The 71,427-nt window shown below is 32.2% G+C and overlaps 5 protein-coding genes and 1 non-coding gene across 17 annotated transcripts; 5 read left to right on the top strand and 1 right to left on the bottom strand.

Annotated features, from left to right (window-relative positions):
• Positions 1-5,757: 5,757 nt before the first annotated feature.
• On the top strand, positions 5,758-12,919 carry LOC115709758 (uncharacterized). The gene is made up of 5 exons (XM_030637970.2): positions 5,758-6,904; positions 7,569-7,713; positions 7,787-9,712; positions 10,208-10,660; positions 12,426-12,919. The coding sequence occupies exons 1-4, from the start codon at positions 5,832-5,834 to the stop codon at positions 10,559-10,561; spliced, it is 3,498 nt and encodes a 1,165-aa protein (XP_030493830.2). The 5' UTR covers positions 5,758-5,831; the 3' UTR covers positions 10,562-10,660; positions 12,426-12,919.
• Positions 12,920-15,482: 2,563 nt separating this feature from the next.
• On the top strand, positions 15,483-15,582 carry LOC115703424 (small nucleolar RNA snoR99). Its single transcript, XR_004009189.1, has one exon. It is a non-coding gene; the product is annotated as a small nucleolar RNA snoR99 (small nucleolar RNA).
• Positions 15,583-37,176: 21,594 nt separating this feature from the next.
• On the top strand, positions 37,177-39,403 carry LOC115705583 (5'-adenylylsulfate reductase-like 4). Of its 2 annotated transcripts, none has more exons than XM_030632958.2 (4): positions 37,177-37,660; positions 38,064-38,251; positions 38,369-38,502; positions 38,601-39,403. In XM_030632958.2, the coding sequence occupies exons 1-4, from the start codon at positions 37,478-37,480 to the stop codon at positions 39,056-39,058; spliced, it is 963 nt and encodes a 320-aa protein (XP_030488818.2). In that variant the 5' UTR covers positions 37,177-37,477; the 3' UTR covers positions 39,059-39,403. The 2 variants fall into 2 exon arrangements, with proteins under 2 accessions (XP_030488818.2, XP_030488826.2); XM_030632966.2 differs by having other exon boundaries at positions 37,244-37,660; positions 38,378-38,502.
• A 158-nt stretch (positions 39,404-39,561) lies between these two features.
• Positions 39,562-44,537, top strand: LOC115705575 (casein kinase 1-like protein 3). Of its 5 annotated transcripts, XR_009685376.1 has the most exons (18): positions 39,647-39,996; positions 40,114-40,154; positions 40,575-40,644; positions 40,771-40,919; positions 41,162-41,257; positions 41,404-41,474; positions 41,629-41,690; positions 41,783-41,846; positions 41,944-42,028; positions 42,138-42,264; positions 42,374-42,456; positions 42,608-42,662; positions 42,778-42,878; positions 43,199-43,351; positions 43,450-43,533; positions 43,772-43,881; positions 44,028-44,085; positions 44,221-44,537. XR_009685376.1 is itself a non-coding variant. In XM_061107205.1 (15 exons), exons 1-14 carry the CDS (start codon positions 39,921-39,923, stop codon positions 43,346-43,348), a joined length of 1,230 nt encoding a protein of 409 aa, XP_060963188.1. In that variant the 5' UTR covers positions 39,642-39,920; the 3' UTR covers positions 43,349-43,351; positions 43,450-44,203. The 5 variants fall into 5 exon arrangements, 2 of the variants coding, with proteins under 2 accessions (XP_060963188.1, XP_060963189.1); XR_009685375.1 differs by having other exon boundaries at positions 39,562-39,996; positions 44,028-44,450; XR_009685377.1 differs by having other exon boundaries at positions 43,433-43,533; positions 44,028-44,450.
• A 4,197-nt stretch (positions 44,538-48,734) lies between these two features.
• LOC115705533 (VAN3-binding protein) lies at positions 48,735-52,503 on the top strand. 7 transcript variants are annotated; one of them, XM_061107203.1, is made up of 9 exons: positions 48,741-49,349; positions 49,473-49,765; positions 50,111-50,176; positions 50,462-50,530; positions 50,612-50,984; positions 51,646-51,807; positions 51,882-51,931; positions 52,011-52,068; positions 52,141-52,503. In XM_061107203.1, exons 1-9 carry the CDS (start codon positions 49,343-49,345, stop codon positions 52,341-52,343), a joined length of 1,281 nt encoding a protein of 426 aa, XP_060963186.1. In that variant the 5' UTR covers positions 48,741-49,342; the 3' UTR covers positions 52,344-52,503. The 7 variants fall into 7 exon arrangements, with proteins under 7 accessions (XP_030488758.2, XP_030488750.2, XP_030488782.2 ...); XM_030632905.2 differs by having other exon boundaries at positions 49,470-49,765; XM_061107204.1 differs by having other exon boundaries at positions 48,744-49,363.
• On the bottom strand, positions 52,287-56,188 carry LOC115705564 (probable lactoylglutathione lyase, chloroplastic). The gene is made up of 9 exons (XM_030632934.2): positions 55,951-56,188; positions 55,116-55,311; positions 54,908-55,032; positions 54,727-54,791; positions 53,958-54,170; positions 53,824-53,871; positions 53,550-53,657; positions 53,318-53,458; positions 52,287-52,643 (listed from the first exon to the last, which is right to left on the bottom strand). Exons 1-9 carry the CDS (start codon positions 56,102-56,104, stop codon positions 52,602-52,604), a joined length of 1,092 nt encoding a protein of 363 aa, XP_030488794.2. The 5' UTR covers positions 56,105-56,188; the 3' UTR covers positions 52,287-52,601.
• Between the last annotated feature and the right edge of the window lie 15,239 nt (positions 56,189-71,427).

Genomic DNA, 71,427 nt, shown 5'->3' with positions numbered 1-71,427 from the left:
ACATAATAAAAAATACACAATGCCTAATAACTAAACTTTTACAAATTAACGATACTAAATTTAAAAACCAGTTTCGAACATATAAATTTTATATCAATACCTAATAATCAAACTTCTAACTTCATTCTTTATTTTGGCATTTAATTTTTTATTTGCTTGCTCAAAAATTAGAGTTAATTTAAACATACAATATGCAGCAAATATAACAAAGAGAATCATAAATTAAAATGAAAGAGAAAAAAAAAAGAAACAAAGAAAATTAAAGAGACAAAAGTGCAATAAAAACCATAAAAGAATAACAAAAAAAAAAAAACAGTGGAATGTGAGAAACCAGTTAGTAAAACAACCAAACTAAAAACAAACAAATAAAAACCAAGCTTTCTTGAAATAAATTAATAAAAAATTGAATAAAATTCAATTATGAACAACAATAAAAAAAAATTAGTTATAAAAACTAGTTACTTAAAAAAACCAGTTATGAAAATAATAAAATAATATGTGTGTCAGAAACTGATTAATTAAAATAAAATAAAAATTGTTGTTCAAATATCATACAATAAGAAAACTGGTTTTATACAAACTAAAAAATATATAATAATATCATAAAAATTGAGCAACCCTATTAAAGAACAGTTAAAATCTGTGAAACCAGTTTCGACATGTGAAACCAGTTTTGACGTTATAAAAAATCATAACAAAATACAAATATTAATAATAAAGTTAATTGAAACCAGTTTCATCAGACAATCAAATAAAACCATACACACACAAATATACAAAAAAAAAAAATACTAATTACAAATATAATCAAAACAACACATAATGCCTACCAATAATTTAATAACAAAATATAAATGTAAGTTTCCAACCTAGAAAAAAAATAATAAAAAAGTAACTTGAAAAAAATTCTAATAACATAATGAAACTATTTTTTTTATTCTTTCAATGAAATTAATAGTTTCTTTCAATGTTGATGAAACTGATTTTTAAAGTTTATATTATCTTTAGATTATAATTTTTTATATTGTTTTTTCTTCAGGATGATGTTGATGAAACTGGTTTTTTTTTTCTGCTTTTAATGAAATAATTAGTTTTTAACAAAAAAAAACAAAGAAAAAAAATAGTAGTTTAAATAAAAAAAAAAACAAGTTTAATTTCTGTAAAAAAAAATAATATCTATAGTTGAGATCATTTTTTATTTATTTTAGTATTTTATTTTTTAAAAAAAGAAATAATAAATAAAAAGAAACACAAATTTAAAGTTTTTTATGGCATTCCTCAAGACTTTTTCCCATATTTGTAAGTTTTTTTAAAAAATGTCATATTTAGTGTAATTAAGTTTTTATGCCATATATATCAAAACTTATCTTTATTTTCCCATATTTTTGTAAATAGCCCAAAAATAAAAGGGTCCAATTTTTGATATAAGTTGTATTATTAGACTCAATTAATGAAATTTCCCTTTTGAAATTACCACATTTTTTTTTTCTAAAGCTTAACTCACTAAAGTTTAGAGTTGGCCTTGTTGGTACTGCACATCTTTCTTGTGTAAGTCACAAATTTGAATACATTCTTTCCTAATATAAAAAAATGCAATTAAGACTTTTAGCCGTAGAGACATCTATATTTTTAGTATTTAAAAAAAAAATACAACTATAATATTATATTAGACATCCCATATTTTTTCAAAAAACTTAAAATAATTTATGTTACAAAAAACCAAGTTCAAACATTTGATTTTTTTTTTCTCAATACATTAAATTATTTTTAATATTTTAAAACAATTGAAATGTCTATTATATAACATACAAATACAATATACATACACAGTCATATAAGAAAAATTGAATAAATAAAAATTTCCAAAAAAAGTTCAATTATTTTATAAAAGGTATGCAATAAATCTTTGGTAAACAAACAAAAAGGTGTTAGTTAAATTGATCAATTGGGGTCTTGATGGTATTACATATATTCTCACAAAGAGTGAGACACAAGTTCCATTACTTTCTCTCCTAGTATCATAAATAAATAAATAAATAATAATAACAATACCAATTACAATTTAAAAAAACAAAGTTTAAAAACTGTAATTTGAAAAAAAAAAATTGTGCAATAAATTTGTTTGGTAATATAACAACACCTAAAAAAAAACATCAAATTATTGAAAATTTATCTAAAACTTAAAGCTAACACTATCATTTTGTTCTGTTGGATAAATATATATATATATATATATTTAAAAAAAAAACAGTTATATAAAACATCATCAAAATTAACTAAAATCATTATTTTGCAAGTGATTAAATATCCTTAAAATATTGAATAAGTACTTATTTGAGGATTTCAGTGGACTGATGTTAAATGGTACTTAATTAGTTGGTTTTGAGTCATGATTAACAAGTAGAGAATTAATTATTATTTTTTATTTATGGGATAAGATTTTTGTTTTAAATAATTAAAAATTTTGGATTGGACTCATTGCCCAAATTCATGCTGACACCCATCCAAAAGTTAGGTTAGAGATTGTGGAATGAATAATCAATCTGAAGTACAGCTAAATATCCTTTAAAAAAATACAGCTAACTGTATTATATATTTTATAATTGTTAAGGTAGATTTTGCTTAATAAATAATGAGTCATAATAAATTAAACTTAAATATATATAGGAAAATTAATAAATATAATAATTATAATAATAACACCAAGTATTTTACGTAGTACTCCACGAGTCTATCTTATTTAAGATATTTTTGAGTATTTGATACAATAATTGGTCATCTTTTTCTCTCAAAAATTCTCTATCATTTTTCCTGTAGAATTTGCTCCTATTTATATGAATATTGTTATATTATTTGATATAATATAATATAGATTAAAATATTTAAATGTGATAAATTATATATTAATAGGAGATTAATATATATTATGTGCTGGAGGTTATATTATATCATATATAGTATAATAATACACATAAAATTGTAACATATGATGAGTTACAAATCTGAAAATAGATTGTAACTTAAGGATCACAATTGATAAATATGTAATTATGTGACTTGTTACATATGAGAGTTATGAAATTAATGAGATAAGTTTCTAGCTGTTAGAAACTGTTACAATACTCAATTATATAATTTAAATGAGTATTGGGACGTTGGGAAAATAATTAACTCGGAGAGGAGTTACATTTTGAGTTCTCTAGAAACAGTTGTTTAATAGTTGTTTTTATGTTGTTTTATGGTTGTTTTCGAACATCTGGACCAGATTTTTGAAAACGTTCATAAACGTATATAAATTAATTGAGCTTGTTTCCAGCTCTCTTGTCCAACGTTTTTATCCCATTAAACACCAATTAAAGTGTTGGTAACAGCCATGTGATGAAATGATTTGATTTTCAAATGTGATCCTCAAAACACTATAAATAGAGGTCTTGGGTTCACCTTGGAAAAGAAGTTTCTATCAAGAGAGTACATTGTTAGAAACACTAAAGGCTTGATAAATCCAGAAAGCTATTTCCATTCTTTTCTTTTCCCTAAGTACTTGTGGTAGGGGGAATAAGCTTTTGGACAAAGGTGTAAGACCTTGTTCAAATTTTGTGATTCCCCTATTATACATTTGTGGTGTATGTGGTGTTGAGATTGCTCTCACATCTCTTTTATATATAGAATATACATATATTGTGATTCATGTGTAACATTATTTAATCTATATTTTTGTCCTGTGTATTATTTGTCATTGAATTGTAATTTTGTTAGTTTGATATTTCTATTGGAGCACAACAATTTTTCAACAAATATAGGTTGGTAGTTATTTACATTTAAATTTGAATTACATAACAATTTCATGAAACGTGGGCTTTGATCACGTTTTATTTAAACACGTGTAGATAACAATTGATAACCGCACAACCGCTTATCATTCTTATCTTCAAGGCGGTTCAAGTTGATGTGGGTAGAGGCATCTCGCTCTGCATATAGATGACCAATAATAGCTTGGTTTAATCATATGCCTTCTAGCAATGGCATGAGCTCTCGTAAACTGAGCAAACTTAAGAATTGCTCTTTGACTATAAGGCCTCGCAGACTGGACAATCATGTCCTACACGTTTCCAAGTTGTTACAGTTATTATAATGTGAAATATACGCTAAGTGTTTCAACAACTGATTCATCTCATCAATATTTCCTTATATGTAGCGAGGTGGATGTCTCGCTATACATTGCCCGTAGTTTCCTCGGGATTGTGCCTTCCGAAGTAAGATGGTCTCTCGTTAATACAAGAATTGTTAGTTTGTGTATCCTTGTCTCGCCTTAGACTATACAGTTAGCGAGTTATGAACTCTATTAATTCTATATTTAATGAGTTATTCTATTTTGCATTAAATGATATAATCGTTATTATATTTGGTGGTTCATATTCCACTTGATTGACACGTGTTACTCTCTGAAGTACAGCCGAATTTTGGGTATAACAATAATGTAAAAATGTACTAAATTAAGATTTTAGTTCACTTTGCCTAATCAAAACATAATTCACAATCTTTCAAAAAAAAAAAAAATCACAATATATATCTACTCAAGTTTTTTTATTTTAGTTTCTTAGCAATAAAAATATTTTTTTTTAGTCCATAAACTAATAAAGCACCAATAAATATGACATATGTTCTCTAAAAAAATTAGTCTTCCAAGTGTTCATAACAATTGAGAAATCTCATGAACTTGGCCTGTGCTTTAAAGCCCATTATACCAATATTTTGTAAGGCCCATTATACAAAATTAGTTATCTTTCAGAATATATAAATAAGATACCAAATAATTATAGTGTCAATACTATATATCTTACCGGAAACAGAAGATTCAATATTCCAGTCCCCATTCTCTCAATATTTTTTACAATTATTTTTATGAAAATTTACATAAAATATTATTTTTGATAATTTTTATACATTTTTATGTTTAAAGTTTTTTTTTGTTGTCCATAACAACAATAAAAAAATATAAGAAAACCACATAAAAATAATAGATAAATAACATAAAAAAATATACAAATAATAAAAAATCAACAATAAAATACAACATAAAAATACAGTTTTTTATATAAATAAAATTTTAAAAACCGTAAAAAATTTTAAAATTCCATACAGCTATGTTTTTGTAAAATTTTTTTGTTGTTTTTGTATTTTTTAAAATAATTCTTTTTTTATTATGATAATCACCTTTATTAGAAAAAAGAAAAGAAATCAACTACAAAATAGTAAGAATTCTCTTTTTCAAAATATAGAAAAAATAGGATAAGGTACTTAGTTACTCCTCGTTACTATGAGGGTACCTGGTTACCCTTAAATGATTTTTTCATATTTTTCAACTTTTTTCTCAATTTTCTCATAAAATAACTATTTTTTTTTTTTAAAAAAAAAGCTATATATTTTCACAAAAAATATAAAAACCTATAAAATTTGTAATTTTCTCTATAAAAAAAGTAGTAAATAAAAAGATCCCAAAATAATGTTAAAAAAATACCCTATTTAATTATATATAATAGTTGGTATTATTGTAAATGGGCTGGGCTTTAGCAAACTAGCAACAAACAGCCCAGAATCCTGCGTAAAGAGGGAAAAGTCCACACTCGGTTTTCAAAAACACGCTCTACACGTAACAAAAGCCAATTAAACATCGACACGTGTTACGATATTATGGGCGGTCTCAGTCATAGACCCGTAGACTTAGATTCATCTAATCACAATCCCATCAATTCATCTAAATCTTCTTTTGTCCTTTTTTTCGAAAAGTCAGTTATTAATAACTTTCTCTTTCTCTCTCTAAACCCCATGCGATGGCTTCCGGCACCGTCGCCGCCGACGACAACCGCCATCTCCGGCTAGACTCGCTACCACTCATCGACCTCCATCTTCTTTCTCAGTCCGAACTATATTCCTTATCTTTCACTTCCTCAACTTCTCACCCACTCCGTCGCTGCGACGACGACGTTTCGATCCCCAAGATTGACCGCTCCGTCTTCAACGAGTCCGCCGGAAGCCGTAAGCAGACATACTCACGCCTCCGTCTCGCTTCTCGTAAATCGAAATTGTCTTCTTCTTCTTCTTCTTCTGCCGTTGTTGTTGCCCCACCGCCTGCCGAACCCCTTGATCAGGAGAGGTTTCAGATAATCGGTCTTTTAAAGAAGTTGTTTACCGATGAATCTTCAGACGGACTTGTTTGTGCACCTGTTGATTATAATAATTCTTTTCCCGAGCCTTTGTGTGAGGTGATGCCGAACACGCCGATTGATGTTGTGGTCGATTCTGGTATTAAGAAACGGAAGCGAGGGCGTCCGCGTAAGGATCTGGTTCAGGAATTTGCATGTAATGTCGAGAGTGGTTCGCCCAATTCTTTATTGTGCAGTTCCGGTGGAGATATTGGTTCTGTTCCGGTACTGTCTAATGCAGAATTGAGTAGTGCTAAGCCTGGCAGTTTTTCTGTACCGGTTGATAGGGTCATGGAAGATTCTTCGGCGGCGAGTATTGTTGGTGGTCAGGTGAAGCGGAAGCGAGGGCGGCCTCGTAAGGGCGAAATTCGCTCTGTTGAGAATGCCAAGGGTAAGGATAGGGTGGTCGTATGTGCTGCGAAGGCATTAGGGAATGGAAATGGTACGGAATTCATTGCATTGGGGAATGTTGAGAACCCATTTGAAGAGGAGTTGATGAAAAGGACCCGAGGGTTGACGACTGAGGCGGAGTTATTAGGGTTTTTGGAGGGGTTTGAAGGGGATTGGAATAGTTGGAGGAGGAAGAAGAAGACTGTGAATGCCAGTGAATTGGGAAACGCTCTGCCCAATGGTTGGAGGATTATGATCTCTTTTAAGAGGAGAGAAGGCCGGTTCTCACTCTTTTGCAGGCGATTCGTTAGGTTTCTTCTTTCTCTAACAACTTTTTATTGCTTGTTTATAATGTGTTTGCTAAACTTTACAGAATGATTCTAACATGATGTAGTTAAATATTGCTCGATTTTAACTCGACTGTTCAGGCATGTGGTTTGCTCCTGCAAAGTCTGAGGTTTAAGTTTGGGCACGTACTTAGTAATTGCTGTGTTTTACTACTAGTCTCTTAATTTTAGTCTGAGGTTTGAGTCTGGGGAATTACATAGCAATTGCTAGAATTTACTAGTCTCCAATAAAGAATCAGGTGGATAATTTAGTTTAAAAGAAACGTGAAATACTGTTAAAACTGGTTAGTTAGCTCATGATTGCGGACGGGAAAAACTAGTTTGTTTGTGAGATAAAGGTTTGAAAATATGGTCAGTAGTCTTATTTATCCATGTATGTCTGTGCTAATCAGTATCACTGTTTGGCAGAACGAATGAGTTGTTAGACATTTTAGATTAGATCTATCAGTAATTTACAAAACTAGTTGCACACTTCAAGCTTTAATTTTGTAAGGCACCTGGCTGCGTCTTTCTGTCTGCCCTACCGGTTGTATTGTTTGATCTAAAGTTATGATAGTTTTTTTTTTGTTCTGATAGGTTCTTTGTTCTTGTAATTTGAACCTAATGCTAGTCATTTGGTATTATACAGCCCTAATGGGCAGCAGTTTGTCTCGTACAAGGAGGTCTCCTCCTACTTGCTATCCTCGTTTGGACTTCAGGATGCAAGCGATTTAAATCCCAGCCTTGCTGAATGTAAAATTCAGGAGGTTGCTTGTCAAGTGGGTTCTGGAGATGTAAGTCATTATACCTGATCTTTTTACGTTTATTCCATTTTATTCGTAATTTTTATTTCATAGTACGCTACAGGATGCAAATCTTTCGTTTGATGATGCTAAGACTGCAAATGAGCTCATAATCAGCTCAAGAGTGCCAAGTACCTCTACAAATGATGATTGGAAGCAGGGCATGCTCTTGGAAACAATAAATCTGGGGGATGTTCCAGTAGATAATGTCTTAATTAAATGCCAGCATCATGCAATGACTTTTGATGAGAAAAATGACCTAATCCATCACCTTTTCTCATCTCATAAGGACGCGAATGGGTGTAATTCTGTATTTTGTGAGGGTCTTATTTTTAACAATGGTAATTATGAATGCCAGTTCTGCCACAAAATATTGGATGAAAAGTTTTGTCACAATGATAATGTTGCAACCCGTGTTAAGGATGATGTGGAGAGCATTGAAGTCTCACAAGGAATGACAAGCACACTGAAGAAATCTAATCCTTCAGTAAGTGGTATTTCACCGACATCCTTGCATATGAAGGAACCAATTGGAATTGATAAAGAACAACCTTCTACCATGCCCGTTAAAGATGAGGTGGGTTCTGGAGAACTTAAAGAAGAAATTGTCACTAAAATTTGTCACTCTTTAAGAGGTCAGGATTCTTGCATTCAAACTACCGATAGAGGTGAAGTTGCTAACACTGTGAATTATAACAATGAGGACAAAGATATTTATGAACATTCTGATGGAATGAATCTTGTTGCTAAGTGTATTACTAATGGGTCTATGGAGGAGCCTAAATTAGATATGGATACTCAAGCTGGTATATTTTCCAGTGAGGAAACTATTTGTGGTATTGATGATTTTGAATGTCATCAATTTACTAGTGGAGTGGAAAATAGGAATGGCGAATCAATATCTGGTCATTGTGGGATTGGGAATGAGGAAGAATGTGCCACAGTAAAGGATGAAAATGAGTTTCTGGGCTCTAATTTGATGGACTCTGTGCATCAAAAACATGATGAACTTGGTTTTTGTGATTCATTAATTGATGAGAAAACACACTTGGTGTCTGGCACTTCCTATGAGTCTAGAAATATTGGCTCAAGCAGTGATTGTGTTGCATTAAACGCAGATGCTTTAACAATTGATGATAGAAATTCGGAAAGCTATTTTAATGTTCATGAGCAAGATTTTGGTTATGTTGTTAACACACAAAGCCCTAGTTTTAAAATCGAGGAACACTGGCCGCAAAGGAGTTTCCAAGGCGATGTATTTTCAGCATTTTCTGCTGAAAATAATGCTACTGAGTCTTCTGTTGGCGCTGTCAATGTGACAAATTGTAAGAGTAGTGAATTTAATGTTGTTTTTGATAACAAGGACCGGAGATTTCAAGGACAGACCATCTCTTGCATGGATCAAGATAGAAACTCTGGAAGAGATTCTCTACTTTTATCTTCATATGAAGATACATTTGCTTTAGAAGATAGTGCAGCCTGCATTGGAAAAATTGAGAAAGTTGACCTGAGAAGAGATTTTTTGCTTAACCCATTTAATTATGAACAATCCTATGATGGAGGAAGTATTGGGAAAAACATGCTTTCAAGATCAAGGGATGACTACAAAATCAAAGAAGTGAAGTGCTTATCAAATAATGAGGTTTCACATGATTTTGGCAGCAGTTATGGAGGAGTGGGTTCTAGTGCTGCTACAAGCACTGTGAAGGGAATGAGTTCTGAAGGCTATTCCTTTGATACTTCAGGAAGTAACCGAACATTTCCCATCCCAAATAGTGTGCATGATATTTGCAATGGAACTGTAAAGGAGCTTGAGCCAGAAAGAAATTCTGAAATTGGTTTAATTTATCCATCTAGTGACCAAATACATGCTGTTGGAGATAATCTGGACAGTGGCTCTACTGGCACACATTGGCAGCGGCCTGTTACTTCGTCTATTCCAATGCAAATGTCTGGCCATTATTTGAACTCCAGTGTAATTTCAGACGAGGTATGAAAATGGATTATTTTTTAGCATTCTGGTCAAATGAGTAAATTTTAAGTAATCTATAAGCAAGAAAGGGAAAGGAATTTTAATAGGACTATAGAATTATCTGGACTCAGTTGCTTTTATTACTTTTGGTTGTGGTGTGCGGGTTTTGATTACTGCTAATGTCTCATTAATTCCTATATTGGGTTTTCACATATCTAGAGATGTTTGTTTATTGATTCATTTTATAGTGGCAGATTTATAGTGTGGAATTGAATAGTCTGCCTGATGCAAAACAATTGTGTGCAAGAAAATATATAGCTGTAGATTTATGTTGTTCAACTGTTTTCTGAAATTTTAGATTGTTTAGTTGGATAGAGATTTTGTTGTTGATGATATTCCTCTTCTTTTCCCTTGCAATAATTTTGAATTCATACTAAAACTAGAAGCTTTTTAAATTCTGGCCTATTAATATGTCATGAGAACCAATTAAGAATTAAACTTTTTTTGGGGCAGGATGCCTATGGAAATTTGAGTGTTGATGAAAAGTTTGAGATGATAGATCTGGAAGGGCTAGGATCAGGCAATGCGGATCAGTTGCTGTACAATTTTTTGAGTCGGCAAGGAACCCCCAGTTCTAATGAATCAAAGGGTTTCACACATAAAGAGATGAATCAAGGGTTTGATTCTTCTTTGAGGCTTTCGGATGAAGCATCAACTTTTTTGCCGAAGACTTCTAGCAGGCATCAAAACATTACTATCTGTGTCTGGTGTGGGGAGGAGTGTTATTATGAAGGTGTTAGCTCTGGAACAGAATATGAGTCGATGGGAATTATGTGTACGACCTGCCAGGCTAAGTTCTCTAATTAACAGACTATGGCAGTTGTCTACTAGTGCTCTGACTTCACCGCTGATTCATTTTTTATACACCCAGCTTCTTTTCAAGGAGAACGTCATAGATGATACAAGGTAATCTCTCTACTCAATCAATCAAGCTTCTTTTGGTGTTTTGTGCATTAGAGAAAACAAGATTTATGACCGTTTAGACGAGTTTGATACTTCCTTATAGTTGGTTAGTGAAATCTACGGTCCAAAATTTATGTCTCGAATATGTCTCACCTCCCACATATCATGCAATGTCATATTTTTAGCCTTCATTGTTTTGCTAATTATTTATTCATGATACAAATGATGATACAAATAAGATGCCATGTAATGATAGGTGGGACATGTTAGAGTTATGAAATTCTGAAATAGGTGATATTTTCTTTTCTTAAAAAATAGAGAAAAAAAAAATAATGGACCTTTGGAAGAGCAATAGTAATAATGGCGATGATAATAATGATATTGATGATATTGATGATTTGTAATAAGATGTTGCTAGTGAAGTATTGCATTTTCTGTTACAATTGCAATTGCAGAAAGCATTTTCTTAATACGCATTAATATTGTAATGCTGAATGGTGTCATGCAATGACTCTGGTTAGAAATCAAACTGAGACCATCTCCAATGCAAGGTCCAAATATTGTGCTAAATTTAGCTCAAAAAACTAACAAGTGCAATATTTGCTATTGTGTATTGGAGCACAATAGGCATTTTATGATGCAAATTATGACAAAAAGTATAATATAATTAATGATAATCAATAGATTAAATATTTTTTTAAAAAATAACTAATGACAATATTGTAATTGAAAAATGTGTACGAAAACTTATCATTAGTCTGCAAAACAATAATTAAAAATGCTACATTTATTGTGTGCCAAATTTGGCACAATGCTATATCTTGTGCCAAATTTGGCACAATGTTATATCTTGTGCCTAATTTGACACAATGTTATATCTTGTTTAAATTTGGTACAAATTTTAGTATGGGTCAAATTTGGCACAAGATTTAGCACCCTATTGGAGAACTAATTTTATTAAAAATGCTAAAATATAACACTACACTATTTTAACACTCAATTGGAGATGCTCTGATGGGGCATTAATTTCTTAATTCTAAAAAGAGTGATATTAGAATTATGTGATCTTTGCATAGGTGAATGCTCCTCTAAGACTAGTACCTCTTTTTCCTTTAAAAAAAAATGGAATTTAACTGCACAGACTTATTTCATTTGTTAAACTCCACATTAATTAATTAATCCTCTTCTTGTTCCAACGTTTTTAAAGGTAGCTTCATAATGTGCTTCTCTTATTTCTTTTTGTGTAAAATTTTGCTTCTATTTCTAACTTCAAATTAATATTTCAAAGGATTGGTCTGAAGTTTTTAGAAATACTAGAACAAAACTTTTGGTTAACTATAATTAAATATATATGTGCTTCACTTAGTCTTTATGAGTAAATTTTTCAAACATGTTTAATCTTTATAGTTCTATGATAATTTATAGGTAGCCTTATTGGATTTTATTCTCTATAGTACTCCTATGTGCTTCTATTTTGGTGCCTTTGCCTTTTAAGGCTATTGTACTTTTGTGGTAATGTTGAAAATGTTCACAATAAGATTTAGGAAAATATTTAAGGGCAGCCCTATTATAGTGGGATCCACATTACAATTTAATGTTTGTGAAGCTTTGCCTGTTTTAGCATTGTATTATACTATTATTGCTAGTTTTAACCAAGACTCTTTTAGACTTTTGTTCAAAAAAAGCAAAAAAAAAAAAGAAGACCCTTTTAGACTACAGTGATGACAATGATTATGAGATATTTTTCTGATTAATTATTGTTTTACAGACGTAGGTGGAAGTTGTTTGGATGGGGGCCAAGATTTTGTTGATATAAATGGAACGAGGTCAGTCAAGTTGAATAACATAATGTTTTGCAGTCAAGAACTCTTAGAAATTGACTTACCACCCTACCTAATCTAAAGTCAATAATTTCATCACTGACAAGTGACAATTAATTGATTTAGGCATATATTTTTTGTTGTTTTAACTCATTATTTTTCCCCTCTTAGAACTAGAAAAATGACTGGCCTATTCTATACTGTACCATTTGATTTTAATAGAGAGAGAAAGAGAGAGAGAGAGAGAGAGAGAGAGAGAGAGAGAGAGAGTTTGCCTGTTAGATGTACATGTGGGAGCCTTGCTTTTTAATTGTAATATTGATTTTTCATTTGTGTTGTTTTTAAGTTGGAAAGTGTTTTGATTCCATCTCCAACCCAAAACTCTATAATATTTGTATGAAAATAGTATAAGTTGAATGTAGCAATTAAGGTCTCAATCTCACTAAACAACAACAATTAAGGATGTCATGAAGTTTTTATCCTTTTTTATTTATTTATTTTCAATTTCATTGTTTGTTTTTTTTTTTTGTATTGAGAGCAATAGAGAAGAGAATTAAATTAGATGTTAATTAATTGTTTTTCCCTTCCACATTAGTAATGTCATTCTAATACAATTTTTCAACAATTCTGAGGGCTGTCATGCCATTTATTAGTATCAATATATATATATAAAGGAAAGCACAAAGGAAGTTTAGGTGGCAATTTATTATTTTTTCTTCTTATTTTTTCAATTTTATCACACATTCTCTTATTTTATTTGAGAAATACACTATACATATAAACTAAAAGTCCCACATCATTTAAAAATCGTTTAGAAGTTATCCATGTAGGTTATAAGTAGTAGTTTTATCACTTTACTTTATTTTATCTAAAAAATATTATTTTTTTATGAGTAATTGAATAATTTCTTACTCAATATTTTTTTTTATATACATATTTATTTATATAAGTAATTATTTATTTTTTAATAATTAACTTTGTAGTAATAATTTTTAATTTTATATATATTTATGAAATAAATTTTAGTTTAAAAATTTTATTTTACTATTCTAAATTTTTATATGTTCGAGTTAAAAATAATTTTTTATAACTAAAATTAAGGGAAATTTGAATTTCCATACTTACAAAACCATATTATTTTTTCCCTAAACATATACTTAGTAAAATTGGTAATATATGACAATTTTACACCTTTTCCAAAACTAACCCTCCCATTTCAAATTCTAATCCCATCTCAGCCAACTCTCTCTCTCTCAACTCACAGTCGTACCCAAACGCCACCCACGAACCCAAACCCCATCAGACCCAAACGCCACCCACGAAACCTTCGGCCGACGGACCCCGACGAAAACCCCAACCCGAAGGACGGTCACCGGACAAATTCGAAATGGGCAAGGTGTGATTTTTTTGTTTTTTTTTTTGTAGAAAGTGTTTTAAGATTTATATTGTGTGTGACTTTGTTTGGAATTGTTAGTTGTTAGATTTAAGAAAGTTTTTGGGTCCGATTTTGTGGGTTTTTTTTTTTCTTCAGATTTCAGAGAGAGGAAGAGAGAGGTCCGATGGGTCCGGTTGGTCGGACCCCATCGGACCCCAAGGTCCGACCATCGACTGTGGGACCTTTTTTTTTTTTTTTCTTCAAATTTCAGAGAGAGGAAGAGAGAGGTCCGATGGTCGGACCCCAAGGTCCGACCATCGGCTGTGGGAATTTTTTTTTATTATTATTTTTCTGCGATTTGAGAGAGAGAGGAAGAGAGAGTGGGTTTCGGGGTGCGATTTTTGGGCGGTCCGAGAGAGTGGGGCTGGGTCGGGGTGTTGGTGCGGGTGGTCAGAGGTGGCGGTGAGGGTCGGAGGTGGTGGTGAGGGTGGGCGGTTGGGATGTGAGATAGAGAGAGAGAGATGATGCAGAGAGAGAGAGAGAATTGTGAGGGGGGTATTTTTAGGGTTTTGAAAAAAAAAGTATAGTTTTTTTATGGTTTAAGTTTTTGGTATAATAATAAATTTTTTTAATTATTTAAGCATATAAAATCAAAATTCTCAAAATTAATTTACCAATCATCACTATATGTATATATATATCAATATATATATAAAGGAAAGCAAAAGAAGAGTTTAGGTGGCAACCTATTTTTTTTTTCTTCCTATTTTTTATATTTTATGATACATTCTCTTATTTTCAATGAGAAATACACTACACATATAAACAAAAAGTCTCACATCATTTAAAAATAGTTTAGATGTTATCAATCAATATGTATATATACTAGCAAAAAGTTACGTGCGAGGCACGTATACTAAATTTTATGCTAGTTTTTTTCTATGTTATTAAAAAGTGATACAATTAAAAATTAAAAAAAAATATTATTAGTTATTAGATTCAACATCATCACCCTGTGTTCATTTTTAAGGAAAAAAAATATATATTTATGAAATAATAATTTGTTACAACGCGTGTACAAGCAAAATTCAGAAAATATAGCATTTATTAGTAGAGTATTGACAATTTCAACAGTAAATTAACTGATTGTATACTTTTTTGTCTACTAACATTAAGCTTTTGATATTTGAGTGGTGAACTCTTATTTGTCCGCTTTTCAAATTTTTCTAACACTCTCATTTTATTCTTCTAACTTTTTGTAGTTAGAGTGATGTCCTTAGTTGTTGTATATAGTGTAGTCATTTATTCACCTATTTTCAAATAAAACAATAGATATACAAAATAAAAAATATAATTAAGCCAATATTAAAATCAATCTCACCTTTCAATATAGTGAAAGGTTTTTAAATTGATTCATTAATTCTCACTTAATAATTGTGACAGTCCTAACGAATAATAATATTATGTTACCTAATAACAAAATAGGAATCTTCCAAACAACATTATCAAAATTTATTCCAAGTATAATTATATAAATCTATTACTCATTGAAGTCTATTAGAAACTCTAAAAAGCTCACAATACGAAATTTCACATCAAAAATCTAAAAATGATCAACTATGTAACAACAATGATAATACAATAACTAAAGACCCCCATATCCATGTTCATCCTGTTCACTTTGTCAGCCGACTTTTATGTCTTTCTGATCATTTATGGATGGGAGATTTCGTTTTTAATTGTACAAATTTGTCCTTAGCAAAAAAATAACTAAAATTGCCTAGTCATATACAGTCTTAAAACTTAAAAGAGTGGCATTATTTATTCAAGTTTCGACTAAGTGTTTTTGAGTTTGAGTTATAATATTGCGTCCTGTGTTTATGTTCAAATATTGTGTCAGTCTGGCTAATCTAGTGAAGAAGATTGAAGTTTTGATTCTCAATAAATAAAATGAATATAAGTGTATACTTTGTAGTAGGTCATTATTGTGTCATTTTTAAGTTAATGTGTCAACTTGAAAATAATTCATTTAATAAACGAAATAGAGGAGTCAATTTAAAAATATTTTTCTACCTTAATAAGTAGAGCTATAGAAAACAAACTCAGTAACTTTTTGAGTGTTAAAAAATTGTAAATGGTTATAAATTCAGAGTAAGTAACATATGTGTGGCAGCTGGTTAAAGAAACCAAAATTGAGGTTTATGTATATACTGACAACTCGGGTTCACATTTCAAGTTCTGTAAGACCATACTCTCTTCCCTGTCCTATTAACAAAAGTTTAACGTACACATAACACATGAATATGACTCTCTGCCCGAAACCAAGAGATGATTAGAAAGTAGAAGCACCGCTAGAACTTTCCTTTGTTTGAAGTAATAATTTTATAACTAATATCTTTTATTACATATTACTAATTAATTTAAGATGAACTTTCCAAAGTATTTTTGAAACATCGTGGGATATATAAATGCAATACTTTTGTATAATAGCATGTAGCATGTTGTCTTTATTAGTATTTTTTAAATTTTAAAATAAAAATTAAAATTATTAAATATATAGCTTAAGAAATTATAACTAATAAGATTATAAACTGGTAAAGGTTGTGTTGGAGGCTAGGGTTTTTGCTCTAAAGAGAGAAATTTGTTAGATTAAATTTTGGTAGGATTATTTAGCTAAAATTAATCAATTATAATTAACGTTTTCTAATCAGAATATTCTGTCAAATATTAGAATATTCTGTTAACATTTTGACAGAAAAATAAATAATAACATTAAACCAAGAATTCTGTTATATAGCCACATTTTATAAAAAAAATATATATATATTTTAAAAAAAAGTCACCCAATAATTTTTCATAAACCAAGAATTTGCCACATTTTATATATTCAGATGTGGAGGCAAACAATTATAACCTGATCGATCCAAAAAAACAAATAGAAAAATTCTTTAGCAATATATATATAATATAAATAGTATAGTAAATTCTTATTTAGAATAAAATCCAACTAAATAACATAAGTATATTTAGAAAAGGCAATCATAGATGTACAACACCAAAAACCACCAAGATAACATAAATCGCTTTTTTAACAACTCACATAATAATTATTAAAGCAATTCAAACCGTAAAAATTAAAAATATATAATATATAATATAATTTCTTTAATAAAATATTGAATTATTTAGTTTTAAAAAAGATTTATATTTTCAGCAAAAATAATAATGATAACATCAAGAATTATTATTGATAAAGCCCACTTTCTTTCTTTATCTTTTTTTCTTTCATAGACTTTTGGATTATGAATTCTATTAGAAAGTTGCTTCTTTCCTATTTGGGTGTAGTTGGTATTTACTCAATTATGTATTTATTTGTTGAATTAGGCCTTAGGATAATAAGTAAAGAGGGTGAAAACTGCTCATAATATACAGATTAAGACTTCTAATAGAGAAAACTGTATGAATTGGACAGTATATATAGGAGATAAGATTGATTGAATGAATGGGTGATGTATGTGAATTGTATGAGATTGAGCTTTGGCTCTTGGGAGAGTTGAGGTTTCTCAAATACCTCAGGTTCGATTGTTCTCGTTAATTCGTTATCATTTTATTCATCTGATATGAATATTTCTAGTTACAGTTTTTCTACACTGGATGGTGTATATATATATACTCAATTATCTATGTATTTGTTAGGTCTTTGGATAGTAAATAAAGAAGGTTAAGGAGTAATTGTAATGAGAGGTTGGTTGTATGAATTGGGCAGTATATATAGGTTGGTTGTATGAATTGGGCAGTATATATATATATACTAGTAAAAATCTACGTACTAAATTTAAGCTAATTTTTTTTTTTTTTATGTTATTTAAAAGTGATACAATTAAATTAAAGAAAAAATATTATTAATTATTAGGTGAGATTATTATTATGTGTATCTAAATATTATATTTTATAATGTTGTCAATTAAAAGTGAATACCGAATGCAATATATTAGTGTTTAAGAAAGCTTGATGATTCTTAAGTTAATCCAAAAATAAATTACAAATTGATGTTCCAATACTTAAAGAAACATTACTTAAATGTGTGTAAGATAAAAAGAAAATTAAAAATCAATCTCTAAATTATTGATAATTAAAGATAGCATTTGTCTAAAAATTGTAGATAAGAAAACTAATCATAGTCATTGGTAGATTTCAATCTTCATTTGCTTCGATAGAGACAATAGTGTAATTTTTGTATTTTGCACTTTTCATTTTAGCCGGGTCCGCATATATCTGGATTGTCCATTTTTTCGTTGATAAATTGAATATGGTAGTGTCGACAAAAAGTGAAAACCATGTCCATATATTTTTGCTAGTCTTACTGCTTTTGATAATTGATGTTTTTTTTTGTGTAATAATTTTTTTGTGTATAAAATTAATTTTCTTTTTTCTTAAGGTAAAACGAAATTAGGGTAAGTAATTTTTTTTTTGATATTATTTTTATAATATTTTTTAAGATCATCAAAAAAAATTTTAAAAAATATCAGTGTACATTTTTGTAAAGGATAATTTTATGATTTTTTTGACTCATGTGGACCCAACGCGCATGGATAATTCAGTTTTTTTTTGTTATTTCATATTAGAGAGAGTGAAAAAAAGCTATATATTATTTCAAATAAAAAAAGTTATATATTATATTTATTAACTATCCTTTCGAAGATAGAAAAGAAAAAGAAGGACTGTATATGAATATACTACATAGTAAAACACATTAAGCTAATTAAACGTATTCTTCATAAGATCAAATTTTTAACATAATCCAAATATAGAATATAACATGTTTTTTGATGTGAAGGTTAAATATAACAAATGGCATAGTTTAGTCTCCGTATAACACAACAACGATGTGAGCTCATTAATTTTGATAGAAACAATACAGATCTGAAAAGATTCAATAAGGAGACAAAAATCTCAAAATGTTAGAAAATAAAAAATTAATCTTAAAAATTGGGGGATGATTTACGAATAAAAAAAAGACCCAATTGGATCAGAACCTGAAATTGGGGGACGATTTTTTTGAATTTCTCACAGCGAATTTGCGTCAGATCCTCCATTTTTCGCAGATTCACTCATCCATCTAGACAGCAATAAGAATTTGCTTGCTCTGTTCGTTGAATAGTGGGAGTGGACTGCGATTAAAAAAAATATATAAATAAAGATAAATAGCTAGAGGAAACCTAAACGATTTGGTAAAAAAAAATTCCATTTATAATTCGTTCTTTTCCTAATCTCTCTCAACAAACTAATTGTATATGCGGTTTAATGTTCAATTTATTTTATATATATATTTTTAATTTCTAGAGTTATAGTTGTGATTATATATAGAGTTGAAATATACTAAATATCAGTTCAAATATTAATAGGATTTGTTTTATTATTATTTTATTATTTTATGAAATAAAAATAAAAGTCACCCATGAATTTCTCATAAACTAAGAATTTCAGTTATATAGGCACACTTTATATAGAATAGATATATATAGGAGATGTGATTGATTGAATGAGTGAGGTATTGGAATTGTATGGCGCTTTGTCTCTTGGATGAATTGAGGTCTCTCAAATATCTCGGTTCGATTGTTCTCATTATCATTTTATTCGTCTAATATCGATATTTTGGTAATTGTATTTTTTTTGGATTTAATGAGATTTATTTTATTATATTAATAAAAGGTGACCATGAATTTCTCATAAATTATTTTATTTTTATTAATAAATTATTTTATTTTTAATATAAATAAAAAGTTACCCATGAATTTCTCAAAAACCAAGAATTTTGTTATATAGGCACACTTTATATAGAATAGATATATATATAAAGGAAAGCAAAAGAAGAGTTTAGGTGGCAACCTATTTTTTTTCTTCCTATTTTTTCTATTTTATGATAAATTCTCTTATTTTCTTTGAAAAAAAAAATACTACACATGTTGGGTTTTATGCCCTAAATAAAACTCATTTCAATATAATCAGATTTACTTATTAATATAGATCAGAAATAACATTTAATGTTGCATGGTTCACATGATTTATTTCATGATTATATGTACATAATGTATAAATTCATCTGAAACCCTTTTCACATACTTGATCCTGTTTATTGTGCCGTCAACACATTGGAAAGTAAACATGACTATGTGAATAAAGTTTCCTAGATTTATCGCACACGTGGTTTTACTGATATGATAATCTACAACAAGAGTTTACTTGTATTTGGAGAAATACTATGTTCTTTCCAGAACATTGGTTAAAGTAAAGCTCAGGTTGGATGCATGGAGTATGCATCGGAAGGGACCGATATTGAACTTTGACTTAGATTTATTAAACTTACCGTAATATCTATTCAAGTCAATATCGCCTAGTTGATCCTAGATCAAATGATCTTAATCCTGATATGATTAGGCTCAATCTTGAAAGGCTATTCGTGTTCTTTGATTTGTTAGTTAAGCCTACTTTTAGGTCAGGGTGATACGTACATTTTGGGAACACGGTAGTGCAATTGAGTGGGAGCGCTAGCATAAACATGGAATCTATAGCTTCTATCTGGCAAATAGTAAGCAAAGGATGATCTCCTTCGAGCTTGACCAAACGAACATAAATGGTGGAGTACTCATTTCACATTAGCTGAAATATCATTTATACGGGGTCAAGTGTTTTAAGGAATAAATACATTGTAGGGTGTAACGGTAATTTAATCCCTTTACAGTGTAGATCATTCATATAGAGGATCATTGATCACATTAGGATTATAACAATGGATAACTAATGATGTGTCTATATGGTGGAACATATAGAGCATTCTATATACTGAGAGTGCAATTCTAAGTTCTATGCGTGGATTCAACGAAGAATTAATAAGTTAGTGAATTTTAGTGCTAAATTCTTGATCTACTTATTGGAAGCTCGGTTATATAGACCCATGGTCCCCCCACTAGTTGAGATAATATTGCTTGTAAGACTCATGTAATTGGTTTTGATTAATTAATTATAATTCTCAAATTAGACTATGTCTATTTGTGAATTTTTCACTAAGTAAGTGGCGAAATTGTAAAGAAAGAGTTTATAGGGGCATATTTGTTAATTATGATACTTTGTATGGTTCAATTAATAAATATGATAAATGACAATATTATTTAATAATTATTTATAGTTATTAAATAGTTAGAATTGGCATTTAAATGGTTGAATTAGGAAATTGGCATTTTTGAGAAAATCAGATACAAAAGGTGTTAAAATTGCAAAATTGCAAAAAGCAAGGCCCAATCCACTAAGTTTAGGGCCAGCCACTTTTGTAGGAAATTTAAACTGATTTTTTCATTATTTTAATGCCAAATAATTCAAACCTAACCCTAGTGGAATGCTATAAATAGATAGTGAAGGCTTCAGGAAAATTACACTTAAATTTTCTATTTTTCCTTCAGAGAAAAACCTGAGCCTTCTCTCTCCCTATCTTTAGCTGTCACTTCTTCTCTTCCCTCTTGAGAATTTCGAAATCCTTAGTGTATGAGTAGTGCCCACACACATCAAGTGATACCTCAATCATAGTGAGGAAGATCGTGAAGAAAGATCATCAGCAAAGGAGTTTCAGCATCAAAGATTCAGAGAAAGAGATCCAGGTTCAGATATTGATAATGCTCGCTACAGTAAAGGAATCAAGGGCTAGATATCTGAACGGAAGGAGTCATTATATTCCGCTGCACCCAATGTAAGGTTTCTTAAACTTTATATGTGTTTAATTTATCGTTTTAGAAAGTTCATATTTAGGATGTTAATAAACATACTTGTGAGTAGATCTAAGATCCTGGTAAAATAAATTCCAACAACTGGCCTCAGAGCCATGGTAATTGATTTACTTACATGTAATTTGGACTTTAAAACGATTGTTTGTATGTTCTTTGGATGGTATCATGTTGTATTGAGTGTTATTTGATGATTGATTGATGATTGTGAAATTTTCGTGAAAAATAATTGTTATTTCGGTTCTGGCATTATTTTTATTGGATAGTATGGAAAAAATTAAGCAAGTTAGCCTTTTACAGAACTCAATTTGGATTTTATTTGAATTAGTTATGATTTTTTGAAGATTTGACAAAATCGGGGCTGTGCTGATAGTTTCCTGCGATCGCAGAACTGTCCGTACAGTTTCGAATTTTTTCAATTTTCTTCAATTTTTCATACTTTTTCATGGAATTAACTTCCAATTTTTTGTATGGTTTTGTATATATACTATTACTATTCCTAATTCAATTCTAATTATCATTTTGAATTAATTTAAATTTTTTTTAATTTAATTCAAGATATTAGTGTAATTTGAATTTGAATAGAATTAGTATTTATCTTTTTGCTTAAAAATCTATCTTATTTTAAAATTTGATTATATCTTATCTTATTTTAAATTTAAAAATAAGATATTAATAATCATGTAATTTTTAAATGATATAAGATATTTTGCTAATTTTTTTTTTAAATTTTGTTATTTTATTTATTTAAATTACATTTAAAATTTGAAAAAGATATTTATTTATCTTTTCTAATTTTTTATTTAATTTTTATTTATAAAATAACATTTAAAATTTAAAAGTAGTTAGCAATTTTTTTTTGAAATGATATTTAGGTTGGTTGAAACCTAATTTTTCAAAAATTGTAGGTTTAATTTTAAATTTAAATTTTTTAAAAATTTCGAATTTTTCAAATTTTTTTTAAATTTTTCGAAAAATTATTTTTTTTATTTAATTAATTATTTTCGAAATTAAATATTTAATTTAAAATTAAATAAATCCTACATCCAACTATCCAACTAACCTTGTTGCAGGAGTATGTGTTTTAGCTTATGTGTAAGTTTTTAAAACCTATTATTACTTGATTGCAAATAGCCATGGTTACTTTTTGCCAGATCTAATGATCTGATGGCTCCCTTGGTCAAGATAATAATTTGTAACAGGTATATTTACAATCTTCTTTCATCTGTGTATGACCTAGCAACATGATAGGACCCATCCAAAGTGTGCCTGTGTGAGCCTATGTGTTTAATTTTATTATAGATGCATATAGGTTAATGTTGCTAAATAAAATGTCATAGTCATTGATAGATTTTATTTAGGCCCATTTAGTTTTGGGCTTATTCAATTAATAACAGTTGTTCTTATTAAGGTTAAATTCCTCTCTTTTGGGCCTTGTGTGAGAGTTGGGAGCCATAGAAGTGGGTACGACATACCGAACTCCGGACCCCTCACACAAACCACCCCAATTGTGAAGGCCCATTTGCCTGATTTGAATGACTGTACTAGGTTAATTAAACTAGTTTAACCTAATAAAATTGATTAGCAACATAATTAATTTCATTTATTTTGAAATTAATTTAAGAAAATTATAGTTTAAAGAATTTTTTTTATTCTAAGCTAAACTATATGTATTTTCTTGTATTTAATTAAATATAGAATTATAACCATCTAGATTCTTTCTGGAACTTAATTTAAATTTTTCATTAAATATTCTTATTTAAGTTGATATTTAGTTATCTACAACTAACCAACTTAAATCTGAATATCTTTTGAATTTCAAATTTCAAAATTAAGTTGAGGAATTTTAGGCATTGGTTATTAAGATTCTTTAGATATTTTTTAAGTTAATATCTTTTCGAATATTAACTTAAAATGGAATATTTTCAAATTAAGTGGTTACAACTTAATTTTTGATATTTAATTAAATTTAAATTTGAAAATATTTAAGTTCTAGATTTTTCTAGTACAACTTAAATTAGATATTTTTTCAAATTTTGTGGAAAAGATACTTAGTCAAATAAGATATTTTCTAGATAGTTATTTATAGACTACTTATTATTTCTAATATTAAATAGGAAAATATTATAAATTGTGAAATTAATTATTTATTAATTAATTTTGGTACAATTTATTTTAAATATATTTTTTCCTAGTATTAAACTAGAGATTAATAATTAAGCCTTCTCTACACTTAATTATTTATTTCTTGAATTTAATACATTTAATTAATTTGAAAATTAAATATCTAAGTTGATTTTTATCATCATACTTAAATATTTCTTTTTCATGACATTTAATTAAATAGAAAATTATTTTTAGTTGAAATTTATTTTTTTTTCAACTAAATTTAAATAATTTTCAAAATATATTTTTTCTTTATTTTATTAATCAATTTTCGAAATTGTATTTCTTAAATGCTAGAATTTCGAATTTTATCTTGAAAAATAGATTAAGTTGTAAATTAATTATTTATTTTAATTAATTCTTGGATCAACTTAAATCAATGATTTTTTCATTTATTGATTAATTTAAAATAAATTGAATTAAATATATTATTAGAAATTGAATTAATTAGTCGAAGGAAAATCTAGATAGATGATATTTTTGCTTGAAGTATTTTTCTAGTGTATTTAATTAAATAGAAAATTAATATTTAAGTTGATTTTCATCATCTACTTAAATATTTGAAATTTTTCTTATATATTTAATTAAATAGGAAAATTATATTTTTTGTTGTAAATTAATTTTATTAATTAATTTTGGGCCAACATTAAATTAGAATAATTTTTCCAGGATTTATTTTTTATTTTAATATGCATTTTTCGAAAATTGTATTCTTATATACTTTAATTTTTCGAAATGCAATATATATTTATAGAAAATTAAATTTGAGTTGTAAATTAATTTAAATTAATTTTGTAACAACTTAAATATTTTTTCTAAATATTTATTGGAAATTATTACTAAGATGGAAATAATTCATATTATTTTCATATCCATCTAAGTAAAATTTATAAATATTAAATTAAAATTTATATTTAGAATTTTTCATTCTAAATTGGAAATTTTAATTAAATAAATATATATTTAAAATAAATAGAATAAATAAAGAGAATAAAAGAAAATACAACTCTTTTCAAATAATGAGCTTTATTATAGAGACATTCGATCTCCATTGTGGGTTTTACACCGCGTTTGTTTTAGTGAGTAATCCTCCCTAATGGAGGAACGTTCATTAGCAATTTCGCACCGTTTAACCTCGCATGATAAGTAGTTTGTAAGTGTTTTGTATGGTATGGATCACCCTAATGGTGGCGACCATACTTGACTTGCAAATTATGAAACAATGGTGGAAGCTCATAAGATAGAATTGCCTTGACTCTCGCCTAAACGGACAACGCCGAATTCCAATCTTGATCGAATAAAAGGTTGCTAGAATGTTTAACATTTTAGACGAGCTGACAACTCTATTCAATGAATGGTAGCTTTGACTCTCGCCTAAACGGGACACTGATATCGCCTTGTTGAAAACCTTGGAAATTATTTAGGATTGTAAGTTTTAGTATTTTCACTTGTCATTCCTACTTACTATATGTTTATAATTTCTGAATGTGTATGAATTTATATTGAACCATGTTATTTTCTGTTATTAAGTTGTAGTTTAATTTCGAATCTTCATTGTTGGTCTAACTTGGCTTGTTTATCTAATGAGATAAATCCCTAGTGGATTTTCACCATTAGACATACATAATAGTGTTAGATCTCGAAAGATAAATATTGTATATGCGACATCTAGCTGTTCATCAATTGATGACACCTTAGACTAGTATTTTTACGATATGAAACAAGAAGATTATATAAATAAGATTACTTTGACTTTCGCTAATCGAAGCATCGTTGGATTCTTATTTTAAACGAAATTATCCTAATTCCTCTTAGCTTATTCATTTCGAATTAGCTTTCAAATATATCATTGGATGAATGGTCTATAAATCATTTCATGTCATTATATTTTCTCTTAAGAAAATGACGCATATGATTATAATCCCGAAATTCTATTCCCAATTGATATAAATCCTCAATCTTAGAAATCTCCTACTTGTATGGGAAAATCTGACTTAGAGTTTGTATTAGTAGTGCTGGTCCAAGATAGAATTACTCATTATATTTGGTATAAATTTAAGTCTTTGACTTTAATTTTAGATTCCAAATAGAAATTTTCTTAAATTTCTAATTCCAGAATACAATACAGTTACACTTTCTCAAGTGTTTAATATCCATCTTTTATTAATGGATTAAAACTGTATGGAATATGAGTTAGGTATTCTGTGACCAGGATCCACTTGAAGTATTCTAAGAACTCTTTGATGTAACTAAACCTATGTCATCATAGACACTACCACATTTTCTTAATCTATGGCATTTGTATCTTGTTCATAGTGGATTTGACAAGATCAATCTCTGCAAAGAGTTAATATGCCTATATCCACTGAAAGTAGTTCATCTCATTCGCAGATGAATGTACATTCATGGGTGGATATGAGTTTTTCGTTGTATTCTTAAAACGATAACTCTAGATTATACCTTATGCAAAGAAATTTGAAATGTTTGAAAAATTTCATTAATTTCTAGCAATGGTTAAACACCATTAAGGTAAGTGGTTAAAGATCTTGCGAACTGATAGGGGTGGAGAAATAGTTAGTAGATATGCAGTTCAAAGATCATTAAATTGATTTTTGAATTATATCCAAACTTACCTCCCCGTAATTTCTGTTGCATGTTGATGATTAGTTACTAGTCGTTGCCTAAATCCTTCTATGGTAATACAATTTCAGAATGATGTAATGGTTTTATACTTAATGTAAATCATTACTAGATTCATGGATGACCTAATCAAAATCTTAAGAAAAGCTAGAACTGTTAACCATGGTTTCTTAGCTATTCTAAGTGATTAGGGGTGGACCATCCCATTGTCAATAGATAAGAAAGTGTTTGTTCAAACATATACTACTTTTCTAAGAAAATGACTAAGTCCGGAAAAACAAGTAGCAAATAAAGGAGATACTTAATTCTTGATTCCAAAAGTGTTCTATCATCTTATATGACATATGATGATCCCACTGCCTCTGTTGTCTTGTCACAACCGAAGAGATCAATACCATTTAGTTTTCTTAGACATAATTCACGGTACCTTGTCGTAAAGTGGGAGAGTTTCTAGAACTCACCTTCTTATGACTTGGGAGACACTAGTGATTAAAATCCATTGTGAGTTTAAACAAGTAATGGATTGTCAAGATAAGAAACTAAGAAGAAAGCCAATAGAACTATGGTTTAATCCATTCACATGGAGTAACCTAAAGTTTTCTATTACAAGGACATAAAAGGAAATTTTCGTTTATAAGTCCATTCAATGGACTTAACAAAACTTCCTGTTCCTAGTATTATAGGTTTGAGTTTATCTAAACCTATGGCTTGTGGTATACCTGGTAATTACTTACTCTAATGCAAGCAACTTACTTTAGTAAGATGCTGAAGCATTTTCTTTCTAATGGCAATCTATAGAAGCTTCACAACTTCTTAGGCATAGATTTTATTTATCTAAGGAAAAGTCTCAACTATTCCAGAAAAGATAAAGCCATGGAAAAATTTCTTATATCAACAAGTGAGAGGTCTTAGATATGCTTTTGTATGCCTTAGACCGTACACTGCCGTTGAGTGGGAGTAATGAGTAGGTATCGATTAATCCAGGAGAAGAACATTGGAAGACAATCAAGTAAATCTTAAGATAAAGAAGAGGAACTATATGTTAGTCTATAAGGGTGTGTTTAAAACTCTTAGACTACACCATATCAGATTTCGAAATGTGCCTATGTGCTAGTAAATCTTTCTGATAAGATGGTGGTTACTCTGGGGGTGGAATAGTGATTTTGGAGAAGTGTAAAAACCTATCTGAAGTCTCTAGGTCTACCAGAAAGGGACTGAATGTTAAAGTTGCAGGTACTTATTCAGTCTAAGGAAAGTTCTATACATCTTTGGCATCATTCCAAATTGCCTTAAACTACTAGTGTTAATTTCCTGATTAACCAAAAGTAGTTGCCAAAGATATAGAATCCAAAGATCCCAAGAGAGTAAACATATAGAGAGGAATTTCACATTATCAATGATTTTGTGATTAAAGGAAGAGTAATGGTGGAGAAAAGGTGGTGGTTAATTCAACCTTTCGTATCCTATTACGAGGAGTTTACTACTACTACACTTGATTTGTATATCAAGGTGTCGAGATTATTTGAAACGCACTTTTTGTTTTATATTAGTGCAAGTGGGAGTTTGTTGGGTTTTATGCCCTAAATAAAACTCATTTCAATATAATCGATTTACTTATTAATATAGATCGTAAATAACATTTAATGTTGCATGGTTCACATGATTTATTTCATGATTATATGTACATACTGTATAAAGTCATCTGAAACCCTTTTCACATACTTGATCCTGTTTATTGTGCCGTCAACACATTGGAAAGTAAACATGACTATGTGAATAAAGTTTCCTAGATTTATCGGTACACGTGGTTTTACCGATATGATAATCTACAACAAGAGTTTACTTGTATTTGGAGAAATACTATGTTCTTTCCAGAACAGTGGTTAAAGTAAAGCTCGTTGGATGCATGGAGTATGCATCGGAAGGGACCGATATTGAACTTTGACTTAGATTTATTAAACTTACCGTAATATCTATTCAAGTCAATATCGCCTAGTTGATCCTAGATCAAATGATCTTAATCCTGATATGATTAGGCTCAATCTTGAAAGGCTATTCGTGTTCTTTGATTTGTTAGTTAAGCCTACTTTTAGGTCGTGTGATACGTACATTTTGGGAACACGGTAGTGCAATTGAGTGGGAGCGCTAGCATAAACATGGAATCTATAGCTTCTATCCGGCAAATAGTAAGCAAAGGATGATCTCCTTTGAGCTTGACCAAACGAACATAAATGGTGGAGTACTCATTTCACATTAGTGAAATATCATTTATACGGGGTCAAGTGTTTTAAGGAATAAATACATTGTAGGGTGTAACGGTAATTTAATCCCTTTACAGTGTAGATCATTCATATAGAGGATCATTGATCACATTAGGATTATAACAATGGATAACTAATGATGTGTCTATATGGTGGAACATATAGAGCATTCTATATACTGAGAGTGCAATTCTAAGTTCTATGCGTGGATTCAACGAAGAATTAATAAGTTAGTGAATTTTAGTGCTAAATTCTTGATCTACTTATTGGAAGCTCGGTTATATAGACCCATGGTCCCCCCACTAGTTGAGATAATATTGCTTGTAAGACTCATGTAATTGGTTTTGATTAATTAATTATAATTCTCAAATTAGACTATGTCTATTTGTGAATTTTTCACTAAGTAAGGGCGAAATTGTAAAGAAAGAGTTTATAGGGGCATATTTGTTAATTATGATACTTTGTATGGTTCAATTAATAAATATGATAAATGACAATATTATTTAATAATTATTTATAGTTATTAAATAGTTAGAATTGGCATTTAAATGGTTGAATTAGGAAATTGGCATTTTTGAGAAAATCAGATACAAAAGGTGTTAAAATTGCAAAATTGCAAAAAGCAAGGCCCAATCCACTAAGTTTAGGGCCAGCCACTTTTGTAGGAAATTTAAACTGATTTTTTCATTATTTTAATGCCAAATAATTCAAACCTAACCCTAGTGGAATGCTATAAATAGATAGTGAAGGCTTCAGGAAAATTACACTTAAATTTTCTATTTTTCCTTCAGAGAAAAACCTGAGCCTTCTCTCTCCCTATCTTTAGCTGTCACTTCTTCTCTTCCCTCTTGAGAATTTCGAAATCCTTAGTGTATGAGTAGTGCCCACACACATCAAGTGATACCTCAATCATAGTGAGGAAGATCGTGAAGAAAGATCATCAGCAAAGGAGTTTCAGCATCAAAGATTCAGAGAAAGAGATCCAGGTTCAGATATTGATAATGCTCGCTACGTAAAGGAATCAAGGGCTAGATATCTGAACGGAAGGAGTCATTATATTCCGCTGCACCCAATGTAAGGTTTCTTAAACTTTATATGTGTTTAATTTATCGTTTTAGAAAGTTCATATTTAGGATGTTAATAAACATACTTGTGAGTAGATCTAAGATCCTGGTAAAATAAATTCCAACAACACATACAAACAAAAAGTCCCACATCATTTAAAAATGGTTTAGATGTTATCTATGTAGGTTATAAGTAGTAGTTTTATTATTTTACTTTTTTTTATCTAAAAAATATTATTTTTTTATGGGTGATTGATTAATGTCTTACCCAATAATTTTTTTATATATATATTTGTATAAGTAGTTATTTATTTTCTAATAAAATAATTTTTAATTTTATTTTATATATTTATGAAATAAATTTTAATTTAAGAATTTTATTTTACTATTCTAGATTTATATATTGTTAAGTGATCGAATTAAAAATAATTTTTTATAACTAAAATATTTTCTCTTATATATATATATAAAGGAAAGCATATTTTTTTTCTTCCTATTTTATTTTATTTTATGACACATTCTTTTATTTTCTTTGAAATATACACTACACATACAAATTAAAAGTCTCACATCATTTAAAAATTGTTTAGATGTTATCATGTAGGTTATAAATAGTAGTTTTATTATTTTACTTTCTTTTATCTAAAAAATATTATTTTTTATAAGTGATTGATTAATGTCTTACCCAATAAATTTTTTTATATATTTTTTGTATAAGTAGTTATTTATTTTCTAATAATCAATATATATATATATATAAAGAAAAGCACAAAGGGAGAAAATATTCAAACGACACCACAAAACAAAATATAAAAACTTTAATAAAAAATAGTTAAACTATTTATTTGTATTAAGCAAAAAAAGTCTAGATAGTCTTTTAAAAATAACTACATCATCAGATACAAGGTCAGTTTATTAAATTTAGAAATAGTTAACTTTTTCATTTATTTTATTATAAAAGTACATGTAATTTCTTTGTTAATTTTACAATCTTTAATGTTTCTCATAATATCACTATCTTTCTATATATTTTAAAAATAGTAAATTATATTTATAATTTTAATACTATTACTTTGTTTATAATAACACAAATTAAAATATTATATTTTAGATTATATCACTCAATATAATTGCAATATATATAAAGATTACAAAAATTAGACAACACCGCGCGAAGCGCGGCTTAGTTCCCTAGTATAAAATAAAGAAAATTTCTATTGGACACCCTAGGGATGTTTTGTTAGACTCCTGTTTCTGTTTTGGTATTTAGAAAATTTTTAGATTTTTTTTTATAATCATGTTATAGTTGTTTAAGATAAATTTTCAAAAAACTTATAGATTAATAATAAGGCCTGTCATAATATATAATGTAAATTATTTAATTTTTTTTATAAAATTGATAAATATTCTTAAATAACTAACATACTGAAATAGATAAAAAATCTACTTCATCATTATATATATCTTTTCATATTCAACTTATTGCAGTAAACAAGAATAATAATCTGAACATAAATTGAAGTGAAAGTAAAAAAAGAAAATTGTGAAACTGTCAATCTAAATAATGGAGATGAAAATATGCTAGTGTCTAAAATCATTGACTTTGGAAGTAGGGAGTTTTTGTTTGTATTTAGAGTGTTTTTTTTTTATGTAGCAGATTAGATACACCCAACCCAAGTCCAATCACATTCTATACAAATCTTTTAATTTGTCGGTGGTGAGTGGAGGGTTTTCTTATGAATCTACTTCTACTTTAATTTGTTTATTCTTGATAAATAATAATAGTTAAAGAAAATATTTGTGCAAACAAATTTATTGCACTGTCTACACACGTGTCTGGTTGGTGTTATTTGTGCTCTGCTTAACTCTTACACGGTTACACCAATTTACAAAAAGAGCTACCACTCATCTTCCCCCTAAAACTCTTTATTTATGGGTATTTATTAATGAGAAGTGCTATTTTCAACCATTTATAATAAATTTTTAGTTAATTTCTATATTTGAAAATATTTGATTTTTTTTCATGACAGTATTTGTTAAGTTATAGAGTGTCTTTTAGTAGTATTTTTGTTTTTTTTAATTTTTTAATCATAAAATAATAAAAGTAAAATTTTTATTTTTAAAAATTTTGTTTTGAAAAATATAAATGTGTTTTGAAACTATTTTTGTTTTCCAATTTTAAAAACAGGAATTAAAAGTGTGTTCTGTAATGTTTATTATTAAGCAAAAATTTCACATTTAAAATATTAAAAATAAATGCAACACAATTTCACCTATGCCGAATTTATAGCATAAAAGTTTATTAATTTAAGTTCGACCCATCCAAGATTATAAAAATAACCTCTTAATTACAATCCTTTGATTCCAATTACGATGATATTAAATGATTTGAAATAAATTAGGAAAATTTGGGGTAAATTTAGAATTGCAGCTGAACTCAGTCCATTTAATTAACCGAGCTGCCTACATACTTTCTTTGTGAAAGATCAAGCCACTTGTAGTTCAGAATATAGTATTTTAGAATTTGGATATAAGGATCCGGTAGATGACCATTTAAAAATTTAGGAAAATTCCTAGGTGTATGACCTTTTATGGAATTTTGAGAGTTGTGTTTTATACCATTTTTGCGGTATCGGCGACTGCACTTAGTCTTAGCAACTAAGTTGCCTACGTATCCTTTTATAGGAATCAAGTCAAACGTAGTTTTAATAGTGTTAAAAGATTTTGTATCTTTGATAACTTTGTGGAGAATTAACTCACTTAGATATTTTGAGGTAAATGACCTCATTTGGGATTTTTAAGGTAGATGACCTCATTTGAATTTTGCTGAGGTGAATGACCTCTTTGAGAATTTTAGAAATTGCGATTGTACCTAATCTTGGCAATTAGGTTGCCTACATATCCTTTTGAAAGGAATCAAATCGAACGTAGTTCATAGTTTCTTCTTGTATCTTGTGATCATGTATTCTTTGGAGACATGGAGTTCATTTTAAAAGAAAACTCATTTTTAATCTTACACTAATAAATTTAGAGACCTCTTGAATTACAATTCTATTTTGATGAGAATTGTAAAATAATTCAAATTTACTTGAGATTTTATATCTTTATAAAAGCAATTTGAATAATATATGATGAATTAAATTCAACAATGTTTGCTAGAATATTTTTAGGTAATGATTTATATTTTTTTTTTCACTGTTGATTTTATTGAGATATTTCTCACTAGTTTAAATCCCTAATTTCTCTCACTGATTGTGTATTCGTATATTTCCACTTGGTATGCGCTAAAATATTCTGAAATTTTACTTTGGGATCTAATTTTCAAATTTTATATGCATCCACATACATATATATACTTGATGAAAAAAAAAAACATTTAGGGCTCGTTTGGAACGCCGTATTAGGTCGTATTGTATTGTATTGTATTATATTGAATTGTATTTTATGCAATATTTTTATGTAAAACTATATGTGGTATTAACTTTTATGGACACCTAAATATATAATATTTTAGTATAAATTAAAGTTTAACATAGTATTGTATAAAAATATGATATATAATCCAATTCAATATAATACAATACAATACAATACGGCCTAATACGGCGTTCCAAACGAGCCCTTAAGGAATTGACTTTTACTGCCATAATCATGCATACAAATATATAGTATATATGTATAATATATATAATGGTGGATTGTATGATGTATTTGGGCATTGAATGTGGATTAGTGCACCTTTGTTTCGTATGATATATATAATTATGAAAATGTTGGAAAGAATGAATAATGTTCCTTCTATACATTTATTTATATTACTATACTGTAGAGAAATTGTAACCTTATCAACAAAATTTTGTAAGGATCTCAAGAGGGATAGTTAAGGTGATCAGTTAACAATGTTAAGAGCTTAATTTATTTTATTATCTTTTTAGACCCAACATGATCACACCTTCTTTTGTCTGCATATTCGAAAGCTCTTTGTGTTTGAACACTTCCCATGCAAATTTACATATGTATTGCCTAGTTTCAAAAACTTGCGAAATTTGAACCTTTTTTTTTCCTTATGCTTTAATTTTCTTAAAAGAAAGCTGACAGCATAATATCTCTTTTATTTAAGATTTATGTATTTCTCTTTGATTATGTACTCCCATATTAACTTATTTTTTGAAGTTTAGGGAATGAAAGAAAATTATAAAAATCATCAATAAAAAATTGGCAGCATAGCAATTCTTTTTTCTCTTATATCTTTCTCTTTGATTATACACTCCCATATTGACTTATTTTCTGAAGTCTATGGAATCAAAGAGAAACATAAAATCTATGAAGAATTGGGCAACATAACGGCATGGAGACATTAAACTCTCTTATTTTTTCTTTAGCTATATCTCACTTTTGAAGATCTTTTATGGCTTAGAGAGCCTAAATCAAAGTGGACCAAAGAGAAAATAAAAAAATTTACTAGAGAAGAAAAGAAAAAAAGTTTAGAAAGATGAAAAGAAAATAAGGAATAACCCTAATACTTACTCTTTAGAACTTCTTTGAAGATGAGAATATGTGAGTATTTTCTCTGTAAATTTTAGCAGAGTTTTCTTTTCTTCCTTTTTCCTTTTCTCCCTGATTTGCTTTGCTTTTTTTATAAGCTCATTTTTACGATATATTGATCAGAGAGTGAAAAGGTGAGTAGTGGGCAGTTAAAAGTTAGTGGAGAGAAAAGTGGGAAAATATTATTAATTAATAATATTTTTTTTCCTTTTTTTTTTTATGTTGTTGAACAAGTCATTCTCTTTATTATCATTATTATTTTTTATTATAATAATTAATAATAAAAAAACAGTTCAACATTTATTTTCATTTTTTGATTTTATTTAAGTCGAGTCTAGGTTCGGGATTAAATTCGGGTTCGGGTCAGATGTTGGGTTCAGTGCCAGGGCCGTGGGAGATTTATGTCTGGGTCTGGTCGGAGTTTAAAATATTAATTAAAAAAAAAACTATTTAAAAAAATATTAAAAGTGATTTTTTTCTGTTTTTAAAATTTTGTTTCTCAATTAAAAAATTATTAAGTGAAAATAATTTTATAGAACATGTTTTTGAAAAATATTTTTACTTTCAATTTTAAAAGTAGAAACTGTTTAAAAAGTGTTACCAAATGTCACTTAATTTTTTTTTTAACTTTTGAATTTTTTGAATAGTTTATAGTGCAGAAAATAAATTTGATTTTTTCTTTTTTTGGAAGTGTGTGCTAAATTAGAATATTAAGAATTAGGGGTGTTCATCCGATCCAATCCGCACTTTTTTGGTCAAACAACATCCAATCCGCACTAAGTGCGGATTTCATATTTTGGATCCAATCCGATCCGTATAAGAGTTTAAATCCAATCCGCAATAGTGCGGATTGGATCGGTTATTTTAGATCAGTTATTTTTTTAATAATAAACTAATTAATATTTCATAAAAAAAAATTAAATAAAGACTATTGTTTTTTAATCTCCAATAATAATCTATTTCCATCTCTATATATACAAATTAAACCAATATATATATATCACTATATATATATACTTATCTTTAGATTTACACTAAAATATATATGTATATAATTACTAAAATAAATAAGCTAGTATATATATATTTAAACTTTTATGTGTACGTGTCTATGTGAATAAGAATTATTTTTCTTGTATTTTTTATTACAAAATAAATAAAATGCACCAACTCAATATATTACTAAAAAAGATTAAGAAATTAGAAATTTGTGTCTTTTTTTATTAAGATATATTACATATTATAATTTTTTAAAAACATATATATAATTAAGTGCGGATTGGATTGAATCGGTTACTTTTTGAGGTCAAACAACATCCAATCCGCACAAGTGCGGATTTTAGATTTTTCAATCCAATCCAATCCGCACAAGTGCGGATATCCGTATTTTGCGAATTGAATTGGATTGGATCGTGCAGATTGGATTGGATCGGATACTTTGTGAACACCACTATTAAGAATTCTATTTTTAGTGTTATAAAGTATTTATATTTTTTTATAAAATTTACTGAAATAATATTATAATTGTAATGATTAAAAAAATATTTCAACATGTAATTTTAGATGTAAAATAAATTGATTAAAGTGTTGTAATAGAAATTGTAATTAGCGATTTTCTTAATTGACGTTTTTTTTGTAAGGTTCTTTATTGACGTTTAGTTTTATGACATTTTAATAGGTCACATCACATCGTTAGATTTTATATAAGATTTCACATATTTTATTAGATTGTATCAATTATTATTGTATGACATAATGAGGTAATAACACTATTATATTTTATTGGAATATGATTTTGATGATGGACATTTGGAATTTTTTTTCTTCCTCATCATAACTACTCATCACAAAATATCAGTAATGAATAATTGGATTTGGAATTTAGTTTTACAATTTTTGAAAAAGAAATTAAGGTTTTTTTTTTTTTTTTTTTTTTTTTTTTTTTTTTCTTTTTTTTTTAGTTTCTAAAAAGTCAAATATGTCTTTATATTGGAAAATAACAGAACTGTTGGGAGTTATTATCTAAATCCAGAAACATAATTCCCAAAACAAAATCTCTTTTACCAAACTCTACACTACAATCATAAGTCATAATCTTTGTATTTTGATTTAGATCTAAATAATAATAAAAAACAACAAATCTTTATATTTTGATAAATCCAAAAACTGTTTTTTTTTTTACTAAAAAGAGATAGAATTCATTAGATTGTGTAGTTCTGAAACGCCACGTGTCTCTGACAATACAATTCATTGCTGTTCTCAATTTCCAATTTTATCCAACCATTCCCAATTAAATAATTAGAAAATGAAAATTCTAAAATAAATGCACCACAATTTGAGTATTTTGAAGAATATTTTATTTTTATATTGTAGTTATTTAGGATATTACATAAAATTTAGAGAAAATAAAAAAAAATTAATATGTTAAAAACGATATCAAATGTTCTGTTGTAGGTAGGATTCTTTTAATCTATATGTTACAAAATAGCTAGAAATAGACTATTTTAAGACTAATATTATTTTTTATTTTATAGATTATTTATAATTTCTTAAATAATTATGATATACTTGATTATGAAATTAATTAGATAAAAAAATTATCCTAAATTCTAAAATGATGAAAATGCAGCAGTACACTTTACACTTTATAATTAATTAACTATTTTTTATAATTTTTATTAAATTTCTTACATATCACAAGGTACCAAACACCATAAATGCTTCGATATTTATTACATTAACTTATATAAAATTTAATATTTAATTACACAAATAACATTACAATATTACAATTACACAAATAACATTACAATATTACATTAAAAAAAAAATATTACAATATTTAATATTCAAAGCTCTTATTCTACCCAACAAAAAAAATAGCCAATCATATTATTCCACCAACAAAAATAAAATAATAAATATATGAATATATAAATAAAAAAAACATTAATATTATTCTCTTTTGATTTCTCTCTCTTTTCTTTTATCTTCAATTCAACCCTTCAGAGCTTCGACGCTAGTCTTCGCCGGCCACCCACCCACCCACCTCCGACTCTTATCTCCTCCACTCTCTCTTTCCCCCCAATTCTTATCTCCTTCACTTTCACCTCTTAGGGTTTTTCTCTTTCAATTTTGGTTTGGTGATTTCTAGCGTCGTCGATTTCTTCTGTAATGGGGGTTAGGGTTTGGATGAGTGGGATCCTTATGATGCTCTTATGGGAAACCCTCGCTTCTTCTGCTGAACCCGGCCTTTGCTCTTCAATTTCTGTTGCGGATTCGATCTTAGGGTTACGAGAATCCAGCTGCCCTCTTTATCCTGATTCCCTTTCATTTGGTTTCAATGGTGTTACAGAGGTACTTTGTTTTTTTTCTCTTTTGTTATCTTTGCTTATTTTTTTCAGTTGATTTTCTTTTGGAGGTGGGCTTGAAATTTTGAATTTGGGATTTGGGGATTGTTGAAGCTAATTGGGTTTTTCTTTAAATTTGTTTAATACTTCAAATTGGAAAGTTTTGAAAATACTTGCATTGCATTTGAAATTAGCTACCATTTGTTTAGTTATGTCTAATTGAACTATTTGAGGTTAATCTGATGATGTCTTATTCTATTTTAACGTATGAAAGTGCTTTCAAAGCTTGTTGTTGTTGTTGTTGTTGTTGTTGTTTCTTATCAATAGTTAGTTTAGTTTAGTTGTTGAACTTTAGAATTGCAGAAGTGTTACATGTTTTAAAGGACTTTTGTCTTTATGATTATGTGTAGGGAGATGAGGTTTCATTGCAAAGGGCCTTGAATATGGTTCACAAGAATAGTTATGATTATGTTGCTGTACTTTTCTATGCCTCTTGGTGTCCTTTTTCGAGGACGTTTAGGCGAACTTTCTCTATCCTGTCTACTCTTTATCCTTCCATACCACATTTCGCCATTGAAGAATCAGCTATCAGGCCAAGGTTTGCAAATGATACAATGAGGAATTACTTGCTTAATATGCTTTATTTTTTTTGGTGGGTATTTAAAATTGTTAATATCATTGTGTTATTTGGTTTTTGAGTATAAAATTGTTGAAGTTTCTGCAGTATTCTATCAAAGTATGGAGTTCATGGATTTCCTACTCTCTTCATTTTGAATTCTACAATGCGTGTTCGATATCATGGCTCTCGAACCCCTGCTTCTGTTATTGCTTTCTACAGTGATGTTACTGGTAAGAAAAGAAAACTCTTGAGTGAAAAGTTCTCTCTTTTATTACTTCTGGTGTCATTTTCAAGTGATGTTTATTGGGAATGTTGAATTATAATGTAGGCATTATGACTGCATCACATGATGAAGCCTCACTGAACGAAATCGGAAGCTCATCAAATCACGAGAAGAATGGCAATTCTGAGCAGGAAAGCTGCCCATTCTCATGGGCAAGGTCACCAGAAAACTTACTCCGTCAAGAAACATATTTGGCGCTAGCCACAGCGTTTGTGGTACTGAGATTGCTCTACTCAATTTTTCCCACTTTGCTTGTATTTTCCCAATGTGTTTGGAGAAGGTACATCCGAAACATGAGATTCGACACCTTGTTGGAGCATCCCATCGCTTATCTTAAGCGAGCGGTACAGTTATCAAATTCCTTAAAGGAGCCTTGTAAGAGAAGCAATTTACAGGAAGGAGCCATGAATGCCAAAGCTTGGGCTTCGAAATCCCTCGCCACTGTTTCAATCGGCGATGCAAGCACCAGCAGCCGGTGTGTACCCGTGAACGAATGCCAATAACCTTCTTAGAAAAGCTCAAAACCACTCGAAAAGACGAAAAGTCTTCGACTTCGGTCACCCATGAATGGTCCAACAACAACAGCAGCTGAAAACAGAAAGAAGAGCATTTGTGCTAGAAGAAGCTTTTCAAGAATATCATCTTGAAGCTCTTGAGAAATTAGGGGGTTTTAATTTTGGGGTTCAACGAGTCATTGCCATGAAGGTGAAATATGTAACTAAATCTTGATGATGATGATGTAGTAATTCATTTTTCCTTTTTTGTCTATATGTTTTTTCAATTTTTTTCTTAACAAATTACAATATTAATAAGCAATTAGTTATTCAAATTTTTGCTTTTGGAAACCATCATTTGGGTTTAATTAATTACATTAATTATAATAATAATAATTATTGTAACTTTCATTATACGTACCAAAACCCTCTTCTTTCTCATTTAGTTTTTTTTTTTTTTTTTGAAAATAATAAGAATAAATAAATAATATTCTTAATGCAATCAATGACAGAATATTATTAATTTTTAATCTTAATTTAAAAAAAAAAACAAAACTTTATAATAAGACAAAAATGTCTGGTTTGAAAAATTAGGTTTTTATTAAATACATATAATAAAAGACATAGCCAAACGCGGTCTTATCAAGCTTACCGGTTTGGTTACGCTGCTGGTTCCTCACGCAGACTCGATTTTCGTCTTCTTCTTTCTGTAATTAGGGTTTTTACGAGATCAGCTTTGAAAAAGAGAAAAACTTAGTCATTTCCATTAATCCCTAATCAAAAGTTCTCTTTTTTATCATTTGATTCATTCCCAATTTCGTCGTCTTGCTTTGGTAGATCCGGCCTCGTAAAATAATCATTCAACCTCGAAATGGAGAGGAGAGTTGCAGATAAGTATAAGTTGGGTCGGAAAATTGGCAGCGGTTCCTTCGGTGAAATATTTATTGGTTAGTCAATTGCTTGATCGATATAAATAATATTTTTGGGATGTTTGTATCTCCAATTTTCGATTTTTTCAGTTCTGATTTGGTGAAATATTGTTCTTGATTTTTTTTCTTTTTCAGCTAACCATGTCGAAACTAATGAGATCGTCGCGATCAAAATTGTGAGCGCTGATACACTCTTTGTCTTTTTTTTTCATATGTATATTTTCTAATGAATTTATCGATTTAATTACAGTTCTGGTAATTCAACTGGGTTTGTTTGTTCTAATATCAGGAGATAAATTCATTTCTGAAACTGAAGCATGGTTAAGGAAAAAAATATATGCTTTAATGGGAATTTAATATTTAAACTTCTGATGAAAGTTTGTATGTGATTGTGACCTTTGGTAATGAAATTGTTTGAACTTCCCCATTCTAAATTATGCAAAGTTTTGACTTTTACAGAACTCTTGTTAGGGAGTGTCCATCTCATGATTAGAAAATGCATATATATAAAAACATTGCTTAGAAAATGTTGCCGCTGGTTGCTGATGCTCTTTAGTTAGTAATTGATTGTTTTTACTCAATTTTGAGCCTTGTAGGAAAATGGAAAAACAAAACATCCACAACTTCTCTATGAAGCCAAGGTGTATAGAATTCTTCAGGGTGGAAGTAAGGATTCAATTGCTGCAGCATATTTCGATTTGAAGCTACTTGATTTTGAAAAAAAAAACCAAAAACATTTTAAGTTTCTATGCTATTCTTATGTAATTCTTATAATTTTTTTTAACCTTTCAGGTGGTATCGCGAATACTAAATGGTCTGGCGTAGATGGCGATGACAATATCCTTGTCCTTGATGTTTTAGGACCAAGTCTTGAAGACCTCCTTGTGTACTGTGGAAGAAGCTTTTCACTTAAAACCATCTTAATGTTGGCTGATCAGATGGTAATTTTCTTTAATTGTTTGGTAATGTTTTTGACATCGTTGTATACGATTTACTTGAGAACATGTTTTTCTTTTAGAACTAAAATGAAGGGTACAGAAGTAGATGTTAAAGTATTGTAGTTTTCAAATTTAATGGGGTAAAATAATTGTTATGCAAATCTTTTAATAGCCTAAAGCTTTTGTGTATTGTGTAATCTTTTTCTTTTGAATAATTTACCTCTTTTATGTTACTTGAATTTCAGATCACTAGAATAGAGTATGTGCATTCCAAAGGGTTCTTGCATAGAGATGTCAAACCAGATAACTTCCTAATGGGTCTTGGCAGGAAAGCAAATCAGGTAGTTTTCTTTTCATTTCTATTGTTTTCTGTATATGCATATGTAGATTTCCATCCACTTTAATTTCAATCTTATGCATTCTTTTATAAACCTCTGCTTTTACTTTTTTCGAACTCTAAAATATGTATCTTTGTATTTGTGATCAGGTTTACATTATAGATTTTGGTCTTGCAAAAAGATATCGGGATCCCGCCTCAAACAGACACATTCCTTACAGGTTAATTATGTGACCCAATTAGAAGCTATATTCACTTTTGAATCTGGAATTCGTGCTGCTCTTTTCTCGAGAAATATTTAGATTCCATGAACTTCAAATATTATGTGGTTTCTCAACTATTTAAATCTTCATTGCCTTTCGTTAACTTATGCAGAGAGAATAAAAACTTAACAGGAACTGCACGTTATGCAAGTTGCAATACTCATTTGGGAATCGGTAAGCTGAATATGTGTATGTATAACTTTGTTCCATTTGTTAGCTGGAAAATGTAATTTCATATTAATTTCTTTTGGTTTTTATGCTCTCAGAACAAAGTCGTCGGGACGATTTGGAGTCTCTTGGTTACGTTCTTCTGTACTTCTTAAGAGGAAGGTACAAATTTGACGTGTTAATTTTGGAATTTTTATCTGCACAATTTCATTTATCTACCAATTATTTTTCTTGATTGCTGACTTGTTTTCGATTTAAGCCTTCCTTGGCAAGGTCTAAAAGCTGCCACGAAAAAGCAAAAGTATGACAAGATACGCGAGAAGAAGGTATCAACACCCATTGAGGTATGCATCAATAAAAATTTCAATTTAGTTGCTATCTTAACTCTTTTTGTATTTGTTGTTTACCATCGAAATTAAAATGCAAGTTCAACTAACACCACGTTTTTCAAAGGTTCTATGTAAGTCGCATCCCGTGGAGTTTGCATCGTACTTCCATTATTGCCACTCATTGACATTCGATCAGCGCCCTGATTATGGATTCTTAAAGCGTCTGTTTCGCGATTTATTCACTCGGGAAGGTATTTAGAATGACACGCAATTTTTCATTCATCTATAGTTGATGTTGCCTTATATTGACTTGTATACTTGTATGGAATTAAGTTCTAAGATGAATACACATTTTCACAGGATACGAGTTTGATTATGTTTTTGACTGGACAATCATGAAGTACCAGCAATCACAACAAGCAAAAGCGCAGTCTCAATTATCTGTAAGTATTTCCATGAGCATTTTTTGTTCTTTTTCTTCCTTTTCTCGTTAGATGTTTCTGATAGGCTACAGCCTTTATTTACATAACCGTATTTTGTTTTTAATGTTACGTTTATTTATTTAACCTTCCGGCATTGTGTTGGAATTTACAGCCAATTTGTGTAGGTAGCAGTCGAGCACAGCAGATTGGAGTAAATAAGCATAAAGGTAAGATCCAGTTTTGAATTTTCCTGCCCGAGCTTTCAGCATGCTAAGAATTTTATATGTATGGGAATTTTCCTGGTTATTTTATCTAATTGATTCTCTTACTCTTGGGTTATAGAACCAAGAAGCTCAAGCAACATTGCAAACCCGGATGTTCATACGCATTTCAGATCACCAACAGCCCAGATCTCAAGTGTTGAAAAGCCGATTGCTAAAAATGTAAGTAACATTGTGATGTAGATGATTTCATGTCTTCAAGTGGTTATTAATTATATTCATTGAAAGTATGTCTATTACTTACACTCATGGGATTTGTTCTACATTACCCGAAGAGACAGTAATGATTACGATTTTCAGTTTTGTAAAATTCTCGAGTACTTCATTTTGGGTGTCCTTTTGTATTTCTTTCACTCGAGAACTTGCAGGCGATAAATTTTGTACAAGTTCCATTGGAAGTTAGAAAAGTTGTTTTGGGTGATGCTTTAAAAATTCTCAGCTCTTTCATTTATTTGATAGATACTCGATTCACTATGGTTCAGGTTGTGAGTAATGCGCCAGTTGCTTCCACTTCATTCGGTAACAGAAGAAACCTTCCGAATTCAGAAGGGCCATCTGAAAATGCAAAAAAGAGAGATGTTTCTTCAAGCAGCTGGTTCCCAACATTAAACAGAATATCCTCTGCAAAGTAATAGGTACTGCATTTTTCAACACTCCTTTTATAATTTTCCGTGCTTTCAAAGTCGTTAACTAGTCAATCTACTGATAATTCTTAGTTCTTTTCCAACTACAGATGTGAAATACAGTGTGCTCATTAGCTCAATCACTCATTCCTCCAACAGAAGACAAGACACCTCGGTGGATAATGCTGGGCCAAGTAAGGACCTAACTCGGATGTTGCTTACACTTGACCTATCAACCCCGGAGGTTTTTTTCGTTTGTTTGTTTTCTTTTCGAGCATTATGTAAAAAAAAAGAAAGGGAAAATTCATGTGTTCATGATGTGTAAAGTGTCGTTCCCCCGAACATTCTGCTGTCATTATTAATATGATAACAGAGTTTTAATCCTTGCTGTTGTTAATGGGTTGTTTTGACCATGTATTTCATTCAATTCAGGAGTGAGTTGCTTTCTTCTGTGTTCTTATTGCTGTATCTTATTTGGAATCAAACAAAGCCCTTGGATGTTCACCTCAGAAAACAAGGAAAAAGTAAACCTTGTGTTTCAGGTATCCTCTTGCTATAAATTTTCTTTTGAAATGTCTTTACAGCCAAAGACTGTAACAAAAAAAAATGAGATATGCTCATATTATATCCATTCCTTTTTCTTTCTTTCTTTCTTTCTTTCTTTCTTTCTTTTCCTTTGTTGATCCAGATATTGAAATGAGAGAAAGGGGAATGGTTTTACAGGCTGAATGAGGGAGCCAAATGAAGTATATATCTCTCTCTTATCTTCTGTTTAATTTTTCCATTGAAGGGTTTTATGTAAGTAAGTAATATTGAAAATTTGGATCAAGGTTTTCTAGTAAAGTTTTAATCTTTTTCCCTTTTTGAATTTTCCCAAAAAGAAAAAAGAATCAAAAAACAAAATTTGCAGGAGCTGCTCTGACATTTTGACTGGTACAATATAGATAAAGAATCTCATTCATGTTTGGTAAGCTTTAACAGATTGAGACTGAGTAACTAAGTAGTACTATCTTTCTACTTTCTTTGTCTTTGTCTTTTTGTTTTTCTACTATACATACTACTTTATTAATTCCTTGAAGAAAAATAAAAATTACTACTTTATTAAGCTTTACTTTGAGATCATGCAATTATTATTATTATTATTTTAAAAAAAATAAAGTGAAAAGAAAAAAAGGGAAAAGTAAGCGTGCAATGTTAATTTAGAAATGTAGTGGTTCATTATTATTGTTCATGATATGATATAATGTCAGAGATAAAAAGTGAAAAAGAGAGTAAAAAAAATCATGATTTTTCATAAGCTTTTTAGGTATTTTTCACCATTAGAGTTCAATATAAATTAAGGGGAAAAAAAGGAATGGTTTTTTACTTTAAAATCATACCACCCCATTATTTATTAAAACAAAATAATTATGTTCAAGAAGAATGGAGAGGTTTGTGTTTTTTTTTTTCAGTTAAACTACATAATCATTTCCTCACTATTCATACAATCATATTCTTTAACACTAAGAGAAAGAAATAACTTTTTATGAAGTGTGTCTAATTTAGCACAATTATAAACTAATCATGTAAGACTTTTTTATATTAAAAATTACTAATGAATGAAGTCAAAATTGGTGTTTGGTTATGTTCAACTGAATATGGCAAAAGCGGGATTAAACATTAGATCATTTCTAAAGTGGTTGTTCATGCAATTTATTATACATACCATATCTCTTCTCAGTTTGGTTTGATTGATTGTAAAATTTTATTTATTTTTTTAAACAATATTTTTGTTGTCTTTGTTTAATGATCTGTGAACACGGAGGTCAACTGTGGCACGCTTGTTCTTTTTAGATCATCGGTTTAGTGGAAGGTTTGTTCCTACTAATCTATTTTGTTAGCGGATTTGTTAATTAATACTATAGCAAAATTTTCGTTCAAAAAAAATGAACAAAGAAAATTAAAGCTTCATATACTATTTCTTTTAACAGAAAATAATAGCTTTCATTAATTAAAAGTTATTCGAAAGTATGGACAATAAATTAGTAGAAAGAAATTCTTTACTAATAGTACAATCGACATTGGAATAAAAGTCTCTATATAATAATAGACTATCTTATTCGTTGATCGATTAACAAAAGAACTAATTTATTTAACCATTCAAATAATAATAATTTAGATTCATGAGTTAACATGTCGTATTGATAAATCATACAAACTTTACTCTTTATTGCATGTACCACATTGACACAATCAATTTCCACTATAACATTTAATCATTCATGAGCTTTTATTCAATTCAGAGCTTCCTTGATTCTTACTACCTCTGCAATCTCTGGGTTGATATTACCTGATTTAGAAGCATGAAAAGTCAAGTACCCTCATGATCTCTAGCCACAAAGTCATATCCGAAACTATTTGATTGAGGAAAGAGAGCTCAGTTTACATTAGCTTTAATCATAGCATAGTTTGGTTTAGTTCATTGCTCATCTTTCTCACAAACAACAAAATTGTTATGAAAAAAATTACAATGTTATCATATATTCTTAAAGAGTAATGCTAGATACACACTTAAATTACACACAATAATGTGTATTAAATATTAGCCATTTATATTTTTAAGTAAAAACCGCGTCACTTTTGATTGTATGGTTAAGATTGAATGTACATCATTGTGTGTAATTAGTATCTACCATTCAAATGTGTTTCTAGTATTACTCATTTTTTTAAGTTCTAAATACAAAATTAAGGATAAGTGCATTGTGTAAACAATGAGCTATAAATATATATATATATATATATATATATATATTATATTATTTTCCAATGATTTCTCTTGCTCTCTCTCTCTACAATTTTTAGTTTTGAGCTAAAATAGGGGATCACTTTTCTTTTTCCTTATTTTTCTTTGGTGAAAGATGGTAAGAAATTGACATAAAATAATTACAACAAAAATTGGATGCTTTTAACTAAATATCAAATTTTTTTGTTTGTTGTTAAATGTTAGAAGTTGCTATATTTGGATACCAAATTAGATGATAATTAGTTATTAAGAGCAACTCCAATCCAATCAGTATCAACCTCGTAAAGCTCAACTTAAAGCACTCTTCTTAATTAATATTTTGATCACTTTGTATTAAATGTATTTATTATTGTATTATTGATTATGATTATGATGTAGAATTGGGAAATTTAATGTCAATTAAATTTAATGTAGGGCAACGGAATATTATTAAGTGCGCAACATAATCAAGCTTAGCAATGATGGAAACCCTATGCCACACGGTTGGTGGCCTATATAAAACATAATAATGTATTATATGTATATTCATTATGATGAGTAATTTGTTTATTAATTAACCACTATTTTTATTGCATTTGCATGCTAACATTAAATACAAATAAAAGAGTTAATTTTATAGTGGGGTCACTTTAATTTTTTAAAATAGAACACATTTAAATTACAGACACTTTTTACACATGATTGTGTGTGATAAGTGCGAGCAATCTGAGTTTGTATCTTTTACTTTTATAAGTAGAGCATCAAAATTTGAGTATTGCTATTGGACATTAGTGGTGCTTAGCACCTTCTTTAGGTGGCGCCCCACAATTAGTTAGCGATATTTTCTAAAAGTTATTTTCTTAAATTACACGGGATCCGATACTTAATTATACCAATAGTCAATAACAGTATCAGTATGACACCAAAAAAAAAATACTTTTAGCAATTCTTTAAAATTTTAAGTGGCGTTTGGTTGGAAGTAATGAAATAGAATGGAAAGGAAAGGAAACAATCTCCATTCCATTTCTTTGTTTGGTTGCATATTAAAATGTTGGAATGTCATTTCAATAGAATGATCTTTTCACCATTTTGGTAGAATGACAATTCTATTTTGAAATGGAAGGAAACACCATTCTAATGCATGATGAGAAAAAAATTAATAATTTTATTATCAATTTTTTAATGCATTTTAAATTTTATATTCCATTCCTATTCCTATTCACATTTCCATTCTCATTCTTATATTTTCATTCCTCCCAATCGCTAAACTCAATTTTTAACACATACATGAATTAATAGTTATATATAATTTTATAGTGGGGTTATTATTTATTTATTTTATTTGACTCTATCTATACATCGTAATAAATAATTATAGTAACTATTTATTTTTTTTTTAAATATTCTATAGTACGTGAAAAGAATCTAGATCGATAATCTGTAGGATTATTTTGACCTTTATTTAATTATTTAACATTTATAAAATTATTACAATATCTACTATAATTATAATATATATCATTATATGAAAAAGTATAACAAGCCAAAAATAAAGACCTAAGGGTAAAATATTTACCCACTATAAAATTCACACATATATTATAATTATTTTCTTTATACTTTATAAGAAATTTTTTTGTTAAATGCACTTCAACTTTCTAACATTTGATTTTTTATTTTATTAATTAACACATGAATTTATTTATATTTTCAAAAAAATCAAGTGTCATGTGTTTACACATTGAAGTGCAAAAAAAAATATATCTCAACTCTTAATTAAAAAATAATAAGCTTAAAGAGAAATATTAGGAATGATATTGTTACTCTTCTATATTAGGAATATGCTTAAAGATAACAAAGTAATGACATTGTCATACTAAAATGTATATGATTAAAGATAATATTAGGAATCATATTTATTAGCCTTATCATTGCTCTCTATTTTAATTTTCACATCTCCCCATTTCGAAAAAAAAAAAGTATGTGCATTGACAATTCATTTAACATGGCCTCATATTTATATTATTTAGAGTGGTTATGTTTTAATTTTACACATTTAATTTTTTTTATTTATTTTTTATAGCAAAACTATCTTAAATTTTATTTTTTTTACAAATTTAAAGCATTAGTTAAATATTCAGTTGGATAGTGTACACTTGTGTATACGTGAAAGTAAAACTTTAAAACTAATACAGTAATAATTTAATTGGTATTTAACGGTGATATCCAGGTGATACTTTAAATTTGTAAAGAAATTGCAAAAAAAAAAAAAAAAAAAAAACATAAATGGCTTTGCTAAAAAAACATAAAAAAAAATTAAGTGTAAAAAATTAAAACATAAAAAAATTTCGCTACAAATAATCTTATTAGTTATATATAAATATATATAAACAAGTACTAAGAGTACCCGTAACAATAAGCCTCGTGGGACCTAAATACCTAACACCACCAAACAATAATTCCTATAATTTGATATCCGCTCTAACATATTCGATACTTAATTACACTAATTATCAAACATCAAAGCCATTTAAAAGGTTATGAGACTTTAACCTTTTGCCCCTCTAAATTATTTTTCTTACAATTTACCCGCTAATATTTAATTTCTCCTTCCGAGAGTGTTAATAATAACACATATCACGTCACATAATAGTGTTAGACACCATTAATACTTTTTGATAATATTGGTTTTATTGTGCATGGAACTTTAGGCATGCACTACAATTTCATTGCACATATATTAATATTTGTTTTTATCATCCAATCCAATAGTCACAATAATATATTGCAGAAGAGGGCCTCACCTCAGTCTTTTACTTTTGGGCCATTTTCAGATAGTAATGGTGACAAGAGAATCCTTAGTAATGATGAATACAGCCGCTCTCAAACCAAGAAATAAAGAAAAATAAAGTATATTCTTTACCACTTTCTTTATAAAAAATACAAAAAAATCAAATGGCTCCAATCCAAATAGTAGAAAAGAAGAACAAAAATTTACAATACCAACACTCAAAATTCTTACTTTTTTCTTTTTCACCCCATTTTTCTAATAGTCCACTTCCTCCAAATTCATCATCACCATTTTTCTCCTTCATGTTTTCTTTCTTAAAAACACATATAAAGATAGAACCTTACCATACTCTAATAATCTCCCAAAAGTGTTCTCAAACTAAGTGCCTTAACTTAACATTTAAAGTAAAGGGTTTTAAGGGTTTAACTTCATTTTTGCTTTGGAGAGAGTTATGGAAGGTACTTTCATGATTGTAAGTCTAAATTTTTCATTTTTTAGAGACTTAAACAAGATTAGTGTTAATGTATATTTTTTTGTGCTAATTTGTTGATTTCTTTTTTTTTTTTTTGGTTTGGTAGTAGTGAGTAGTTGTGCTACCAAATGTAGCTCTTTTAATCGGTTGAAGAGCATAATAGAGGAAAATAGTACTCCTACAAGTTGGGAAGGAGTGATTTCCACTTGTGCAAAGCCACCAGAAACTCCAACTGAATCCATGGAGTTTTTGGCAAGATCATGGAGTGTTTCAGCTGTTGAACTCTCCAAAGCTCTCTCTACTTCACATCAGAATCCTCTCACCTCAACAACAAACTCTTCTTCTGAAGCTCATGGTGGTGATCATGATCATCCAAGCTCTACTGTGGCTTTGAAGGAATCTGTAAGACTTTTTTAAACTTTTAGTTTAGAGAATACTAACATCTTGCTAGTAAAAAGGTATGTTTGGAAGTTGGATTTTAGTCGGGAAAGAAAAAAGTAAGAAAAATTTAGAAAAGAAAATTGTTTTTTCCATACCAAACATGAAAAGTTTTTTTTTTTTTTTTCGCCTACATTTTTCTTACTTTTTTATTTTCCCACCAAAATTTAACTTCCAAACATAAGGATAAGTGTTGTTGTTGTTGTTATAGATAATATGTATGTTCTCTACTTTTATGTTCAAAAGTGTATCTTTTATGTTTGCTTGTTTTGTTATTTTTGGCCATGATTGATAAGATTATTGTTGCAGATATTTCAGCAACTGTCAAGTGAGAATAGCCCTCCAATTTCACCAAGAGCCAGTGATGAAATGAAGGCAAGTTCTCTCTCTTCCTCTCTTTTCTAACATATGATCAATTTAAGAAAGGGTTAATTACAATTTATTCTTCTGAACATTGACATGAATCAAATCATGCCCTTCAAACTTCTGCCCACGTTACTAAAATTGAACAAACATTCATAAATTCAACAATCTAAAAAGTTAAGAGGCATGATTTAGTACATATCAACTTTGTTTCTGTACATGGGTTCATCTCTTTAAAGGACAGAACTTTACCATAATCATGTAATTGTTTCTTTTACATGTTATTATATTTCACAGGAGTTATTTCTACTTCATCAAGCACTAAATCCAGAGTTCCTTTCCAGTCAACAGTTGATAAAAAATGGGGTAATAATCTATCTCAGCCTCACTATTATGTCATGCCATGAATATCATATCATATCAGTACCAATCATTACTACCATGCAGCTGTATAAGAGCATTATGAGGAAGAAAACAATGGGGAGATGGTTAAAAGATCAGAAGGAAAGAAAGAAACAGGAAATCAGAACCCAAAATGCTCAGTTGCACGCAGCAGTTTCTGTGGCGGGGGTTGCTGCAGCTGTTGCAGCACTTGCAGCTTCAGCTGCATCGCCTGGAACATCAGCTGCTCACCGAAAATCAACTCCTTCAAAGACATCCACTGCACTAGCATCGGCAGCTGGTCTGGTGGCATCTCATTGCATCGAGATTGCTGAGGAAATGGGCGCCGATCATGACCATATCTTAGCTGTGGTGAACTCTGCTGTTAATGCAAAGACTAATGGCGATATCATGACCTTAACAGCAGCTGCAGCTACTGGTAATTATCAATGGCTTTTCTAGTTGCTTCTTATGATTTTGAGCACACACAAACCAGTTTTTTATTTTATTTTGGGGCTTTCTAATTGAGAAGTGAGATGAAACATCATGAATTGATTGGTGGGGTGGCATCTCTAACATTCTCCATTATTAGAATAAACAAGATTTTTTCTCCCAAACTTGACCCTTATATAGTTTTGCCCCTGAACTTTATTCTATTAGAAAAATTCTACCCGAACGATAAAAATCACTGCAAATATTCCTTTTCAATTACAGTTTGCTCCTTAAAAAAACTAAATTCTTATGTGGTCACAACTCACATGTATGGTTGCAGATTTGAAAGTCTTTTGAACAACTTTAAGTTATCCCAAATCCAATTTATTTATATTAACATACAAACATCAGCTCTAAAAATACATATTTATATTCTCGCAAGTCATCATCAATATACTACTATTATGTATTTTTTTTAAACTGGACTCGCTAGATTAACGTCACGTTAGTGCCACATCAAAATATTATTTACTACAATAGTCATAGTTTTGAGAGGACAATCCTATTTATTTTTACTCATAACAATAGATTAGCATGTAAAAAACTAATTAAACAATAGCTTCTTTGAATAAAATTATGAGGGAGAGTTTTCTTTGTGTATACTACAGCCTTAAGAGGAGCTGCTATTCTAAGAACAAGGCTTCAAAGGGGCTGTGGAAGTACTACATTTGCATTGGCTGACGAAAAAGGCGAAGGCCATGAATCGAAAGCTTTCACAGCATTGAACTTTGTTTGCAGAGGAGGAGAACTTCTAAAGCGTACGAGGAAAGGTATACACTATAAAATACGTCGGTATGCAGTTCTGTATAACTAAATTAACTATCTTAACTCTACCTGGCTGCAGGAGATCTCCATTGGAAGCAAGTTTCTTTCAGTATTAACTCAAATTGGCAGGTAAAAAGCATAACACATTTATGAAGTACTAAGCTATATTTTCGCTTATCTTATCATTTCTAAGTTCTCTTTGCAACAGGTTGTGGCGAAATTGAAAAGCAAATACATGGCAGGAACATTTACCAAAAAGACAAAATGTAAGCAAATACTAATTACCTTAAAAGAAAGCTTTTGTAAGCTATTCTCAAACATGCTTTTTTCGGTTGCAGGTGTAGTCTCTGAAGTTCGTTGTGATATCCCAGCATGGCCCGGAAGAGAGAAAGACAGTGACAAAGAATCAAAGGCATATTTCGGGATAAAGACAGTTGAAAGGACCATTGAGTTTGAATGTAAAAATAAAGAAGAGAAACTAATGTGGACAGAGGGAATACAACACATATTGAATTGTCATGCCAATGTAACATTATCTTAAGTGGTATGATGATTCTTTGTGATCTTCTGTAATCAAATAAACTTGCAGTAAATAATCCTTAGATGTACATGTCATTGGGAAAGCAAGCCAGTTTTACAACTTTTACAATCATGTACAGATTGATCTATATCTATGAATTGGGATCAAGTATGTTCATTCATGGTGTGATTTTAGATAATTTTACTCTATGCATTAAGCTTTCTTGGATTAATTGATGGCACTACAGAAAAAAATGTAGTGGCTGCTGTTATTTGGGGGTCACTCTAGCTCCTTCCGAAAATCAATGTTATCGACAAAGACCTGTAGAAGAGGGATAAATTTTTAACATGTGTTGATCAACATAACAAACATGATTCATGAAATTTTAAGCAGAATAGACCCACTAGTCTTTTTAGTAGCATAAGTACCTAATGTTAGTAAAATTGTAATTTTCGTTAAGTTTCTTCACTACAGACTTCATTAGTGTCTTAAATTTAGAGTTAACTGATACTACATGTTTTAGTCCAGAACTAATGATTTAGAATCTATGCCTTATTGATACTAACAGAAAATGTACTGACGAAACTGGACAAAAATCACAGTTTTACTAACATTAACACTTATGTAACTAAAAAAATTATTGAGTTTATGTCAGTTATAAACTTAAAACTTTGAGTACTTATGTCAGTGTAGTAAAGAGTTTTCACAATAATTTTCCGGTTTCCAGTAGCTTTAAATAATGTTTTCTTCTGCAAAGTCTCATTGAAAACAATGACTACATAATCTTTTTAAATAAGAAACATATGTTTGATAAGGTATCATACAGACTAACAGTTAGTGGTATAGATTATAGAATGAGTCTTTATTCCTAGATAAATAAGTATGAGAGCCAGTGTAAATGTTAGGCAGCTATATAAGTGTAGTGTATAGTGTTAAGAAGCATATATTTGTGAGTTGATTTGAACATTAATTTATGAGAAGAAGAGTCAATGTACCGTTTTCCAACCATCTGGGTCCAAGCAAGCAGTGATCTTGGTATTGATACCAGGCAAGGGGCCAGGTTCGAGTACTATTTTACCTCCGGATAGTTTTACTGCTTCCGCGGTCTTATAAACATCGTCTGTCCCTATTGCAATCTGTTAAAAAAGACATAACACAAGCTTCATTATAGGGTAAACAAAGTTCACTCATGGGAAGAAATATAAGAGAAGGAAAAACCATATTGACCTGTGCATAACCATTTCCTTTAACATACTCTGTGACCCCATAGTTATATGTCAATTCCAGCACTGCATTCTTATCTTCAGGGCCATAGCCCATCATAGCTATGGTATACTGGAGAACAAGCATAACCAAAAGAAAGTTGAGTAAACATAAACAGATATGAATATAGCTAAAACATAGAAAAGAAACACAAAGGATCTTCATAGAATAAGAATTCACCATCTATCAACATCTAAGCCATCTCAAGAGTCTTTACATGAGATCATTTAGTATTTACCTTGTGATCGGGGTTATCCTTTACTCGGAGAAGCTCCATACCATAGGCCTAAATTGGAACATAAATTAAATTAAAACTCGCAACAAATTGCTTGTTTTCTTTTGCATATTAAGAATGAAAAACACCGCGCACACCTTCTTATAGAAGTTTATCGCACGGTCAAGATCACCCACTCGAAGCATAACTTGACAAAGGGGCTCAGGAGTAGGCCCTCTCTCCAAAAGCTCAAACTTGTAACCATCAGGATCTTCAATAAAAGCAATTTTTGTACTACCACCTTTAACAAGACCAGGCTCTCTGGTAACTGTTCCACCCTTTGCCTTTATAAGTTCAACTGTTCTATCAACCTATACATAGATTTACTTGTTTAGAAGATTATAGCTAAGATAATTCTCTACAAATCCCAAATATGCTGAACTTTAAAGAAATTATATGATTTTTTCTGTTATATGATATTATATAGGAAGCTTCTTAGGTGGAAACATCACTTTTGCCCATATTGTAAGAGTGTTTTTGTTTTTGGCACATACAGAAATTATATTCTATTTTTTTAATATAACGGTGTACACTAAAGTTATGGTAACCATCCTGTATGTTTTTGAGAAATTTTAAATAATTTATAGCATAAAAAATCAAGTTCAAAATAGTTATATAAGCATGCGTGCAACTGACTATTTGAATCATATTTTTTGACAACATAAATTAGTCAAAAATTCTTGAAAACGAATAAGATACATACTATAACTATAATGCACATCGTCATATAAAAAAATATACCGAAAATAAGAAACATCCCTACAATAGAGACAAAAGTGACGATCTTACCTAATGAATTTCCTATATATATAAATATTTATACATTAGCACAAAAAGTAAAGCATTGCATATTAATTTCAAACTTACATCCTCAACAGCTACACCAAAATGGCCAAAGCCATTACCAATATCATATTTATCAACTCCATAATCTATCAAAACAAAAAAAAAATAGAAAACTCAAGTGAGAAGAAGCTAGTGATTTAGAGAACTTCCAAGTACAAACAATAACAACATAGTAATAGCATTATAGTAAAATTTGACTTACTGTAAGTAAGTTCAACAACAAAATGAGAATCTTCTGGTCCAAATCCTAGAAAAGCATTTGTGTACCTGTCCTCAGGTATGTCACGCTTTCTCAAGAGCTTCATTCCCAAACATTCAGTATAGAATCTGCACCTCAAGAAAATAATTAGCTATGCTATCTATCTTTGTGAAATTTGCACAATTGAAGAAAGTTTCAGAAAGTGACATACTTTATAGTCTTTTCCAAGTCTCCAACTTTGTAAACAACATGTAGCATTCTTCTGTTGTCATTCTTGACCCAATCTAATACATTTTCCTTTGTAGTAGTAGAAGTAGCTGCTTGTGCCATAAGTCTATCTACAGTGTTCCCATCTGCTCTTAATAAATTTGATGCTTTTACATCTAACAATGGTGAGTGTGGAAGAACTATATAATCATCAAAAGAAAAAAAAAATATCAGTAAGCCAAAAGGAAGATTCAACTAATGATCTTTTTCTTGATGAATTTAATTATACCAAACATAGCATTTATCCAATTACCAAAATCTTATGATATGGTTAAAGCTTTATAGCTGCTAAGTATAATATAAACACTACAATTCACTCACAACCAATGTTGGACAAACACAAGTCTTTTGTTTTTATTTTATAAATATAAGTACAAAAAACACAACATTTACATCTTGTAGATTCAACATTGTAACTGTTTAATTCATCATCTTCAACAAGAAAACCATCAATGAGAGCTTTTCTATACTATTCCACTTAAGGAAATTCTTAGGCTACTTAAGTAAACATGGAGATATATAATATATATAATATCTATATATATATACATTTCTATCAACCCATATCAACTGTTAGCCACCACTCCACATACATTTACAGATTACAGATTACATATTGCCCCATGAATGAAAATAACCCAGAAACTCAAAAACAGAAATAAAGGAACACAATTTGGTTTTTTCAGAAAATGGGTTCTTAATATTTGATGGTTTTAAAGAGAAAAAAATGATAAAAGTAAAAACTTGTAAAGGTACTATGGATTGAAAAGCTTAATTACCTGAGCCGAGGTGTAAGAGAGCGAGTCTCCGTGAAGGAAAATATGATGAGTTAGAAACACGAAGAGCAGAGAATTTTGAAGAAGGTGATGATGAGAATGGAGGGAGTGAAGCTGTGAAAGTTGAGAGATTGAGATTGAGAGTGGTTGACGCCATTGTCTTCTCTATTGGCTCCACTCAAGAACAGTACTCAGTCTTACAGTGTGGAAGATATCTGACTTGGTTTGGAGGTGAGTGAGTGAGAGATTGATTGGATTTTTGGCCAATATTATGGGCCACAGGCCCACAAGCCCATGTAAAACTGTATTTTGGGCCTTTCAGTGTAACTTTTTTTTTTGGATTTTTACACAAAAGTACTTAAAATGATGTTTTTCATTAAATGTTTACAAATTATGTATTACTTCTTCTAGCTAACTAGGATTTTTGTCATTTGACATGTATCAAATTATACTTTTAAATTTTTCAGCTTTTCTCTCGGTTTTGCTCTAGCAGCTTGAAGCTGGAGCTATGGCGAAAACTAGGTCAAAAACGCAGGGGAAGGCTAAGAATTCTGCTAAGAAAGTGAGGAAGAAAGGTCCTGATTCTGTCTCGGATATCATACGCACAAAATCGGTAGATGAAGTAATTGGTATTACTCCTTTGGAACTCTCGGAGGAAGAGGATGATGAGATGCTCGGAATGGATGGGAGAAGGAGATGCGATTCTCAGAATGATCTGTATCCACCTCCTCTGTCTCCTAAGTCATCGTTGCGGGAAATTAAACGAGCTGATGAAGCTCGAGATGATCTGATGCACTTTATCCACATGAACAACCAATGTAACAGTGCCCTATTGCAAGGTAAGAACACTAATCCCCCTATTTTACGATCCAGTACTGTAATTCGGAATTTGGAAGAGTCTATGAATCATTCTGTGAAGCCTAATAAAGTCAAGATAACAATTGATGACATAGAAGATGAAGTGAATTTCTGGCAACCTTCGATTGTATGTTATGTTTTGGGGTCTAATCCCCCTTTACATATACTGGAGGGGTTTGCTAATAGGCTATGGAAGGACAAGATTGATAAGGTTAGGATGCTAACCTATGGAGTGTTCATTATTCGATTCAATTCCATGGAATATAGGGACCAAGTGCTTAACGGAGGGTACATATTTTTCAATCGTCGTCCTGTTATCATGAAGCCCTGGGATGCTAACACGAATTTCAGAAAGGAAGATGTAAAAACTCTTCCCATATGGATCCAATTAGAGGGACTTGAAATCAAATACTGGGGGCAAAGGTCTCTCTTCAAAATAGTGGGGATGATTGGCAAACCAGTAATGGTGGACTCGGTTACTCGAGACAGAGATAGATTGAACTACCCAAGAGTTTTGGTGGAAGTTCTCATGCACCAGGAGTTTCCTAGTATGCTAGAATTTGAGGATGAGCATGGTAGTATGGTTTCTGTGGGCGTTAAATATGAATGGAAGCCAGATTTATGTACTAATTGTTCTGGTTTGGGGCACCTGGCTACAGACTGTAAGAAGAAAAATGGAGCCAAACGGGAATGGGTTGTTAAAGAAGATAAAAGGAAAGAGAAGCCCAAGGTTGATGATGAGGGTTTTCAAGCAGTTTCGAAAGGGAAGAAGGTGCAAGAACAAAAAACTATTGTGAATGAGACTAGCACTTCAAATGGTTTCCAAGTATTGGATGGGGTAAATGATGATATGGAAGTTATGGATATGCAATGGGCTAATGATGAGCAACCAGGCTATACAAGAGAGGGGGGAGGTCCCTCTCTTGGCAATGGATAAGTTTCTGGTATGGAATGTTCGAGGAGCTAACAACCAGCAAAAACAACAACAAATTAAACAGTTCATTCGAACTCAAGAGGCTGGGTTTGTTGGTCTTCTCGAAACAAGGGTTAAGGTTCACAAACTGGGAACCTTGTACCTTAATGTTTTTAGTGGATGGTGTTTTTCGTCAAACATAGCTTGGCACCAAGGGGGGAGGATTGTTGTAAAGCCCGCTTAGTTAATTTGGAAATTAGCAGCTATTTATGTTAATCAGGAAATTATTTATAGCTATTTAAATAATTTATCATTGTTATTTATGGAATTCAGATATGCATAATTATGTCATCAGCAGTTTTTATATTTCGCATTTCCGGTGTCCGGTATTTTGGAACGCGGCGTTTGGCTCAGTAGAAATCACAACTTAGTATGTTAGTATTTTGGGGACGGGTTTTAGACATTGGGAATGTCGGGAATGGCCGGGAATTTAGAATGTCCCAAAAATACCTCTTTAGTATGAATTATGTGATTTTATGGTGGAGGGGCAAAATGGTCTTTTTGCCCCATTAGTGTTTTGTCTTATGTGATTTATTAAATGGGAAAAATAAATGTTTATTTTTATTATCTTGGCTGAATTAATATGTTAAATGTGTGAAAAACTCTTTTTCCCCTTAATTCAACACTTAGTCATATTTTAAAGAAATTCCAAAAAAAAAAACTCACACACACAAACACTCTCTCTCTCTTTCGGCCATCTTTGTGCAGCAAGGAGGAGGAATTTTCTTGGTGATTCAAGTCCTTCTTGTGTAGATTTTTGTGATCCTTAGTTGCTTGTAAGTGGTTCTCAACCTTTCTTTGTGTTCTTACTTGTTTTTCTTGAAAAAAAGATGATGAATGCATGTGATTGTGGAATGTTGTTGCTGCTGTTAATTAGTTCTTATTTTCAGAGGTTAAAGCTTGTTAGATTAAAGTTATTTAGGTTGTTTTGAAGCATGATAGTTAGGTGGAGTAAAGCTTTGTTGTTTTTATGTAAAATAGGTGATTTTTGGATGAAATGGTTATGTTCTGTTGCTGTGTTATTGTTGATGTTTTTGATTGTTTTCAGAGGCTTAGTTAAGCTTGTTTAAGTGGGTTTAGATGGTTTTGATTGCATGCTAGCTAGGTTTGCTCAAGTTTGAGTTTAGAACTCAAAGCTTGAGCTCTAATGGTGATTTTTGAATTCGTGCAATCTGGGTGGATTTGATGCCTTGGATTTGTTCTAGGGGTAGTTTAGAACAGGTCTGGAAGGTTTCATGTGAATTGGGATTGAATTGAGCAAGTTATGAATTTTTGATGTTGTCGTCGCGAGGAACCGGAATTCGGTTGAGCATCCGGATTCGGATGGGGTCTGAATTTTCCCGAACCGAATTCGGTTGGGCAACCTATTCTGCTTAGGTTGGGGATTTTCGAACCCTAGTTTTCCTCGTTTTTGGGTTTTTAGGGGTATTGCCATGCTTTTTATCGATAGGGAAACTTTTAGTTTCAAGTTTTAGTCCGGGAAGTGATTTAGCGTGTCAACTTATAGCGTTGTGATTTTTATGGTTTAGGAGCCGATGTAATCCGCCGTTCGGCTTCGGTTCAGTCGGGTTGACCGCACACACGAAATCGGAATCCGTAAGATTAGTATAACGAGTATGCATATGTAGATTACATGTTTAGCGTGCATGTAGGAAGCACCGTTAGATTACATTAGATATGTATTTAGGCTTCGAACCACCCAACCCTGTCACGTCGGTACAGCCGGAGTATGACCAGCGGCGGAGTATGACCGGCTCGACCGATCAGTGACACCGGTTGGTGGTTCGATCTATTGACCTATCCCGTCGGTACAGCCGGAGTATGACCAGCCGGAGTATGGCCGGTTCGACCGATCGGAGGATACTTGTCAATAGTACCGTCCCCCGAACGTTCAAAACTCGGCACCATGTTGGACATGGCGGTAGTGCTCGGTACCATGTTGGACATGGCGATGCGGGACTCGGCATCGTGTTGGACACGGCGATCGATTTTATATATGTTGTTATTATGCTTTTCTTACTGAGTATGTCGACTCACAGTTTACGTTCATGTGTAGGTAAAGGCAAGGCTGTAGCTGATGGACCGTGACCGAGCATATGAGATTGTACATGTCGGGGCGGTTAGGCCTGGAGCGTGCGATCCTCGGGACAGCAGGGCTGAGATTTTGTAACTGTCGTTAGACGACTTTATTTTGATGTAAAAGTTGAATAGTAAAAACGTTTGTAAATATTTTTATAAATCGGGATCCCGAGACTTTTTGCAAAATGGTTTATAAGTTTAATGAAAAAGCAAAATTTTAATTAATCACGTTTTTCCATAAACCTCGTTGATTAGCAACGAGCTGCACAGTACGTTTAAAAATCACGTAATACGCCTAAGTTAGTTAGGGTGTTACAATTTGGTATCAGAGCCGCCAGGTTGTCTTCCGAAGATCGTCACGACATGTACAATCGTCATCAGCAGTTAGCTCGGTTCACGGTTCAGTAAGCCTTTATTGCTTTAGTAGTTTATTTTATTCAGTTATGAAAAAGAAAATCCTGTTAGGAAGCATGTTAGTAGCCTGATAGTAGAATAGGCGCATGTTTCATTTCTAATTTCCAAATTAAGCGGCATTAGTAAGCTCGCCTTGAATACGACTGATATGCCAACTCTTGGTTTCGCGGGCGGTTAGCCCAGATGGACGCCGGGCGGACTACCGGGAGTCGGGGCAACTTCCAGGTGGGGTCGAATCGGGGTCGGGGAGCTCGGTTTCCCCCACTGCTCGGGGCGGGCGGAGGTCCCGGCGGGGCTCGTGGCCGGGGTGATGAGAACCGCCACGGGCTGCCCGAGGGCTCCCTGCTTCGTCGGGGAGCCCGGCCCAGGAGTTGAGGTTTGCGGAGATGCAAGCCCTGATCGAAGAACAAGACCTCGAGATTCGAGAGGTTGAGACGGCGGGGTGCTCCTGCGGTTCCGGTGCCGGTAGTTCTGTGGCACACCCCCTTTTGCCCGGCGAGATGGTAGTGGCGGCCCATGCGTGGAACCATTGTATGAGCGGTTCGGGAAGCAAGCACCTCCGTATTCACTGGGAGGTCCGGATGTGTCGAAAGCGAGCGGTGGCTTACGGTGATCACCGAATTCGAACTTTATGGGTGTCACGCCGTAACGACGAAGTGGTGTGCGCCACATTCCGGTTCGGGAGGATGCCACTGGTATGGTGGGACATGGTGTCTCGGATTCACGATGTCACCACCATGACTGAGAAAGGTTCCAAGAACTCTTTAACGCGAAATACTATAATGAGGCGGTCGGAAAGCGCCAAGAGGAAAGAGTTCGTTCACGACCCGGCGGGAGAGACATGAGTGTCCGCGAGTATACTACTCGGTTTGGCCGTTGGCGAGGTTAGCCTCGGGGGAATTGTGCGTGCCGGCTTCGGCGGGGAAGGAGAAGTATACGGGACGGGTTGAATCCCGAGATCGAGGCATGACACGATGATTACCACGGACGACGGCACCACGCTGTGCTCGGATGGTGGAGAAGGCCTTGCGGGCGGGCGCGGTGGGGTGTATGTCGGAATCGGCCCGATACTCCGGTTGGTGGCGGGGCTCCTACCCCTCTGCATCGAGGCTTTAGCGGGGGAGTAGTGGTTCGGCCATTGATCGGAAGGAAGAGGGCACCCACGCTTCGGCGGCTCGAGTCGAACGAGAGGTTCGGGGGAACCGAACGGAAGGAGTCGTCACCGGTGGTAATGAGACGGGATTCTCCTGCAGAGTGCCCTAGGCTGCGAGAGGCATCATCGGGGAGAGTGCGAGGGCGGGGATGCTTTCATTGTGGCATGCCGGAGCACTTCAAGAGGGAATGTCCCCGGCTCGGCCGAGAGGCAGGAAGCTCCGGCGATACCCACTCCCGGCCCGGGGTGTTCGGTATCGCGCGGGCGATGCGGATGCCGGCCCATCGGTTGTTACGAGTCGGATTTTTATTAACGACTCGCTTTATTCGGTCTTTGTTTGATTACGGGGCTACACGTTCTTATGTGGCGGCCGAGTCTTTAGTAAGTTGGGTAGACCCTTTGATAGATATGAATCGGGGTTTGGAACCACATTTTTCAGCGGAGAATTGGTTATCTCGATAGGTGGATTAGGTCTATGCGTCGGGATAGATGGTAGAGAGTTAAGCGGCGATCGATAGAGATGAGCTTAGTCGAATTCGATATTATTTTAGGAATGGATTTCCTATCTAAATATTCGGCGAGCATTATTTGTAGAGGAAGATGGTGGTCTTTCAACGGAAAGTGAAGAGCCGTTCGTATTTGTGGGTTCGGTTCGGGGATCTCGGATCCGGTGATCTCGGCTATGTCGGCGAGAGAATTATTGCACGGTGGGTGCTTAGGGTTTACGGCCGTGGTGGTGGACACCACTCGGCCGGACACCGATTCGGCCGAGAGGACATCGAGTGGTTCGGGAATTTTCGGACGTTTTTTCCGAAGAACTTCGGGGGTTACCACCTCATCGGGAGATTGACTTCGTGATTGACTTGGCACCGGGGGTGGATCCGGTTTCTAAAGCCCGTATAGGATGGCTCGATTTGAACTTAAGGAGTTAAAGATTCGGCTCCAAGGGTTGCTTGACATAGGGTTCATTCGGCCGGTGTGTCACCCCGGGGAGCCCCGGTTTTGTTCGTCAAGAAGAAGGATGGATCTATGAGGATGTGCATCGACTACAGAGAGTTGAACAAGCTGACGGTGAAGAATAAATATCCATTACCTAGGATCGATAACTTGTTCGATCAGCTTCAGGGGACGACGGTCTTTTCTAAGATTGATCTCCGTTCGGGTTATCATCGAGTTGAGGATCCGGAGGAGGACATTCCAAAGACGGCTTTCCGCACTAGGTATGGACACTACGAGTTTCGGTTATGTCATTCGGACTAACCAACGCTCCTATTCATGGACACGATGAATAGGGTATTCAAGGATTTCCTCGATATCTGTGTGATTGTGTTTATCGACGACATCCTCGTGTACTCTCAGTCAGAAGAGGAGCACGAGTTACATCTTCAGATGGTACTGCAACGACTTCGAGAACATAGACTCTACGCCAAGTTCAAGAAATGTGAGTTCGTTGTCTCGGTGTCCTTCCTAGGACACATTGTGGGTAAGGACGGGATCAAGGTGGATCCGGGAAGATTGAATCCGTCGAGATTGGCCGAGACCGAAGACAAGGATGTAGATCGAAGCTTCTTGGGATTAGCTGGGTACTATCGTAGGTTCGTGGAGGGGTTCTCCAAAATTTCAATGCCCCTAACCGAGCTTACAAAGAAGAATCAGCGATTTATCTGGTCAGATAAATGCGAAGCTAGTTTTCAGGAGCTGAAACAGAGGTTGATTACTGCTCCGGTGCTAGCTTTGCCTTCGGACAAGGAGAAGTTCGTGGTCTATTGTGACGCATCCAAACAGGGTTTGGGGTGCGTATTGATGCAAGCCGATCGGGTTATCGCTTATGCCTCCCGTCAGTTAAAGGACTATGAACAGCGATACCCGACTCATGATTTAGAATTGGCCGCGAGTGGTTTTTGCACCGAAGATTTGGCGCATTACTTGTATGGGGAGAAGTGCGAGATCTATACCGACCATAAAAGTCTCAAGTATTTCTTTACTCAGAAAGATTTGAACATGAGACAAAGGCGTTGGTTGGAATTAGTGAAGGACTATGATTGCGAGATCCTCTATCATCCCGGAAAAGCCAATGTAGTGGTGATGCCACGAGTAGAAAGTGGTCCGGGCGGTGTAACTAGCATGGTTCGATCTCACCACAAACCAGCGAGAGGATATGGTTAGATCCGGCATTGAGTTTGTGGTAGGTCGGCTTCACAACTTAACGCCGCAATGACGGTTAGAAAGAATAAAGGTTGCTCAGACGACAGATCCGGAGTTAGTGAAAATCCGAGATGAGGTATTGGCTGGTCAAGCCAAAGACTTTTCAGTGTCAGATAGTGGGATGCTTTTGTATAAAGCCAGGGTTTGTGTTCGAACAAAGGTGGGAACTGAGAAACGAGATCTTTGAGGAGGCTCATTCTACTCCATATTCTCTGCATCCCGGCACCACCAAGATGTACCAAGATTTGAAACCGTACTTTTGGTGGAGCGGTATGAAGAAGAATTTGGTAGAATTCGTATCGAGATGCCTCACGTGTCAGCAGATCAAGGCTGAACATCAGACCGACAGGTTGTTACGGCCTCTAACCCTACCGAGAATGGAAATGGGAGGATATTACTATGGATTTTGTGGTCGGGTTACCTAGTGACCACGGGTATGTATGATTCCATCTCGGGGTAGTGGTGGACCGATTTACGAAGTCCGCCCATTTTCGCCGGTCGAACAACATTTTCGGTGGATCACGGGTTGGCGGACCGTACGTCGTGGGAAATAGTGAGACTTCACGGGGTACCAAAGTCTATAGTTTCGGACAGGGATCCGAAATTCACCTCCAAATTTTGGCAAAGTTTGCAACGGGCAATGGGTACAAAGCTAAAATTCAAGACAAGATTCCATCCTCGGACGGATGGTCGGTCGAAAGGACAATTCGGATATTGGAGGATATGTTGAGAGCTTGTGTTATGGACTTTGAGGGTTCATGGAGTAAATACCTACCGTTGATGAGGTTTTCTTACAACAACAGGTTACCGAGTACGATAGTGGTTGGCACCCTACGAACCGTTGTACGGTAGAAAGTGTAGATCCCCATCCACCGGATGAGACAGGGGAGAGGAAATACCTAGGTCGAGAGTCCGGCGGACCAATGAGGCAATAGAAAAGATAAAAGCTAGAATGCTTGCCTCACGGAAGCCAGACAGAAGAGTTACGCAGATCCGATACGTAGGGATGTTGAGTTCCGAGTAGGGGACCATGTGTTTTTGCGAGTATCTCCGATGAAGAGGATTAAACGTTTCGGGAAAAGAGGCAAGTTATGCCCTAGGTTTACAGGACCTTTCGAGATTCTCGAGAAGATAGGTCAAGTGGCATATCGGTTAGCATTGCCTCCAGCTTTATCGACGAGTGCACAACGTATTTCATGTCTCAATGTTGAGAAAATACGTTTCGAGACCCCTCTCATATACTCGGTTATGAGGGCCTTCGGCTTCGATCGATATGTCTTATGAGGAACAACCGGTGCGGATCCCGGATAGAAAGGATAAAGTCCTTCGGAATAAGACCATAGCGTTGGTCAAGGTCCTCCGGAGAAACGATGAGGTGGAAGAAGCCACCTCGGGAGCTAGAATCGTATATGCGAACTCAATTTCCGGAGTTATTCGAGGTTAGATTTCGGGGATGAAATCCTTTTAAGGGGGGATAGTTGTAAAGCCCGCTTAGTTAATTTGGAAATTAAGCAATTATTTATGATAATCAGGAAATTATTTATAGCTATTTAAATAATTTATCATTGTTATTTATGTAATTCAGATATGCATAATTATGTCATCGGCTAGCTTATATTTCGCATTTCCGTGTCCGGTATTTTGGAACGCGCGTTTGGCTCGGTAGAAATCACAACTTAGTATGTTAGTATTTTGGGGACGGGTTTTAGACATTGGGAATGTCGGGAATGGCCGGGAATTTAGAATGTCCCAAAAATACCTCTTTAGTATGAATTATGTGATTTTATGGTGGAGGGGCAAAATGGTCTTTTTGCCCCATTAGTGTTTTGTCTTATGTGATTTATTAAATGGGAAAAATAAATGTTTATTTTTATTATCTTGGCTGAATTAATATGTTAAATGTGTGAAAAACTCTTTTTCCCCTTAATTCAACACTTAGTCATATTTTAAAGAAATTCCAAAAAAAAAAACTCACACACACAAACACTCTCTCTCTCTTTCGGCCATCTTTGTGCAGCAAGGAGGAGGAATTTTCTTGGTGATTCAAGTCCTTCTTGTGTAGATTTTTGTGATCCTTAGTTGCTTGTAAGTGGTTCTCAACCTTTCTTTGTGTTCTTACTTGTTTTCTTGAAAAAAAGATGATGAATGCATGTGATTGTGGAATGTTGTTAAGCTTCGTTAATTAGTTCTTATTTTCGAGGTTAAAGCTTGTTAGATTAAAGTTATTTAGGTTGTTTTGAAGCATGATAGTTAGGTGGAGTAAAGCTTTGTTGTTTTTATGTAAAATAGGTGATTTTTGGATGAAATGGTTATGTTCTGTTGCTGTGTTATTGTTGATGTTTTTGATTGTTTTCAGAGGCTTAGTTAAGCTTGTTTAAGTGGGTTTAGATGGTTTTGATTGCATGCTAGCTAGGTTTGCTCAAGTTTGAGTTTAGAACTCAAAGCTTGAGCTCTAATGGTGATTTTTGAATTCGTGCAATGCAGGTGGATTTGATGCCTTGGATTTGTTCTAGGGGTAGTTTAGAATGTGTCCGGAAGGTTTCATGTGAATTGGGATTGAATTGAGCAAGTTATGAATTTTTGATGTTCACGCTGCGAGGAACCGAATTCCGCTGAGCATCCGAATTCCGGATGGGGTCCCTGAATTTTCCCGGCCGAATTCGGTTGACAGAACCGTCTGCTTGGGTTGGGGATTTTTCGAACCTAGTTTTCCTCGTTTTTGGGTTTTTAGGGGTATTGCCATGCTTTTTATCGATAGGGAAACTTTTAGTTTCAAGTTTTAGTCCGGAAGTGATTTAGCGTGTCACTTTATAGCGTTGTGATTTTTATGGTTTAGGAGCCGCAATGTCCGTAGTTCGGCTTCGGCCAAATAAAGTTGACCGCACACCCGAAATCGGAATCCGTGTAAGATTAGTATAACAAGTATGCATATGTAGATTACATGTTTAGCGTGCATGTAGGAAGCTGTTAGATTACATTAGATATGTATTTGGAAGCTTCGAACCACCCAACCCCGTCACGTCTGTGACAATTTTGGAGTATGACCAGCAACCGGAGTATGACCGGTTCGGCCGATCAGTGGGACACTGGTTGGTGGTTCGGTCTATTGACCTATCCCGTCGGTACAGGCTGGAGTATGACCGGCCGGAGTATGACCGGTTCGACCGATCAGGAGGATACTTGTCAATAGTACCGTCCCCTGAACGTTCAAAACTCAGTACCATGTTGGACATGGCAAGAGTGCTCGGTACCATGTTGGACATGGCGTAAGCGGGACTCGGTATCGTGTTGGACACGGCGGTCGGTTTATATATGTTGTTATTATGCTTTTCTTGCGAGTCCGTCGAGGCTCACAGTTTACGTTCATGTGTAGGTAAAGGCAAGGCTGTAGCTGATGGACCGTGACCGAGCATATGAGATTGTACATGTCGGGGCGGTTAGGCCTGGAGCGTGCGATCCTCGGGACAGCAGGGCTGAGATTTTGTAACTGTCGTTAGACGACTTTATTTTGATGTAAAAGTTGAATAGTAAAAACGTTTGTAAATATTTTTATCAATCGGGATCCCGAGACTTTTTGCAAAATGGTTTATAAGTTTAATGAAAAAGCAAAATTTTAATTAATCACGTTTTTCCATAAACCTCGTTGATTAGCAACGAGCTGCACAATACGTTTAAAAATCACGTAATACGCCTAAGTTAGTTAGGGTGTTACAATTGTGATTGCTTGGAATCCAAATCGTTTCATTGTTGATATTTTCAAATGCACAAGCCAATTTATGCATTTGAAAATAACAACAATGGATGGTACTTTTCAAAGTTTCCTGTCTGTTGTGTATGGATTTAATGACAGGCAAGGAAGATTAGAGCTTTGGAAGGATTTACAGACTTTGAAAACAGATGAGAGCTGGATATTAATGGGGGATTTAAATGCTATTTTAGGCAAAGATGAGAGAGTGGGGCACAAAGTTAAATACCAGACCGAAGCTGAGTTTGTTGAGTGCATTCAAGAATGCCAACTTGAAGACATAAAAGCCACTGGTACCTTTTTCACATGGACGAACCAACAGCAAGGTCAAGACAGAATTTTCTCGAAGATCGACAGAATCATGGCCAATCAAAAATGGTTAGATACTTACCCGAATGCTGAAGCTTCATTTTTGAATGAGGGAACTTATGATCATACCCCAGGTATTCTGTCATTATTTCCTAAATGGAAGTGTGGCAAAAAACCTTTTAAATATTTTAGGATGTGGAAAACACACCCTGAATATGATAGTAAGGTTGTTGATGTATGGAAACAACATATTGGAGGCACTAGTATGTATCAGGTGGTGCACAAATTGAAGGCCTTAAAACCTGTCCTTAGAGAGATCAACTAGAAAGGTTTCTCGGATTTGCAAGCTACATGGATACAAGCAAAGCAACTGCTAGATGAAACACAAAGCAAGCTGCACTCTGATCCATTAAATGAAGACTTACATGTTCAAGAATCGAATGCCAGAAATTCTTTTGTCTTAGCCCAGCAACACTACCACTCTTTTCTACAACAGAAAGCCAATATTAGTTGGTTGAGGGATGGAGACAGCAACTCAGCTCTTTTCCATGCGAGTATAAAACAAAGACACAGACAGAATCAAGTTTTCTCAATTGAAAATGAAGCTGGGGTAAGGGTGTTTGAGCCAGAACAGGTTACTGAGGCTTTCATTGCTTACTACAAGTCATTGTTGGGTTCCAAAATGGTTAGTAGGAAGAAAGTGTCAAACCAGATTTTGTGTAGAGGCCCAAAAGTTACTACTGAGCAGGCTGAGATGCTTAAAAGGCCATTTCTATGGAAGATGTCAAGAAAGCAGTGTTTGAGATAGCAGGGAACAAAGCACCAGGGCCAGATGGTTATTCCAGTTATTTCTTTCAGGATAATTGGGATTTGGTAGGCCAAGATGTGTTCAGGGCAGTCACATCTTTCTTGTCGTCTGGGAAAATTCTCAAAGAGATTAACACAACAGTACTCACTATGGTGCCTAAGATGAAGTGTCCAAACACTGTCAGAGATTTTAGACCAATAGCTTGTTGCAATGTTATTTACAAGATTGCAACAAAGCTATTGTGTTCTAGAATCAAATGGATTCTCCCTGAATTGGTCTCAAACTCCCAAGGAGGGTTGGTAAGGCATTATGGAAGGAAGTCAAACAAGGCTAACTGCATGATTAAGCTTGATCTCCAGAAAGCGTATGATACAATTGACTGGGATTTCTTAGAGGAGATGCTTGGAGGACTCCAATTTCCTTCTACATTCACTCAAACTGTGATGAATTGTGTGAGGACACCCAGATTCTCCATTATGTTTAATGGCTCCATTCATGGGTTCTTTGAGGCAAAAAGAGGTTTGAGACAGGGAGATCCCATGTCTCCTCTTCTGTTTGTGCTAGGAATAGAATACCTATCGAGAATACTTAAAGTGGTGGGTGACAAAAGTGACTTTCACTTTCATGAGAGATGCTCAACATTGAAGATTAATCATCTGGCGTTTGCAGATGATGTAATGTTATTCTGTAATGGGGATTTCAAAAGCATCCTATATATGCTTCAGGGATTAAAATTGTTTTCTGTCTCATCTGGTTTGCACCCTAACCCACAGAAGTCAGCGATTTATTGCAGTAACATGGCCCAGGAGGAGGTAAATAGAATCTTATTAGCCTCAGGTTTTACTCATAAAAGCATGCCATTTACTTATTTAGGGGTTCCCATTTGCTCTAAAAGAATCTCAGAAAATGAATGCACTGCTTTGGCTGAAAAAATGACTGCCCGAATTAGAACCTGGAGTTCCAGGAATCTGTCTTTTGCAACTCGAGTTGTACTAATCAATTCAGTTTTGATGGCTATTCATGCATACTGGTGTCAAATACTCATCTTGCCTAAGAAAGTGATTAGGCAATTGGAAGCTATCTGTAAGGCTTTTCTTTGGAAAGGCCAAGCTTGTGTTACAGGTCCGGGGCTGATTGCTTGGGAATATCTTTGTCAATCCAAAGCTGCAGGTGGACTTGGCTTTCGGAAAATCCATGAATGGAATCAAGCTGCAATGGGGAAGTATATTTGGGCAATAGCTCAAAAGCATGATAGTCTATGGTTGAGGTGGATCAATAGTGTTTACCTCAAAGAGCATGAATGGTGGAGTTATGAGGCTCCCTCTCAGAGTAGTTGGTATTGGAGGAGTCTGGTAACTCTCAAGGACAAATTTCGTGACATTGCAGGGCCCCAACTTTGTTCTCAGCAGCAAAAATACCAGGTGACTCATGGTTATGCTCTTCTCTGTCCAGTTCAGGGGAAAGTCTTGTGGTCCCAACAGGTTTGGGGGCGGTTGAATACCCCAAAACACTCTTTTATTTCTTGGTTAGCTATTCAGGGAAGGCTTCGCACCAAGGATAGATTAAGGAAAATGGGCATGAATGTTGATGAGCATTGTGAATTATGTGCTACACAGCAGGAGAGTGCAGAGCACTTATTTTTCCACTACAATACTGCTGTTGTTTGCTTGCAGAGGGTTAAAAATTGGCTTGAATGGCATGTCAAAGCTGATTCAATGCCTACTCTCACCAGGTGGCTTGGGAGATCAAAGATCAGTAGGTTCAGGAAAAATGTCCTAGCTGCTGCGCTTGCTGGTTTGGTGTATAATCTGTGGAAATCTCGCAATCTCAGTGTGTGGGAAAAGAAAAAACTGAATGCAGCAGAATTGTTTGAAAGGACCAGAAGTGATGTACTTCAAAGAGTTAATGCAATTTGGCCGAAAAAGGTATCAACTGAAGATACCAACTGGTTTCAAATATTGTGATTAGTAATGGAATTTGTTGCATGCACAGATTGTATAGATTCTAAAAAAAAAAAAAAAAAAAAAACAATAGTGAGAAGAGTTTTTAACTGATTCATCAAAAAAAAAAATCAGTTTGTTAAAAGTTCTTCCTGAACTATTGAAATTATTGGATTCAAGGACTCTTGTCTAATTCTATTCAATTTTACTAACACAACTATTATTCATGTACTAATTTCTACCTCATAAACTTTGATATCTATCAAATCGTGTCTCTAAATTTTCATTTATGTCAGGCTTCCGTTAGTAAAAATAAATAAAAGTCCTTAAATCCAACAATCTCAATAGTTCGGGAGAAAATTTTAATAGCTTGAAAAGTTTAAAGAAAATAATTTAATATATGTCAAAGTTAGGGAAGTAGAAATCCTAATTAGTCACAATTTTTATAAAAAACAATAAAATAAATTAATTATATTTTTACGAAGTTTCATGAAAGCAACATAAAAATAACGTCAGAGAAATACAAATATAAAACAACATGTTATAATATTGTTGTGAGAACAAAGTAAAAAATAATAGTTTGTAGTTTCATATAAAAGTTAAAATCTGTAAAAATATTTTAAAAAAGTTGTAAATCCATATTATTTGTAAATTGTTATTTTAATACATTTATATATTTATGAAAACAGCTCAAACATTTTTTAAGAGCAAAATGGCCACTTTCTATCAATATCAATTATTTTAGTTGTATCTATCTATCTATTACTACAAAAATGTCACCATTGGGTACTTTTTATAGAGCTTAAATCAAATATTCTTTGGATTGATTTAAGACAATTTCAAATGAAAATTTTGACTAAATATACTTACCTAATTTTCAAAAAAAATTCCTAAATTTATAATTACCAATATTTATAATTTAGGCCAACTTTAATGTTATCCTCAAATTACCCTCCTCATTTACATCACCTCCCTCTCTCTCTTCTCTTCCTATTT

This window comes from Cannabis sativa, chromosome X (assembly GCF_029168945.1).
Source record: "Cannabis sativa cultivar Pink pepper isolate KNU-18-1 chromosome X, ASM2916894v1, whole genome shotgun sequence".
Taxonomy (NCBI): Eukaryota; Viridiplantae; Streptophyta; class Magnoliopsida; order Rosales; family Cannabaceae; genus Cannabis; species Cannabis sativa.
The sequence above is the reverse complement of the archived record's forward strand: the minus strand, read 5'-3'. Positions and strand labels throughout refer to the sequence as shown.

What these genes read in the sequence shown, in the direction of transcription:
- LOC115709758 (XM_030637970.2), top strand. Translation starts at nt 5,832, where the DNA reads ATGGCTTCCGGCACCGTCGCCGCCGACGACAACCGCCATCTCCGGCTA. An exon ending in TTTTGCAGGCGATTCGTTAG is followed by an intron (nt 6,905 to 7,568) that starts GTTTCTTCTTTC and finishes GGTATTATACAG; the next exon opens with CCCTAATGGGCAGCAGTTTG. An exon ending in GTCAAGTGGGTTCTGGAGAT is followed by an intron (nt 7,714 to 7,786) that starts GTAAGTCATTAT and finishes AGTACGCTACAG; the next exon opens with GATGCAAATCTTTCGTTTGA.
- LOC115705583 (XM_030632958.2), top strand. Translation starts at nt 37,478, where the DNA reads ATGGGGGTTAGGGTTTGGATGAGTGGGATCCTTATGATGCTCTTATGG. An exon ending in GTTTCAATGGTGTTACAGAG is followed by an intron (nt 37,661 to 38,063) that starts GTACTTTGTTTT and finishes GATTATGTGTAG; the next exon opens with GGAGATGAGGTTTCATTGCA. An exon ending in GAATCAGCTATCAGGCCAAG is followed by an intron (nt 38,252 to 38,368) that starts GTTTGCAAATGA and finishes AAATTGTTGAAG; the next exon opens with TTTCTGCAGTATTCTATCAA.
- LOC115705575 (XM_061107205.1), top strand. Translation starts at nt 39,921, where the DNA reads ATGGAGAGGAGAGTTGCAGATAAGTATAAGTTGGGTCGGAAAATTGGC. An exon ending in AGGTATCAACACCCATTGAG is followed by an intron (nt 42,029 to 42,137) that starts GTATGCATCAAT and finishes CGTTTTTCAAAG; the next exon opens with GTTCTATGTAAGTCGCATCC. An exon ending in AAGCGCAGTCTCAATTATCT is followed by an intron (nt 42,457 to 42,607) that starts GTAAGTATTTCC and finishes TGGAATTTACAG; the next exon opens with CCAATTTGTGTAGGTAGCAG.
- LOC115705533 (XM_030632890.2), top strand. An exon ending in CTGTGGCTTTGAAGGAATCT is followed by an intron (nt 49,766 to 50,110) that starts GTAAGACTTTTT and finishes TTATTGTTGCAG; the next exon opens with ATATTTCAGCAACTGTCAAG. An exon ending in TCTAAAGCGTACGAGGAAAG is followed by an intron (nt 51,808 to 51,881) that starts GTATACACTATA and finishes ACCTGGCTGCAG; the next exon opens with GAGATCTCCATTGGAAGCAA.
- LOC115705564 (XM_030632934.2), bottom strand. Translation starts at nt 56,104, where the DNA reads ATGGCGTCAACCACTCTCAATCTCAATCTCTCAACTTTCACAGCTTCA. An exon ending in TCTCTTACACCTCGGCTCAG is followed by an intron (nt 55,312 to 55,950) that starts GTAATTAAGCTT and finishes ATGATTATATAG; the next exon opens with TTCTTCCACACTCACCATTG. An exon ending in ACCCAGATGGTTGGAAAACG is followed by an intron (nt 52,644 to 53,317) that starts GTACATTGACTC and finishes CCTCTTCTACAG; the next exon opens with GTCTTTGTCGATAACATTGA.